The 69,664-nt window shown below is 47.7% G+C and overlaps 2 protein-coding genes and 1 pseudogene across 2 annotated transcripts; 2 read left to right on the top strand and 1 right to left on the bottom strand.

Annotated features, from left to right (window-relative positions):
• Window positions 1–21,450: 21,450 nt before the first annotated feature.
• Window positions 21,451–26,843, top strand: LOC146207127 (uncharacterized). Its single transcript, XM_084602371.1, has 2 exons — window positions 21,451–21,603; window positions 22,274–26,843. Exon 2 carries the CDS (start codon window positions 22,297–22,299, stop codon window positions 26,572–26,574), a length of 4,278 nt encoding a protein of 1,425 aa, XP_084458497.1. The 5' UTR covers window positions 21,451–21,603; window positions 22,274–22,296; the 3' UTR covers window positions 26,575–26,843.
• A 2,987-nt stretch (window positions 26,844–29,830) lies between these two features.
• LOC146207125 (prefoldin subunit 3-like) lies at window positions 29,831–63,886 on the top strand. Its single transcript, XM_084602287.1, has 6 exons — window positions 29,831–30,007; window positions 30,086–30,210; window positions 30,330–30,396; window positions 31,099–31,197; window positions 58,901–59,039; window positions 63,699–63,886. The coding sequence occupies exons 1-6, from the start codon at window positions 29,942–29,944 to the stop codon at window positions 63,761–63,763; spliced, it is 561 nt and encodes a 186-aa protein (XP_084458413.1). The 5' UTR covers window positions 29,831–29,941; the 3' UTR covers window positions 63,764–63,886.
• LOC146207126 (uncharacterized) lies at window positions 44,775–45,720 on the bottom strand (annotated as a pseudogene).
• Window positions 63,887–69,664: the final 5,778 nt, after the last annotated feature.

Genomic DNA, 69,664 nt, shown 5'->3' with positions numbered 1-69,664 from the left:
GTGAGATCGTCTTGGCCCGCACCAAGCAAACAGCCCGGTGAACGTCGGCAGGTCGGTAGTCCGGTGTGCAGCCTCCGGTGCAGCAGCGCCTATGGGTGTTCCTGGCGAAGCCTGGTACTGCGCCTCTGCGAGGCACAGGAAGGACTGCTGGTGACAGCAGGACGCCACGGCGATTGGGGCAACTGCCGCAGCAGGAGGGGACCGCGACAGACTGCTGCCAAGGCAGCATGCAGCGCGACGGGTGGCGCTGAGGAGACCGTCGGTAGACAGCACGCCGAGGCCCGCGAGCAGGGAGCCCACGGGAAGCTGTCCCGGAGTATCCGGGTAGCAGCAGGAGGGGGCGCCAGGATTCACGGAAACACGTGGTCCATGGCGGCGAGGTGGAGCCGTCTCGGTGCACACCACTGGTGCTGCCAGGACGGCGGGTGGCTTGCGCATGGCAAGCGTGCTGGCTTGGCAAGGAGCACGAGCGCAGCGAGGACTGCGGCATCACAAAGATGTCAGCAGGGAGTCACCGCGACGACGAGGTCGGGCGGCAACTGGGGAGGCCGCCGGGAACTGCTGCAGCAGCGCGGCGGGTAGGTCGCCAGGATCCACAGCAACACGTGGTCCGTGGCGATGGGGGAGGCAGGGTTCTCGCGTCAGCAGGGTGCAGCGAGAGTTGGCCAGGGTGTGTCCCAGGTACGAGGAGCTGCAGGAAGCCGCGGGCGGTTCTGCAGGCTGCTGTCCATGAAATAGAGGGGGGGGGGGGGGGCGCCGCCGCAGCAAACGACGGCGGCCCCGAGGAAATCCTTTTTCGAGGAGTAGGGCACCGCGGCTGCCGAAGCGGCCCACCGAGCTAGGCCTCTAGAAGAGGTAGCGGGTGGCCGCTGACGCGGCCGACTGCTGGGAAGACCTCCTAGTAGAAGGAACTCGCCGGAGCTGGGGAGCGCGCTACGGACGGTGGCGGGCGCAGGCGAAGGTGCTCGGCGGCAGCGAAGCTGGCACGACGATATCGCGGGAGGCGAGCAGGGACACATCCACACACCTTGGAGGTGAAATTTGAATCGAACGGGATGCACCCACCGTGATCAGCCGGCGTTTCGGTAACCGGAGAGCACCCTCGCCGCCACGCAGGAAGAGGGGGGGGGGCTATAGGGGGAACCCCTCCTTCTTTTTCTGCATGGCGGCGACGGTGTTCTACGCGGTCATGTTGCCTTGACTCGCTAGCGGCATCGGCGGCATCAGTCAGTCGCTGCTAGCGCTGCCTCTGGCGACCCCCCCCCCCCACTTCCTTTACTCGTGTTCTCCGGTTGCTGCGCGTGCTCCTGCCCCCATCGTTCGCCACTGAGTGTACCCCCGCCCCTTCCTGCGAGGCTCCGGTTGCCGAAGCGCCGGCTCGAACTGGGCGGATGAAAGGGGGGCGCAGCCGGTTACGAGGCCGGCGCGGCCGACGCCGGCGACGACGCGAAACCCAGGAACGGGCGCCAAAGAGCTGCGCTTTAAAAGGAGTTATGAACGGCTAGACACAAGGAGGAAAGCATGCACATACAGCCCGCGCGGAATTTCTATACATCAGCCTTGTTCAATAAGCAGTTAAGAAATTTAAACACAACATACTGAACACATAACCATACCGCAATAGTATGATCGCGATGAAAACTGCCCAGTGGCCGTTTTATAAAGGTATTACAATGAGGCTGCTACTGTACGTGGCTAGAAGCAGTAGATGTCCTCAAAAATGCAGGTGACAAAACAGGCGCTTTGTCGACCACAACGAGAATATTTTAACCATGACAAGGAACGCAGCGTGTAAAAATGGTGCTTACGAACCGGCCTTGTATATATACAGGGAGGTAAACATAATTCAGAAAACGATCCCAAATGTGCAACACATTGTTTTTGCCGTGCAATATAAATGTTTGCGTTATGGTACTGGCGAGCCACTAATAAATGCTGCGTTTTAAACCGTGGGTGTTGTGCATAACTTTAAATTAAGCATTGAAGCAATGCACATGTTCTCCAGAAAAACGCGACCCAGAAACAAACACTGGCCGAACGACAAAAGTGCATCCACAGTCGAAACAGTAAAAAAAAAAAAAAAAAAATCTGTCGCGCTACAGAAATTTTTGTTGTTACTACAGATATTTCTGTTGCGACAACAGAATTTTTGTTGTTACTGCAGAACTTTGTGTCGTTACGACAAAACATTGTGTTGTAATGACAGAACGTTCTGTTGTTACGTCAAAACTTTCTACTGTCGGTTGCAACAACAAAAAAACTTAGTAAAAAGACACTGAACAGTGTTAGAGGTAGTTACATGTAGAGGCTAATTTTTACGAGCCGTTTTTTTTTTTTGTTTTGTTTTTTCTGCACGACTGCCTCTTCACCCTCATCCGCCTTCTAAAACAGAGTGCGCCTCGAGTTTCTAGCTGCTGCAGTGCATACATACCGCTAATTGCACCAATCGCGCGCACGTTAAGTAGCATCATGGGAAACTGCCGGCGCAGTCGTGACCGCGGCCCGCAAGTTTCGTTCCATGCAACGATTAGCTTCTGATGAATGCGAATGAGTTTCGTAAGAACAATCGCAAAGCTACTTCCGTTGTATCGCAATTCTTCAAACAACCGGACGAGTAAATCATAAAATAAATCAAATCATCTGTTCATTCGCAAAGGATCGTCAGCTCGTGCGGCTGATGAGTTGTCCGATGTTTAGTAAAGAAGCCGCTGCGCGTACCTTGAGCAAAAAAAAAAAGAAAGAAAAAAGAGAGACACGCAAGTACAACCACGCGCCGATGCTGTTTGCCCGTCCCATCGCAAGATTGTTTTCCGTGAACGGATCGCAATCAACGCTAAACGCGACGGTTCACACACAAATGCGACCTGAATATTCAGAAAGTAATGGAACTATCCAGTCAGAAGTAAAAGTCTTAGTTCCCTTTTCTTCCTTCAGTAAACGCTGTTCTATGAAATGGTGACTGTTATGCGAGGAAATGGAAGGAACCGCGTCAAGGTTCAGCCATGCCGCTTTGACAAAGCCCTATAAAAATCACATTAGAAATCAGCTGCACGTAGCCACAGTCATGAAAATGCTTCGACTAGAATATTTCCTTTGGTCGGCTTGAATTTTCCCATTACGCCGGGAGCTTTTGACATTGCAAGAAACGACATAAGACGACCTCGTCGCGTCCACAGCTGCTCTTGCATCCGAACAAATGCAGAGCAGTGTTGTATCGAGCGCACAGCACTAAGTTGACACGTTTTGTGCGTCCACACTGCACGCAAAACACGAGAAAAAGCACACGCCGAAAGCTCCCTCGAGGGGCTCTGCTCCTCAAAATGACGTCACAACGGACGGAGAAGCGAGGCTTCGCGGCGCGCAGGAGATTTGAATTGCGCGTTTTAGGTGTTTTATGCAAAATCGAAAAAATAACTTCACTGACCAATGATGAACAAATAATCTACTTAAAAAATGTAGAGTATTAGCTGAGTGCGCTGCCTCAATCTTTCGCAGCATCTCATACAGGGTTAGTTCCAAGGACATAATATATTTGTCAAATCATATCGACCAATAAGTCTTACCAATGTAGATTATAAAATTTTGGTGAAAATACTTGCCAAAAGAGTACAGTGGTTACGGCGCTCGACTACTGTTCCCAAGGACGCGGGATCGAATCCCGGCCTCGGCGGCAGCTTTTCGATGGGGGCGAAAAGCAAGGCGCCCGTGTGCTGTGCGATGTCAGTGCACGTTAAAGAACCCCAGGTGGTCGAAATTTCCGGAGTCCTCCACTACGGCGTCTGTCATAGCCTGAGTCGCTTTGGGACGTTAAACCCCACAAACCAACCAACCAACCAAAAGAGTACAAACAGCGATAAAGGACATGGTCGGAGACCATCAAATATGCGGAATAAAAATCTGATCTATATCCACAAACATTCAAGTCGCTCAATGCAGGACATGGGATAGCTATGCTCCAGATTCACTTTGAGACGGCTTTCGATAAGGTGTGTGATAAGAGAGGCTTACTGATCAGGTTGAGAGGATTGAAATGCGGCACTCAATGCGCCAGGGTTCTTTTTTTGTCCTTCTGCCGATACTTCAACAGGCAGAAGTGAAACTGGTTGCTTCTCTACCGATTACAACAGCATCACACAAATTGTAAAAACGGCAAAAAAAAAAGTGCTAGAAGTGGAAGATCAATTAATTGGGCAAAATGTCTGGGTTTTTGGTATGGAGATTGGCCTGTGAACCCTTGCGCTTTCGCCAATATTAAATTCATCACAACCCCCGTCCATTACCTTGGAGCTCCGCTCGAATTCTATCTAGACAGTGCCGTATTGAAAAAATCGGACAGAACTCCGAGAGAGAGTGGAAAAATGAAAAGAATGAAACGGGTCGATGTTTTCTAGAGCGACTATGCTTATAATCTATTTTTAATCAGCAAAACTTGGTAAGTACTTCTAGTTGTACACTGCTCTAGAGTGCTGCCCCGCATTTTTGCCGTTTTTCTGGAGGGACCCTCTTGGGAGAGGACACGCATGACATTTTTCGTCGAGTTAGCTCTGCAGGGCTTGCTCATCTTTTCTTGCGTCAAATTATCGATCGTTTTGTGTTCCTCGGAGGCACAAAGGATCTTTTTTCTTCTTTTTTTTTCGCGTCGTGTGTCGTTTAGGACGAGCTCTGCTGAACCTCGTGTCGGCTAACTTGTACCAGGAGGCATTTATGCATGGTTTTAAAAGAAGTTGTGCTAGCTTGTCAATTTTTATGGTCCGTTTTTCGTTAGAGTATCTGAGTGGCGCAAGCAGGAAAAAGATGCATAATGATGTGTAAGATGTTGCGCTTCCCGAACCATTATATAGATCAGGTTTTCCGCCAAACAGGGAAAAAATGTGCTTAAAGGGGTAAAGGGTAAAGCGCCAGCTCCTTTCCGACTTGGAGATGGCCGTACGTGGAATGCCTCCAAGCTTTCCAGGGCTGAGAGCAGGGCGGAGCTGGTATCCGCTTCCTCCCTGTAGACAGGCATACCTTTCGACCTTATCGTTTTGCATGCAAATGGAAAAACGGAATTACCAGAGTTCTTTAGGAATTAAGTCATTCGAAATTATGAAAATGAGCAAAAAGTGCAGAAATGTATGCCAGAATGGCTAGCGCGCGCTGAACTGCTGACAAATATAAGAAATTTTTAAACCAACGACGTCATCCGAAGACAGGCTGATGACTTTAGCACCTTCTGTGTGACTTTGCATTGTTTTCTTATAACCCTGTTTGTGTGAATATACCGGTAAAAGAGAAGAAGAGGTGGCTGCTCATCGCTTGAGTGAAAACCTTACCTTTCGCGTAAATACGATCCTTACATCAAGAGAATTGACTTCTCAGAGTCCGAGGAGGTTCCGACCGCTCATGTATCACCTGGTAGAGTGGCGTTCATCACGTAATTCCTGCAGCTGAACTGCGCTCTGGGACTAGGCCTAGTGCCGTCCGTGGCACGCTGGCGGAGGTACCTTCGTCGGCGCCGCCTGTCTCGACGGCATTACCGACCGCACAATTGACATCCGAGCCTGGGTCCCAACTCCTGGTTCCTGCTCCTGGTCCATCGGCTGCAGCACATATCCTGCCGTCTGAAAATGCACATCAGCCCGTGAGTGATCTGTCCCGAGGGCGGAGGTCGGGAATGGCTAACCAACTTCCACTTGGTGATGGAGTTTCCACCAATGTGAGTGAGCAGCCGAGCACGCCAATGGACGTGTCTTCAGCGCTACCTTCTGGACGGGCGGCACAGCGCGGTGCTCAGAAGCGTCCTTCAGAAGACATTGCACCGGGATCATCTACCGCAAACAACAGTTCACAAGGCAAGCGCTCCTGTACAACAACTGATCACCCGGTATTTTCAACACCCGGATCACCATGCTATAAAGTGACCATTAAGGCTCTGACAACCAAGTGCCTTACTGAGATACCGAACAGAGTTATTCAGGCGAATCTGGACGCATGTCTTGGAACCAAGGGTTTCCGTGGTTTCACGGCCAGGAAGAAGTCGAATACAATTGCTGTGTGGCTCCCGAGTTTGGCTGCTGTTGAGTCTCTTCAAACACTTAAATGTATTTCAGTAACAAGCGAAGTCTCGGTTCCAGTCCAGGTTTACCTTGTTGATGGTTCCGATCTACAACGCTGCATTGTCTACAACGTAGACGTTGACGAGGACCAGGCTACACTTCAGCGTGAGCTCTACTGCCCTACTCATCGTGTGATTCAAGCTCGTCGCATGGGAAAGGGGCGCTCTTGCATCGTCACCTTGCAAGGCCCCGTGACTCCCCCAACTCGCCTATACTATTATGGCTGCATTCTGCGCCCTCGACCTTATAAACCAAGTGTCGTCTACTGTTATACCTGTTTCCGACCTGGACATATGCATAGGTCCTGTCCTTTTACAACACCAGATGACGCTATGCCAGAAGAAACAGTATCTTACCGATGCAGACTTTGCAAAGCTAATGACCATGACATCACCTCTCCAACTTGCCCAACAAAGCAGAAAGCAACTCAAAAGGTCCGTCGTGGAATGCAAAGGCAATGGTCTCAACAGGGTACTTCACCACCGATTCAGACATTCAACAGATTCGAGGCTCTCCAATTAGATGACGATGAATGGCCACAGCTATCTGAGACAGAGCCTCCGGAAATCTGTACACCACATGCTTACAGCGCTAGTGTGAGTGCACAACGTCGTCACAAACAGAGTACAAAAGGGAAGGACATGCCGGAACCTCCGCAGGACGATGTGACAGCAGTTGACGACCAAATTGAAAGGCTTTTAGCGGAGGTCTATAAGCTCCGCAAACATCGTGAACTGCTTGCTCGTCGTAGGCGAGCAACAGAATCTCAGACCGCGAATATCAAGGCTGCCTCGCCAACGATTATGTCCCACACTCCCATGCCGTTCACTGATTCCCAAAAGTCTTCTGCTGCCCTGCCTGATAACTCTTCGAAATCGTTACTGAGGTTTATGGTCACTCAATTATCTAACCTGACATCTGTGCTTTTGCGACATCTGGACTCATAATTAAGATGGCGACTACAAGATATCGCGGTGTGCTTCAGTGTAACTGTAGAGGGCTCTCCACAAAGGTTGGAGAGCTCAAATCTCGTCTTCGCATGAACAAACTTCATGTATGGGCCATGCTACTGCAGGAGACGAACGCGTTGCCACCCATTCCTGGTTTCAGTGGATACGTTTCTCCTTCCATGCACGACCGACGTGTGCACACGGATACTCCTCCGGGAAAGGTGGCTGTGTATGTTGACACACGGTTTCCTCAGGTACGCCTTGCTCTGGAAAATTGGTGTACTTCATATCAAGAGGTTGTTGCAGTGGCAGTCAAATTTGGTAAGGCAACTGTTGTAGTTGTGTCAGTCTATGTAAGACCTGGTGGTGGCTCTCCCTCCCGCATAAACCTGGGATGGTTACTGAATGTTAGGCAACAATACCCGGGATGTCCAGTTTTAGTTGAGGGTGACTTCAATGCGCCTCACCCGGACTGGGGATACCCCACCTTGAGTCCTCGCGGCAGGCGAGTGCGAGACGCCTTTACGGATGCGCTGTTTATTCTCCTGAACCATCCAGATACACCAACAAGGACTGTGCTTCATACTAGGAGTGGAACATACGCTCCAGATCTTACGTGGTGGTCAGGAACCGGCACCCCCTCGTGGCACTTAGAGCCGGACTGCTGGGGCAGTGACCATCATCCTATTGTCATCGGTCTCTATCCATCACAGGCCCGACGATTACGCCGCAAGTGTACAGTTGTCCATTGGGACAATTTCCGCGCCATTCTTCAAAACCACTCTGTGGAGTCGGCACCATCGCTTCTAGACCGCATAAAAAGAGCACTAAATGAGGCTACAACCATTACCTGGGTGGAGGTTGGTCGACCAACACCGGATGTGCCTCTGCTCAACTTGTGGGCTGCTCGTCGACAAGCGGAATTGACTGCAACCAGAGACCCAACTTCTGCGCATGCACGTACAAGACTAAATTACATTACTGCTAAGGCTCGAAGGTATGAGCGTGATCTCTCACGACGACAATGGTACCTGTGGTGCGAGCAGTTCTCCACACAGTCATCGAATGCCCATCTTTGGCGAACTTTCCATGCCATGGAGCACGGTTGTCGTCGTCCTGATGCAGCGGCCACAGCATGCTTTGCAGCAAACTTGTCTCCGAATGATTTCGCAAGACAAGCAGCACGCAAGTTTTTCCCCAAGTACGACGTGTTGCCTGCACCAGTTACAAGACCTCACTTGTGGGGCATGCCAGCCCATGTCGATAAGCTGCCATCTGCTGCCGACACCGAGGGAATCGCGAGCCCATTCTCCATGCCCGAATTGCTTGCAGCTATAGATGAAGCCAACCGAAAGACAGCGCCCGGTCCGGACTCCATTACGTACGAGGTTTACAAGAACCTCAGTGGTGATGCACTTCCTCAACTCCTTGACACCATTAACAAGGTATGGCTAGACGGCGATGTACCAGACAGCTGGAAATCGGCTATTGTGATCCCTATTCCAAAGCCGGGGAAAGCCCCAACAGACCTAAGCAACTTTCGACCTATTTCCTTAACGATAACAATTTGCAAGATTGCTGAGAAAATGCTCGCCACACGAATCTCGTGGTGGCTTGAACATCACGGTTTCTACCACCCGGCCCAGATTGGCTTTCGACCATCTATAGGCACAGAAGACGGATTGGCTGTCTTGGCGTCATCCGTATTATCATCAACACGCAGCCACAATGTACGCACCGTCCTCGCCATGGATGTAGAAAAGGCTTACGATAATATCAGTCATGCTGCCATTCTGGATTCAATTGACATGCTTCATTTACCACTTAGAGTACGCAAATTTGTAAAATCTTTCCTTGAAAGTAGACAATTTGCAATACGCCTCAATAACGAGGCCATAGGATCATTTGTCCCTCTTCGCGGCGTGCCCCAGGGATCGGTGTTGTCACCAACATTATTTAATATTGCGTTTATCTCACTTGCATGGCGGTTACATGAAATTTCTGATGTTAAATTCTTAATATACGCTGATGACATCACGGTGTGGAGCACACACAACGACCTACTGACTCAATCATCGGCCCTGCAATCAGCTTTAGATATTACGTGCACATATGCATCTTCCATTGGCCTTGAACTTTCCGCCAGTAAAACTACGTTCATATCAGTCGCCAACCGCTGGGGCCGCCGTAAACTATCGGCAACTCCTATTCGTCTACATCTATCCGGAACCCCACTTCAGGAAAGTCCAACAGTAAAAATATTGGGCTTAACAATTCATGAGTCAGGAACTGGAACTACATGGCTGTCTGGCGCTAAAAAACAGGCGTTACAGACACTGGGTTTAATTAGACGCATTGCTCCAAAAATGGGCGGCGCTAGCTCAGATGTTGCGAGACATTTGGTGAGGGCAGTTGTGCAACCGCGCCTTGTTTATCAAGCCCAATTTCAGCATTTGACAAGGGCACAATGGGATCGACTTGAGGCTATAAATCGAGAGGCAATGAGGGTCATCACCTGCCTCCCTCGCATAACACCAGTCGTGGCGCTCCAAGAAAACGCACAACTAAACACAATAGATGAACTGGTGCAACAACGACGTGATGCACGCAAGCTTAAGGCCACACTCTCTCACGCAACGTGCGCTCTGAAGGTTTATGCTTCGAAACATTCAATACTACCACCGCCACTGCCAGTTCTTCCTCCTTGGCGTTTTGTACAGCTGAGCAATAACAAGCCAACTGATTTACGCCGACCAAGAACACAGGAAACGGCGTCGTCACTTCACGACCGAATTATGGAACAAGACGCCCGCTTGCCACATGGTTCCATTATAATTTACGTCGACGCAAGCATCAAAGCCTGTGAAGTGATAACAGCAGTTTACTGTCCTAGCAAATCTTCATTGAACAAGACGTCAACATTTCAATTACCGGAACCTCCATCTTCTTTTTGTGCGGAACTGCTTGCAGTGCAAGAGGCGCTTCGCTCTGTGACCGCCATTCCCATGCTTCCCACGGCCCATATTATCATACGTACAGATGCTCTCCAGTTGACAAAGCTACTTAGACGAGTTAGTAGTAGCCCGGAAATCTGCCAGAACATACACAGTCTAGCGGCTCGCATACCAAATCCAATTCGTATTGAATGGACCCCACGTGACCTTTTAAGTGCTCAAAGCCAAGTAGATTCTGCTACCCGCCTTTCAAATTCAACATCGACATCGCCAAACCTCATAAAATTGGACAATGCCACCCTGCTTTTAACAAGAAAGGAGCACCTCCGGCGCCGTACACGTGCTCTTATACCTCCGTGTACGGTAAGCCTCCCCCGCGGTCTAACCCGTGCAGAGGAGGTGGCGCTTCGGAGGATTCGAGTTGGGGTGGCCCTAACACCAGCAGTGATCCGAAAGTGGCCACAATTTCGGTATTTATATCCATACCCTGGGTGCCCCATCTGCAAGTCAAGAAATATAGAAGCCGACATCCATCACCTACTGTGGGATTGTCCAGCGTTGAAGCCAACGCGGATTCGGCACCTGGTGGCAGCTGGCCTCTCCCCCCATAATCCGCAGTCATATGCTGTTTGGACACTGGGACCGCATCATCGTTCACTCCTCGATTTCATTGCATCAGCCAACCTTTTTTCATTTATTTGATCACACCCTTCATCCATCATAACATTCCTTTTATGCCCTGAGGCAATAAACTTCGCAAAAAAAAAAGTTTGTTCGGCGACAGAGTGATTATACTTTGTATATAATGTATATAGTGAAGTGTGGATTTAATAGTTGATTTGAACGTCTAGCGCTGACAGTAATTCGGGCACAGCAGGATCGGAATACCAGCCGCAGGGCACAGCTTGAGCGCGAGAGATGGGCGCCGGAGACCAGCGATGGTGATGGCGATGCCGCAGCGTTGTTTCTTCTTCGTCTTCTTTACATTTTCCCCGCTTGAAGAAGTTGCCATCCTGGTGACTCACGGAGAAGAGACGACCAGAGGGTTGTAATACTGCTTGAGGCGGCTAACATGAACAACCTCACGGCCGCGGCGGCGGTAGTCGGAAGAAGGGGTGACTGGCTCGATGATGTAGTTGACAGGGGATGTGCGTTCCAAGACGCGATAAGGTCCGTGGTATTTCGTTTCTAGTTTGCTGGTGGCAGGAAAGCATAGCCAAATGAAGCTGTCGGCCAGGAACGTCGGAGCAGGGGTATCACTATCATGCTGATCTTTGCGATAGCCTTGAGTGTTGGAGGTAAACGTGCGAGCTAGCTGACGGCATTCCTCGGCCCTCTGTACAATATCGGACAAAGCACTGTACTCAGAGGCATCTGGATGGTATGGCAAAATTGTGTCCAGAGTACAAGATGGTTCACGGCCGTATAAGAGAAAGAAGGGCGAAAAACCAGTTGTTGCTTGGGTGGCACTGTTGTACGCGAATGTTGCGAATGGCAGTACCTGTGGTCCCAGTTGGAGCTCCCAGATTCAGATGTAACATACATTGCGAGCATGTCCCCAAGCGTACGGTTGAAACGTTCCGTGAGGCCGTTGGTTTGCGGGTGGTGCGCGGTTGTAGCCCGATGTATCGATTAGCAAGACGACAAGAGCTCTTGGACTACTTCGGAAAGAAAAACACGACCTCTATCACTCAGTAGCTCGTGAGGGGCGCCGTGTCGAAGAATGAAGTGGTGCAGAAGAAAATGGGCTACCTCTCGAGCTGTCGCCGCGGGAAGTGCAGCAGTCTCCGCATAACGGGTCAGGTGGTCGACGGCGGCGATGACCCATCGATTACCGGCGGCACTGCATGGTAGCGGACCATAAAGGTCGATTCCCACGCGATCAAACGGGCGAGCTGGACACGGTAAAGGCTGGAGAGGGCCAGCGGGGTGGCGAGAAATCTTGCGTTGTTGACAGGCGGTACAAGAGCGAATGTAACGACGTACGAAATTGTACATTCCCCGCCAGTAATACATCTGACGAATTCGACCATAGGTTTTCAGGACGCCGGCATGAGCGCTTTGCGGGTCAGTGTGATGGTGGGCACGAACCTCGGAGCGGAGGTGGCGCGGAATGACAAGAAGCCATTTTCTGCCGTCTGAGTTGTAGTTCCTTCGGTAGAGGAGGCCATCCCGAATGGTAAAATGGGAGGCCTGTCGGCGGAGTACCCGAGGATGCATAGCCGCGGAAGTAGTGCTAAGGACATCTAGCAGGTTAGAAACCCAAGGATCTTGTCGTTGCTCGAAAGGCATATCCTCAATGGTGAGTGCTAACAAGGAGACTTGAGGAGGGGCGATGAGTTAGGCGAACGCACTGGTGATCGAGAAAGAGCATCTGCGTCAGAGTGCTTGCGGCCAGAGCGGTACACTACACGGATGTCGTATTCCTGAAGCCTGAGAGCCCAGCGCCCGAGACGGCCAGACGGATCCTTGAGAGACGCGAGCCAGCAGAGAGCGTGGTGATCTATAACTACCTCGAAGGAGTGGCCATATAAGTAAGGGCGGAACTTCGTTATAGCTCACACGATTGCTAAGCACTCCTTTTCGGTAACAGAGTAGTTGGACTGGGCTTGGGTAAGAGCACGGCTTGCGTAGGCGACAACGTATTCGGAGAACCAAGGCTTGCGCTGGGCGAGGACTGCGCCGAGGCCGACACCACTGGCATCGGTGTGAAGTTCTGTAGGTGCAGTAGGGTCGTAATGGCGAAGGATTGGCGGTGACGCCAGAACATTGCGCAGCGTCGCGAATGCATCATCGCAGGCTGGCGACCAAGAGGAGAGGTTAGGGGCGCCTTTCAAGAGCTGTGTAAGGGGGACTATGATGGTTGCGAAATTGCGAACAAAACGACGAAAGTACGAGCAGAGGCCCACGAAGCTTCGCAGTTGTTTCAAAGTGGTCGGTTTCGGAAAGTCAGCAACGGCGCGGAGCTTCTCAGGATCAGGCAGAACTCCATCTTTGCACATAACATGTCCGAGTATTGTGAGCTGGCGGGCACCGAAGCGGCACTTTTTGAGGTTCAGTTGAAGACCGGCGCGGGTTAGGCAGTTGAAGACCTGGCGAAGTCGAGTCAGGTGGGCCGGGAAGTCGGTTGAAAAGACGACGATATCATCGAGGTAGCATAAACAGATGTTCCATTTCAGGCCGCGCAGTACAGTGTCCATCATTCTTTCAAATGTGGCTGGGGCGTTACAGAGTCTGAACGGCATAACATTAAATTCGTATAGTCCGTCTGGAGTAATAAAGGCGGTCTTAGCGCGATGCTCCTCTGCCATGGGCACCTGCCAATACCCAGAGCGCAAATCGAGTGAGGAAAAGAATTTTGCACCGTGCAAGCAGTCTAGGGCATCGTCGATTCGTGGGAGGGGATACACATCACGACGAGTAATTTTGTTGAAGCGGCGATAATCAACACAAAATCGTATGGAGCCATTCTTCTTCTTAACTAGGACCACAGGAGACGACCATGGACTACAGGATTCTCTAATGACTCCGTGTTGCAGCATGTCATCGACTTGTTGAGCAATAACACGGCGCTCAGTCGGGGACACCCGATACGGCCACTGATGGAGAGGTGGGTGAGCGCCAGTGTCAATGAGGTGAGAAACGGTCGTCGTGCGGCCCAAGGAAGATTGCGGGATGTCGAAGGAGGAGCAGAATTGGTGTAGAAGGTCAAGAAGTTGCTCGCGGTGGCGTGGCTCTAGAGTGCTGTCCACAGAATGGTCAAAAAGGTCCCGCTGTAGCGGATCTGAAGCCACACGAGGGGAGTCAAAGCGTCAAGTTGGCAAACAGGGAATGACACATCATCAAAGGCGAACAGAAGGTCCACGGGCTCGATGCGGCCGAGGCACTCCCCTTCGATCAACATAACGGGAGACGCAAGAGGATTGGCTACCAGGAGTGTGCAAGCGCTGTTGTTCATGTCAAGGACGGCAAACGGCAGCGGTAAGTGGCGGCGGCGGCAGACAACGTTAGAGGGCACAAAGAGGACTGTCGCGGCGGTAGTAAAAGGGGCAGTGAGGGGAACCAGAACAGCGCTAACGGGTGGGATGGTTGAGTCATGAGCTACGAGGAGTTTGGCCGCAAAACGAGGACACGACTCGTGGAGCATGGGCATCAGACAGTGCATCACTTGGTTCAATGAGCTCTACTTGAGGATTGGCGCAGTCAACGATAGCATGATGCTGGGACAGGAAATCCCAGCCGAGAATGACGTCATGAAAACATGTGGGGAGAACGACGAATTCGATGATGTACAAGGCTGCAGCAATGACGACGCGAGCAGTGCAGACAGCTGTCGGCTGTGTATACTGTGAGCGGATGCGGTACGAAGCGATAGTCCCTCGAGAGGCGTAGTCACCTTTCGGAGGGAGCGGCAGAGTTTTTGGCTGATAACTGATACAGCGACACCGGTGTCGACGAGCGCAAGAGCATAAACACCTTCAACGATGACAGCAGTAACATTCGCGGGATTAAGACGAGGACTTTGAAATTCTGTCGAATACGCAGTTCGTGCCTCGCGAACTGCGGCGGTTAGTTTTCCGGCTGAGTAGCGGGTCGTCGGCGCATTGGCGAAATGGAGCGGCGACGTGGTGATGGCGAACGACGAGGCAGGAAGTCCGGAGGATCGGGGGGTGCTGCTGGAGGACCCGATGGGACGGGAAACTGGGGGGCCAAATAAGGTGGCGCAGGCCGTGCAGCAAAGGCCATATTTATTCGGCGCCGGCAGTAGCGTGTAGTGTGTCCAGGGATGCCGCAGTGGTAGCAAATAGGCCTGTTGTCTGAAGTGCGCCATGGAGATGGTGTCTGACGCAAGGAGGGAGCAAAAACTGTTGGTGCCGAATGCATAGGGGGCGAAGCATAAGCATATGCTGGCTCAGGAGTTGGACTTGAAGTAACTTCGGCATACGTGCGATGCAATAGAGGTTTTGCAAAAATTAGCGCCATCTAGTGAGAGAAACAGAAACTGTGCGCGGCGGCCATGTTTTGTTCAGTCCGCCCACCACGCCTCCCATCGAGTACGCTGTCAACGTGCGCCTTCGTAGAACCCGTGCATGCACCGAAATGTGCATTGGAATGCTCACAAGCGATTGTTTCATTTTTTAACATCACAGCAGTTGCTGTTAGCTCCAAGCTCTATTCGGAATGATGCCAGCATGTTGTTGCGTGCCCTTCTGCAGCCAGCGCACCATCGTAGACGCGCACGGAATCAAGGTATACGCGTGTATGCGACCGTTCGTTGGCAGTCCTAATCGGCTTTACAAGGGTCACTTGCATCATGTAAAGTATTACTGCACGTCCCTCTGACTGGGAGCTAGCTCACCGAATGTGCTATCACCTAAAACAGCAAGGTTGTTTTGCGCGCTATGGAGCCTTGTGAACTTGAAGGATAAGCTTATGCTGCGATGGAGGACACGGGAGAAGGAGCAATGCGAACGCTATTGTGCAAATACGTTCTTTGAAACATTTTGTACGTAGGTTGCATTGTGTATTGGATTTAGGACACGGGCATGATTACCGAAACTACTTTTCACAGTCGTATGAAATGGTAGTGCTTGGTGCAGAGTGCAATACGGTTGTCTAGTGCGCCCGAGGTGCGTGCTTCACGCTGCGAAAGCAAGCGGCCGCCAAACCCGCAGCGTCTAGAAAAGGGGGAAAAATGACATCCCACTAGTGTGTTGTAACATGCTCGCGTGCAGCCCGTTTCGACCGGTCCACGTCCAGAGCGCGCAGTTCAGGTTTTATACCTGCCAGTTCGGCCGATAAAATAACGAGGCGTGCGCTTCACTTTTGTGTGTTTTTTCGAGTCACCCGATGGTTCGCTAATTCACAGCTACCTGAAATTCACTGGAGTTTTTAAATAGGTCGATTTCTTGTTTATTCCCTTTGTCAGAAAGTAAGCATTTGAAGCCGTAATCTCCTATGAAAGCGCTGACATTGGAAGCTTCGAGGAATTCGGAGGAGGAGGAACTCGGCTGAAACGAAAAGAAATTTGACAAGTCAACTCACATTACTGCGAAGTGTTTGTGCTTTGTGCAACTGGCTATGTTCATAAAATCAGATTTATATTATATCATATCGTTATAGAAAAATTAGGGGGTCACTTGAGCTCCGCCGTTAAAGGTATAACGCGATAGTGTCGCTCTCTCACACACTCACACACGATGCTTTCTTTCTTCACGTGTTATATTTTAGCTCTTCTATTTATTTATTTATTTTATTTACCAAATACTGCAGGCCCTGACTGGGCCCTAGCAGGAGGGGCGAAATGACTACAATGCAGTGAGATATGAATTCATCAAAAGTAACATACTACACACAAGTGTAGTATGTTATATGTTGTTATGTATATTTCTATGTTATGTATGTTATGTTATATTTCTATCATTTCTTTATTTTTATTTTATTTGACGTTTTATATTTTTATACACCAATACGCATGCGTCAGAAACAATCGGCTTTCCATTTGAGCAATTTGACTTTTGAACACATTCTTCAATTATTTGAATTAATCAATTACACTTTCTAAATTTTCTTCATTAGCATCACCAAGCACTGGTTTTTCATTCTGACACCTTTAAACCCTTACTTTTCAATTTTTCCTTTGTTTCGTTTTTTTATTTCATCAATCGATTAATTAATTACAAAGATTTTAACTCGTCATCGCCTATCGCACACCAATCAATATTCAATCACTGGAAGCACAAATTACCATGGCACTTTTTTTTATGCAGTCCTTGATTATTTCCGAGACCAATGCCAACTACTGCGTCGATGGCATGGGAAGGAACGTGCTAAGCGCCAGTCCAACTTACGTCAAATTACGCAAGATCCTTTTATCATAACATAAAATACATCCTCGCCCATTTCACCAACCAAGTATCTTCCAGTGGGATGAGCGACGGTGATTGCGCAAACCAAGCAAACAAACTCACGATGATCTCTCATAGGCGTTTAAGTAAACAACAAAGGCGCACAGATAACAAAATCCACATTACAGAACTCTGGAAACTGTACCTGGATAGGGATGACGCTGCGGAATGCTGAGGGGCCCATGCACGACTCGTAGAGCAATTTGTAACTGCGCTCGGCAGCGCGGCTCGAGGGTCCCGCCACGTCTCGGCTGTCAAAATACGCTTCTAGGCGTAGCTAACAGAAAACGCCAGGGACCGAATAGAGGTCCAAGCACAGCACACTAGGTTAAAACGTGAAAAGCGCGAACAGAACGGCGAACGCTGACGCACGGACACGAAGCAACGAAGCGAACGGATGGAGCGAACAAAATATGGCGGCCAGCGCGAGATCAGCGTGCCGCTCATGGTTGCCGGACGTACTTTTGTAAACCCTCTATACCTGAGGAGGAGCCGGCGCAAATGCTGGAGCGTAGCTCAGTGGCGCAACGCCGGGCGATGAAATTGTGGGCGTGGGGAACGGCATCGAGGGTGCGACTGGAGCTGATTGAGGAGCAGGATTAGGGACGACTTCGATACATGTTGCTGGATTGCACGGCGAAGCTCCGGAACAAGGCTAGTTGGTGTCGACTCCTTAATATATGGCTGCAGAGACAGTTGTCGCGCGACCTCCTGACGTACAAAAGCCTTGATGTCTTCAGAGAGACTAGATGACTTCCTCTCCGCGGCTAGTCCAGCGAGTGATGCATGAGGCTGGCGAATCAAAACACGCTCCTTGCGGAGCTCGTCGTAGCTTTGACAGAGGTCGTAGATTTCCTTGACCGTAGTGGGGCCTTTGGCGATGAGCATGTTGAAAGCGCCGTCAATTCCTGTGAGGACATGACGTATCTTAACGGCCTCGGTCATGGTCGGGTCAACGCGGCGACACAAATCAACAATCTCCTCAATGTAACTGGTGAACGTTTCACCGGGCAGCTGTAGTCGCGATCTAAGACGCTATTCCGCGCGGAGTTTTCGGACGGCGGTGTGGCCAAAGACATCAGAAAATTTGGTCTTGAAATTCGCCCAGGTGGTAAAGTCCGACTCATGGTTTGGAAACCACACATTAGCGACGTCGCTCTAGTAAAATATGAAATTATTGTGCTTACGATTGTCGTCCCAGTTATTGTGACGGCTGACCCGTTCGTAAGTGGACAGCCGATCGTCGACGTCGTCATCGCTGCTTCCACTGAAGGTAGTGGGGTCCCGTTGACGAAGGGCACCTGTGCAGGTGACTGGCGGAGGTAGGTGCAATGAAATAGGCTCCGTCATTGGGGTAGTCAACGTTCTGCTGCGAAGTTCCAGGGCGAGATGAGTACAGGGAACCTCAGTTTGACCTCCACCAAGTGAAGTGTGGATTTAATAATTGATTTGAACGTCTAGCGCTGGCAGTAATTCGGGCACAGCAGGATCGGAATACCAGCCGCAGGGCACAGCTTCAGCGCGAGAGAGATGGGCGCCCGCGGAGACCAGCGATGGTGATGGCGATGCCGCAGCGTTGTTTTTTCTTCGTCTTCTTTACAATAGCTCTTCTCTGCATTTAAAATAAATAAAGAAATACATGTAATAAGCGTCATGCCGTAAGCTTGAGCACTGGGAACAGGAAGGATAACGGTTCGATGGCAGTGCGATGGACACCGTGTGAGTGATCGCCAAGAAACAAAATGAAAACATTTTACTGTGCTTGTTTGGTTTCAGTGATTGTTGGCTTCCTTTGTATGAAGCGTTTCATATCATTCCCATATTACTGGTTTAGTTCTGAACGCAAAAGGCCTAGAAACGCATATGTGTTTAGTCTTCAAGGTAATAAGCTGATTTTTGCCTGTTAGCGGAGGAAGAGAAAAGCCGTATTTTTTATAATAAATTGACCCAGGCTTGCGAGCTAACAATAAAACACGCGATCATACACAATTCGTAACAAGGAAAAGTTAAAAAAAAAAAAAGTGGGCAGTCTTTTGCGCAGAAGTCGTCACATTCTTTGTCGACTTTTTCTCTCGATAAACTTGGCATTTTGCCTGCCAGTGCACTTTAATGATCGTAAAATGGTTTGCAGGAAACGAAAGGAGTTGTACGCCGCATCTGTCACATTTTCCGGTGGGCCCCTGAATGCGCCATAAGGGACGAAGGTGAGAGTGAAAGAAGAGAAAGATACAAGTTCTTTAATGGGTTGCTGACGAATAAATTCGAGCCCCTGGGAATCTTAAATCATAAACCAATTTACACATACGTCTTTTTAACGCGCACTAACGCCGCACAGCACACGGGCGTTTCGAACTCCACCTGAACGCAGCCGCCGCGGGTTCGAATCCGGGTATTTTCGATACGATGAAATTTTTTGGCTCCTGAGAATCCAGGCGATATTTCTCATCGCTTCGCTCGGGATGCACTAAACATGCTGGCTGCGGCACGGAGCCAGTTCCAGCGCAGCTTCTGTCCTCTGAGCTGATGGCGAGCAGGCCGACAAAATGACAGATAATGACAAAATAAATAACTTCGAGCTTAAAAGCTGCTGGGACACCAACGCATTTTACTATATTAGTAATAGCAATACGACCTACTTCCTCCATTTCTTTTCGATGCCGCTGCAGGAACACGTCGTGCCTCACTCTAGTGACCAGAGAACGCAGTTGAGAGTAGAATAAACTTGAGTTATTGATGCCGTTCGTGAGAAAGGCGATTCTTATGTCGAGCAAATTATTCAGCAGCCCCTTCTTTACTCAGGCTGATTTCGGATCCTGACTCGCGAAAGCTTGCAGCTGAGACGTTTCACGATATCGATCGGCTTTTGATTGCATTAAAGGTGAAGTTCTGCAAAATATCGGCGTCGTAAGCTTTGTGGGCGGAGATCACGCCTGGCAGTGGTTGAACGCCACATGGTGTTTCAGATGGCAGACAGTATAGTATGCCCTAAATTTTTGCTCAAGATAGTCGCGGTACAATTCGTTTTTTTTTTCTTTTTTTTTTTAGTTGTGTGCGAGAAATTCCATCGCGAAAATTATGCCCCTTACATTACAGTGACCTGGCCTGTCTCTTACTTTTTCGCTCCTGGCCAGGAGTGTTACCTGGCCGTTTCGTTACCTGGCGTTTTCGTTACCTGGCCGAGAGGCCAGGTAACGCGTGCAGGCCACGCAGCGCAGCACCGGAATCTCGGTTGAGCCCTTCATGCCGACCATATGAATCGCCGGTTGCTTATGTGGGTCATGCCTTAACTTCTTCAAGAAAGGCGGTGTAAACTTTCTTATTAGATTCATAACAGGCTGCTTGCCCGCGGCGGATATTCATTGCCCTGCTGACACGGGCTTGCATTTTTCTTCTCTGAAACACAATGGCGAGCACCGGCGTTTTGTCTACGCTCAGTGCGCCCTGTGGTACATAGAGTACGTGGGGCACACTATGCTCCCCTGCCGCTGTGCACTTCGAACAAGGCTGCCGTCTCCCTCCGTTCAGTTGGCAAGTTGAGCGAAGGCAGGTTGTGGAGAGTGGGAGGTGCCACTACCACCGCATTTCCGTAAACCCAGCAAAACGAGAGAGGGGGAGAGGTTGCTGAAGTAGCTCTCCGGCAACCTAAATCTTCCCCCCTCCCTAACCTCTCGCGCAGTTTTTTTTTTTTTTTTTTTTTTCCCTCTCATCCCTTTCTGCTGCCCACTAATGTCCCTTCCTATTCACTCCCACCGGACGCTGGACACAAAAGACGGAGGGTTGGCATGCGGCGCGCTCCGACAGTGCAGACAAAAGATGTGCTTTGCCAAACAAGCTTCCTTCCGAGAGTCGCACGTAGTAAGCCGCCAGGAGACCGGGCCATAGTTGTGAGCATACCTGCCACAGTGCAGTCGTGTGTGTATATGGCTACAGAAAGGACGCTGCCACGTGTTTCTGTCGCGGCCCCGTCATCTCGATCAACACGTGGCGTCTGCAGGCACGCACGTTGGTCCCCGGTATCGCGGTGAGTACTCGAATGCAATCAAGTACTCTGAGTTCATCCCTCGCAGTGAGACAGCGCGGAAAAGAGAAGAGAGGGAGAAGTCAAACTTCCGATATGCATGTTGATTTTTCTAGCATTGTTTCTAATATACATGGCATTGATAAAGTGAAAAAAAAAAAAAACTCATTGCTGATAACCTCCCACATTCTATCTCTAGAAGTTCATTGTCGAGTGTTGAAGGAAGCACTAACTGCCACGGGACTCAATTATAGTCACTCAAGGTAGGCTACATAATTTCTGGATAAATGATTATCGTCAAGCGCGTCCGCAAAGCACGAGCGTCAGAAATTAGATTACGAAAACGAAATGACGCAGAAACTGAAAGTATCCAAAAATAGGCCGCGGAAGAGATTTTAAATTTTCCGCGTTTCGTACCGCGCTAATGCAGCGCCCCCACGACGGCGGGCGCCTAACTTGAGAAAGCGAAACGCGAAACCACGGCAGCGTCCATTGCGGCTGTGATTAGAGTTACTATATGGGTTTGGTAACTCTAGCCATGATTGGATAACAACGCCGCCAGTGCACATTGGCGCGAATAACTGCTACGCTGGGCGACATCACGGTCATACTGGTCATACCGCCGGCTTTACTGGCAGCTAAGCGGCTGAGGATCCATTTAGCATCTGTCAGCGTCACGTAAGCAGAATCAGTCCAAATTTCTGTTCCTTGTGCTCGGTTTCAGCGGCACCGCGTACAAACTACGCGAACACTTGAGCGCCATGGGCTCTTGAACGCCATTGTCAGATATTGTTAAAACCTTATTTTGTGTTATGCACCTAGCTGTATGTAGCGATGATACTTGCATAATAAGGCTTTAACGGCCAGCCAGATCTCGTGGCAGCGTGTCGACAGCTAGCATATTGGGCAGACTGTGATTGTAAAGTGGCGAATGAACAAGCAATACTTACCTAAACTGCTCTACCTTCAGGATATTTCATGCTTGTAATCATCGAGGGATTGCAAAAAAAAAAAAAAAAAAAAAAAGATAATGCGGTTTTTGACTAATTTCATTTTCTGCGCTAGCCTCCGTGAAAGAGCTCGTCAAGCGGTAGATTAAACGATATCTGTATTTTGCATTTCTTTATGTGCGCACGTTTTTCACTAGCTAAGTGTTTTCTTTTAGTAGAGTCATTGTACGCATTCGCGAATATAACTGCAGTGGCTTTGAACATTAAGATGCGAAGAAAGCTCGCACCGGAATAATGCAAGCGGCGTGTCGAATACAAACGTACTGGTGTTGCTTCTAATTGCTTACATGTCTACACACTGCCCATCCGTGCCCTTTATTTTTTTTTTTTTTCTCCAGGTGCATTGACTGTATACTTTGAAATGACCGATGCGTCACGAGCCACAAGCATGAGCTTCGTGCATTTGGGGACCCCAGACAAGAGGCTAGCAGGACCGCAGTACTGCAGCACGCCAGTTCGGTCATGCTGCGCCCAAGACGACGGAGAGGCCAGTGAAAGTGACGTTTCGACATTCCTGTCTACGCTGGATGAATTTGTGGAGCGCTGTGAGAGCTTCCTTGTTCCACACCAGTCAGCCCCATCTGACCATGATGCTACAGTCATACATGCACCAGTCACAGTCCCTCTGGACTCTGCTGCTGATGCAGAAACGGACTTAGAACATACATGTTCCATTCAGTGTGATTGCTCATTTGGGAAAGAAGGTGTTGACCATGGTGAAGTTGTGGCTGAAACTGAGAATGACTTTAGTGATGAGAATGAGTGCGCAGACACATGCTGCTCTGAACCATGTGGCTCCTACTCACAAAGTGCAGTTTATTGTTCTGGTCAGGTCTCGCATGGTGAGCAAGGTTGTGCTAACTACTATCAGAATTTGGTATGCAAACAGGACTGTGACACATGTGACTGCAGATACCAAGAACCAGGTCCTAGATCTAGAGACCTAGAGGAGAGAAATTTTCAGCATGCCTCAAATGAAATGGTGAAAAAATGCACTCATGTTCCTCTTTCATTTATTGGAGGGTATTCCTTCAACTCTGGGGCACAGACGGAAGGTGAGCAGTACAAGCAACATGACGAGAGCTTTGATAAAAGCTGTGGATGTCACAATGAACCAAAAATGACTGGAGTGGATGAATTTGACTACCAAAAGCAAAGGAACTATGGAAACTATGGCAAAGGTGATGAAGCCTTTTATCCTGAGGAGTGTCCCAAGGCCCATTACAGGAAAGAATGGGAGAAACATAGCAACTACTTTAGCATTGGTCATCATCAAGAGAATGTTGATCTTGTGACTCATAAAAGTGAAGAAAATGCAGGAAGTGTATCTGGTGGTAGAAATGAATTGGAGCAGTATGATGACCATTTCAGCAAAACCTATGAACTGAAAAATAGTCTTGCCGTTGACAAAAAATGGGAAAAAGCTAACCATATGTCCTGTGCCAGCAGTGCTTTCAGCTCAAATCATCACGAACTCAAAGGGAGAGCAGTTCAACAATATACAGTGAGCTTTAAAGATAGTTGTGAGATGGAAGATGCATTTGAGCTCGGGGAACATCAAGAACTTGAAGAGGCACATCTTAAGCAGTACCAGGAAAGCTTTAGTTCTAGTCGCCAGAGGGACGGTGGCCATCGATCCGGAAACTGTCTAGAAGGAATTTACAGCAAGAGATTGGGCCGACACCCTGACCATTCTAAAAGCCTTTTTCCATTTCAGGAGCTTTCTACATCTGCTGACAACACAAAACACTCAAGGCGTGTGTCTTGCACCAACTCTAACCCAACCCTTACACATCCTTGCAACCTCAGCAATCAGGAACTCAAAAAGAAAGGTGGGCCGCATGTGACTAGCTTCCAGTGCATTCATGCTACTGACAATGGATCTACATTTAATAGACAGGAAGAGGAAGCAGATAGTAAATGCTCTCTGCAAAGCTTCACTTCTGGTTGCCAGAGGAAGGATAGCTTCACCCCTGAAGCTTATTTGGAGACAGCTTACAAAAAGGATTTGTACCTGGATCCTAATATCTGTGATGGCACTTTTGCCCCCCTAAATGCATGGACATCTACTGAGAATAAAGAAAGCACTGCTGCCAGCTTAAACTATCGGGTAATGGGAGCAGGAAAGCAGCTTTGCGCGTCAAGCCTTAGCAGCAGTTGTATTATGGAAGATGCATCTACATTTAAGCAATGTAAGGAGAAGCTTGTAGAGCCAGAACAGGAGACAAGAAATGATTTCTGTGTGTCAGGATTTAAAGGTAGTTGTATTACTGATGATGCATCTGCATTGAAGCAGCATGAAGAGGAATCTGTAGATCCAGAACAGGAGGCAAGAAATGAGCTTTGTGTGTCAAGCTTTGACTGCAGCTGTGTTATCGAAGATGCATTTGTGTTTAAGCAAAGACAAGAGGAGCCAGTAGAGCCAGCACATAAACCTGATTCACAAAGCTTTGGCTATACCTCCCATGATGGCCACATTTCTGAAAAATGCTTGAAGGAACTTCATGAGAAAGAACTGAACCAACATCTCAATCATGAAAAGTTTGAGTGCAATTTTCTCCCCGGCAGTGGTCATAAATCAAACTTTGGTGTTTGCATTCCATTTTCTGTTAGCAGTGGATGCAACTCTGATCAGCTGATGCGTTTATCTGAGCACCAAGCACAAATTCCCAGTTGTAGTTATGCCACCAGCGAGAGAAGTCCCTTATGTGCTGTGTGTTATGATGATATGAGCAGCTGCATCACCATCGACTCAGTTAAAAAGGGCGTGTTGGAATGTTGTCGTAACCTTTCACCTTCAGAAAAGAAAATTGTTGAGAATGAAGGTTCAGCAGCAGATGGCAATGTTTGCAGCCCTGATCTTGTAGCACCAGATCAAGGTAAAACTTGTAAAGAGGGCAACTTGCAGCCATGGCTGCAAGAGGCTAATCTGAATAGCCCTGCTTACTTTACGGGCATTGTGCAGGTAATCCCCGATGACCCCACAGTCGTAAGTCCTACATGTCACAAGGCTGTGCACACAAAATCAATTTCCCACAAGACTGATGATGAACTTGGGTCTGCTTTACCAGATGTTCTCAATGACACCGCTGATCCTTTGCATGATGGAGAGCCTGGGCTTTTGAAAGATGTCCTTGGATGCGATTCTGTGATTAATAGAGAGAGAAGAGCCATTGCTGTTTCAGAAGGCATACTTGAGCCTGAGGTAGCTAGTGTTGAAAAAGGAGGCTTCAAGAAGGCTGCTGAAGATAATACAGTAAATGCAGGAGCATGTATTGTAGAGTCCGACCCTACAACGTCTTCAGGCATATGTGAGACATCAGTCCTCTCTGATAGCACTGACTCGCACGATACTACACTGGTTGCAGTGAGTGTCAGGAATGCAGCATCAAGTACGCCAAGGCATGATCAATCATCTCCATCACACTCGATCATGTCTGAGGATGTCTTGGACATTAGAGTTGAGATCGATGAGGATGATACATTTGTTGCTGAAGTAGAATCTCCCATTACTTCAGCGGAGAAAAGCAAGCGACACCAAAAGGCACATGTGCAGACACCAAAAGTTGAGCCAGTAAAGTCTCCTGTTGCTTCAAAAGCAAAAACTAAGCCCATCAAAGAGGTGGAAGCAGAAGCCGAGTCTTCGCCAAAAGATGTGCACACGGGGGATACGTCTCCAAGCAGTGTGCCCCCCTTCTTGGAGCATTGTAAAGTGGAAGCATGCAGTTCTGAAAACGAAGACATGCGCAAGAAAATTAACAACATTAGGCGGCAACGAGGAGAGCAGCCAGAACTGCCACACCTGGATGTACAAGCAAGCTACAGTAGAACGGCTGATGATCAAGAACGCCAGGAACCAAATAGTGAAGAGACCAAGCGCCGTGCTCCATTTATGAGTGGGAACCCAGAGGAAAACATGGACAATGAGAACCCAGACTGGGAAGCTGTTCGTCGACTCACTACGGAGGAAGAGCGATACCAGGCAGTAAAGAAGGTGTGGCACAATAGCAGGGTCCCAGATCCTCACCACGAATTGTCATCGTACCACTACAGACGTAATTTGTTGGGCTTGAAACAATCCAACACGCCTGCTCGGAAACGCTGCAAGCGTAAAACGTCGCACGACCCCTCTTCCGAATACTCCGAGCCAGCCAAGCGCCAGCGCTTCGACACAGACATCATTGACCTGAAGCTCAGGGAACTCGAAAGAAAGAAGGAGAAAGATGTCACGAGGGCCCAAAATACATTCAGATACGATATGGATATGCTCCACAGGGGCTTAAGAAACGAAGCGCAGTCCCTGCGTTACAGAGGCCGGTCAGAGTGCTCGCGTTACAGTGGCGACCCCCTACATAGGAGAGCACAAACGGCGCCCTGGGACTTCCACTACTACCAGGTGCAAGAGAGGAAGATACACGAACAGTTCATGGCCAACGCGCAGAGCATAAACAACACGTATTCGGCTAGAGCAAACAAGCTGCTCAGCGCTAGAGACGAAGTGCGACGCTTCGACGCCTTCTACGCTGGTCTGCAGGGCAGCGACCCGCGATTGCTGTCTGAGCAACAAATCAAGGAAAACTTGAAGCTAGAGGAGCTTCTGGGACATTTCAACGTGGTTTATGACGCAGCAAAAAATTAGCTGCTGGTGCGCATGTTTGGTTTTGTGTTGCGTGGTGCTATGTGCAATATATAATTTTGCTTTTGCTTTGCTGACATTGCAGTGATTGACATATGCAAATGCGCAACACATAGATGTGATAGTGCCGTTTGTCGGACATTTTGTTTGTTTGTAAAGCTTGTAAACGTTTTTTGAATCGCCACCATGTGTTTGAGTGGCTTAGTATCCATATGCGGTAGCAAGTGACTTGGCGCAAAAGTCTTCACTGAATAAAGCTGAGCGATGCATTACACCTCTTGTTTGATGAGCCATTTAAAGTATTTGTTGCAAATGATTTCGCATGCCACTCGCACTATGATTTTGCTTTCGCACTCGATGCTGGGATGCTGGTACGGCCAATTTTCATTCTTTCATCAATGGACCGACTGCAGTATCTTACTGATAAGGACATAAGTTGCATTGTATGCTGGGTCAAACGCATACTAGAACTGCCCCTCCCCCACCTCCCGCGTGATGCCAGTGGCATGCATGGTGTAAACAATTTTCAGCTAAATCTTTGAATGCCTCATCCTGGCGAACGTTTTGCGCAATGGAGCAAGGTCGCCGTTCTACTGACACAGCAGTAACAGCATGCTTTGCAACTAATTTGTCACCGGGTGATCTTGCAAGAAGCGGCACAAAAATTTTTCCCAAAGTATGATGCATTTCCTCCTTCAGCTGCTAGCCTTAATTTGGCAGGTATCCCTGCAGATACATATGAAGTTCCTGCCAGCGCAAATGGAATTGCGAGTCCCTTTTCTATGGCTGAGCTGCTGGCTACAATTGATGATGCAAAACAAAAAACAGCGCTCGGCCTGGACAAAATTCAGTATGAGGTCTACAAGAACCTGAGTAGTGTTGCACTCCCTCAAATACTAGACACCATGAACAAAGTATGGCTGCATGGTATCTGGAAATCTGCTGTCGTGATCCCTATCCCCAAACCAGGAAAGCCTCCAACAGACCTCGCCAACTTATGACCAGTCTCCTTAACACCAACGCTGTGCAAGCTTGCAGAGAAAATGCTAGCCACATGACTTCCTTGGTGGCTTGAACAGCACGGTTTTTATCACCCCGCTCAAATTGGATTTCATTCATACATAGGTACAGAGGATGGGTTGGCGGTCTTGGCATCAGCAGTTCTGTCATCTACCCGCAGCCGCAATGTGCATACCATATTAGAAATGGACGTTGAAAAAGCATATGACAACATCAGTCATGCTGCAATCCTAAACGCCACTGACATGCTTCGTCTCCCTCTGAAAGTACACAGTTTGTCGAATCATCTTTGGACGGAAGAAAATTTGCAATACTCCTCAGTGGTGACGCGGTTGGTTCATTCGGTTCGCTATGTGGCGTGCCCCAGGAATCAGTATTGTCACCAACTTTGTTTAATATTGCTCTCATCCCACTGGCATAGCGCTTACACGACATCCTTGAAATCAACTTCTTGCAATACGCTGATATCACGGTATGGAGCACTCACCAAGGTCTGCTCACTCGGAAGGCTGTCTTCAATCAGCATTAGATATTATCTCTGATTATACTTCCTCCATTTGCCTTCATCTTTCCATGTGTAAAACTACATATACGTCAGTCGCCAACCGCTGGGGATGCCGTAAACTTTAAGTCCAATTCGTCTATCGGGCACCCCACTATAAGAAAGTCCAAGCGTAAAAATTCTGGACTTAGCGATTCACCAGTCAGGATCAGTGACTGCTTGGCTATCTCAGGCAAATAAGCAAGTTGTTCAGACTATGGGTTTGATTCGGAGAATTGCTCCAAAAACTGGTGGCACTGGCTTGTCCGTTGCACGCCAGTTAGTGAGGACTGTTCTGCAGCCACATATTGTTTATTAAGTCCAGTTCCAGCATCCTACAAGAGCACAATGGGATCGCCTTGAAGCCGTGAACCAAGAAGCTATGAGGATCATTACATACTTTCCACGAATCACACCGGTCGTAGCGTTACATAAGAATGCGCAGCTCAACACCATCGATGAGCTGGTGTAGCAGTGCCGTGATGCTCGCAGACTTAAGGCCGCTCTATCGAATTCCACATAAGCACTGAGGGGCTTATGCAACTTCACACATTATTCTTCAGTCACCTGCGCCACCCTACCTGGAATTTTGTACAGTTAGGCGACAACAAGCTAACTGATATCTGCAACCCAACGTCTGCTAACTCGGCATTGTCGCTCTGCCAGAGATTTGAAGAGCGAGACCCTCACCTGTCTCAAGGGGCCATTGTAGTGTACAAGCCGTGGATGCAAGCACGTGGATGCAAGCATGCAAGGCTGTGAAGCAAAAACAGTAATCTATTGTCTGTGCAGACCTAGCCTAAATCAGATAATGTTTCAACTTTAGCAAGCACCTTCATTTTTCTGCACCGGGTTCGCGGCAGTTCAAGAGGCAGCCCACGTTGCCATCTGCACTGACGCACTTCAAGCAGTACGGTTGCTCCGACGTGCTAGCCGTTGCCCAAAAATATGTCGACATATACCAGCTTGTGGCACACATCCCGCAGTCAATACATATTGAATGGGTCCCACGGGACCTTCTGCCTTCCCAAAGTCGCGCAGATTTAGCGACCTGCCTCGTGACCCAATGCTCATTATTGCCATGGCTCCTTGATGCGGACGACGCTACCCTCATTAGAAAGGAATACCTCCGGTGCCGCACACGTGCTCTGCGATAACCCTCCCCCGCGGTCTCACCCATGCAGAGGAGGTTGCGCTTAGCAGGATTAGGGTCGGGGTTGCCCCAAGGAGGTTATAATAAACAGCAGTTTGTTTATAACCTCCTTAGGTTGCCCTCACGCCAGCTGTCACTCGGACGTGGTCTCACGACACTATTGCTTAGTGTCCGAAAGACGAAAATGTTGAAGCCGACATTCACCACTTGCTGTGAGACTGCGCAACACTGAAACCGACACGAATCTGACACCTGACGGTAGCTGGTTTTTCAGCAAGCAGGGACTACATCATCGCTCACTCCCTTCATTCATTTACCCTCCTGTGCCCCCTAAGGCCGGTACAAAAAAAAAAAAAAAAGAAAAAAAAAGAGAGAAAAACAATGCAATGGACAGTATTTCATTAGGGTTGAGCGGGCTCGAGCGTTGAAAATTATTTTTTTTGTTTTTTTATTATTCAACGTATTATTTGTGCTGAGCTCAAGACGATCGTGCGTCACGCTGAAGAAGTCAGGTGGAGCTGGCGTCATCTGTTTTTTTTTTTTTTTTCGTTTTGTTTGCGTTTTCCTTTAAATTGTGTGATCGCCACGCCTTACGTCAAGGTGGGTTTCATTACACTCATCAGCACTTAAAACCCTGTCGAGACTCAAGGTTCAAAATGACTGACGCTGAAAAGGCAACGAAAAAGTTGGCCCATGCTGGGATTCCCAAAGCAGAATGCTTGGTAAGTCGCTCACACGTGATATGCGCCGGCTTCCCACTGAGGAGCAAGCGCACTGAATCTCGCGAATGTTTATCCCAGGATGATGTGGACGAATTTATGTCGAGAGAAGAGAATCCGACCATTGAAGTGGCACTCAGATGCCTCGACGAGCAGCACAGTAAATATAAGTTCATGGAGCTCAACCTGCTTCAGAAGAAACAAAGGTTTGATATGTTGCTGTATCTGCATTGCGGACTGATGGCATTGATCATCACGCGAAGCTGTATGCGGTCGGGAGGGACTCCTTTCAAATGGGGCAATGCGTTTCCGTGCAATGTTTCAGGTTAAAGAGCCAGATTCCCGAAATCAAAACTTCGTTGGAGATCGTCAAACTACTGAAGTCAAAGAGGGTACGTGGTTCTTTTTGTTTGATAACTTTTTTTTTTTTTTTTTTTTTTTTTTTGGCAAGGCAGTTGCTTGAGTGAGCGGCAGTCAGTAACGCATGTGTACTTGGCATAGTTATTTTGACGTTAAGCGCAGCAGCATTGGAGAAGTTCATTTTTGCCGGAGTCTCGTAAAAGTACATGTTAGGCATTACCGTAGCTGCTCTACGTAGCCACCATCATATTAATTTTAATGCTGCGAGGATTGTTGTTTGTGTTTAAAGCCGTGCAATGGTTTTAATGCAAAGCATTTAGTTGTATTCAGAAACACTCCGGCTTATTTAGAGCTATTTTATTCTTGGATACGATGACGGTCACACTATCAGTACTGTGCCTGTAGTCAGTTTCTAAAAAACTTAAGTATTGCCCTTATTATATCAAGGTTTCATGTTCAGAGTTTTCATTTCTTGGGTGCTTGGCACATGCGGTGAAACATTTCAGGAGTCTTGTGTGTAAACCACTATACATATCAGGCACTGATGACAGCTACTGTTGCTGCAAATTGTTTACATTCTTTTCTGTCCTTCAGTGAATGAATGTGCAATTGCTGCAATTTAAGAGGTTGAAATACCAGAATATGCAATGCATGTTCCCAAATTGTTTTTTCTCTGTCAGCATTACATTGTATAACAGCAAAATTTCTTGCACTTCTTTTTTTTTTTCTTTCAGGACTCTTCTGAAGACATGGAAACGAGGTTCGTGCTTTCGGACCAGGTGTACTCCAAGGCTGTCATACCTCCAACTGAACGAGTCTGCCTTTGGCTTGGTGTAAGACTTTCTTTAGCTCGTGCAGTTTCTGAAATGGTGGCTTGTTGTTCACATTTGCATTCGGGCCACCATTCCTTTGTACAAACTTTGGGGCTCTCTATCGCCTATCACTTTCATTGGGGCTCTGCTGCAGTGGTTCAGTGGTTAATTAGGATAAAATCCTGGCCCCACGGTAGCCATTGTTCAGTGGAGGCAAAAAGTAAGGTGCCTGGGTACTATGTGATGTCATGGCACGTTAAAGAGCCCCAAGTGCCCGGAATTGTCCAAAGCTCTTCGCTACGACGTCCTTCATGGCCTGAGTTGCTTTTGGATGCTAACACCCTATAAACCAAACCAAACTTTCATCAGCTGCTACACTTGGATACACTTCTAGAGCGGAACAGGAAATAGGTCTCGGCCTCATAACAGTAGTGTCAGCAGTGAAGAAGCTCCACCCACAAGTTTGCACATTGCATTCACACCCAACGACATTGTGTGACATGCGAGTGGAACAAAACTGGAGTGTTCTTGCTGGTGCGATTCACACACAAATTATACTTGCAAAGGGCCAGTGGGGTAAATCCATACATATTTCAGGGAGGTAGACACAGCTTGCTTTAGCATTCATTTTGAATATTTGCATTTTTATTTGTTTATAAATAAGATGTGGTATGTTAAAGAAAGCTAACAGCATTGACTGCTTGCAATGCTTTTAACGAGCTTTGCTTTATTACCAGATGATGTCGTAGTCTTAGTTTGGTGTAGTTTAAGCAGAAGTTATAAAATAGCACAGTTGCAGAGTTGCCATAATCAGCTATATTGCAACATAAAGTGCAGCTTTTCAAAAGTTTTGTATATCCAGTCATCTCCAAAAGTAAAACAAAAACAACTAAAACATGGAAAAAAAAGCTACTTAACCAGATTATTCTCATGTTTAAACGGGTGCTGACAGCAGCACTGAAGTCTGCAAGCATCCACAAAGTTGCACGCATTGCATGAGGCTTTGCTAACTTCACAATTTATAACTTTTCAGGGGTTCCAAAAACCAAAGCATAGCTGGGGCAAGTGCTGATAATTTTTCAGTTCATTCAAGTTAATGTTCTCGATAATTGCTTGATAGATATGCGCCCCACTATACTGCACAAGCATTACTTCCCCATCTTACTCCAAAGCCAAGTCTTCAGCCTTTTGTTCTGCCTCGCATGAGGAAATTGGCGTCACCAGTATGATTCCAATGATAATCTCCACCTCCTTAAAATGTTGGCAAGTTGGTTCGTGCATATTTCTGAGTATTTTGCTTTGTCCTCCATATGCTTAAGACTGGGATTTTTTGTATACTTTGAGTCCACCAGAGCCAATACTTTGCTGGGAGGACTTACCAGTAGAGGCAAATTAGTCTATGCCTGCTTTAGATGGCTCCTTTAAAAGCATGTTTCCCAGCGCTTGGTGTCGCTATGCTTTCCAAGGTGAATAATTGAAGACACTGTGTTTTCAAATAGCTTTTGCAAGAGCCAGCTGTGGTAAGAGGAAAAAAATAAAAATGAACAAAAGTTTAGGAAACCTGTCGCAGAATATAGGTTATGACGGCAAACGAAAGAGTCTTGAAATCTGCGTATGGAAAATTCAAAACAAAACAAAGACAATGAATCTCCCATTAGACTTGTTGCGCCGTCGAGCGAGGTTGACACAGAACAACACAGCACAGTCGGTCTCATGCAGCTTAAAAAAAAAAAAAAAAAAAACATAATTGACAGGAAGAAGAAAAATGCTTTTGCATTACTGCATCTACTCAAGTGCAGTCCTGGAATTTTTCAAGAGCAAAGTTTCATTGTGAAAAGCAAATGGACGGGCCTGCTCGGGCCCGGATCGAAGAGGGGGCAAGTAAGACCGAGCCCAGCGTAAATGCCGGCCTGTAGTTATGTTTTGTAGCTTCTCTCATATCCGAAGACTGCACTATGCCACACATGACAGTTCAGTGGTTGTATTTGTACAGCATTTATCCAACATCGCTTTCTTGCTATATCTGTGATTTGTTTTTACTCATAGGAGGCATGATCAGGATAAGTTGAAGGGACATAGTAATTTTGTAATTGGACCAGAAGTTTTCGGAAACTGAAAGTGATGACAAAGGACATTGCTCAATGTGTTTTACTTATTTCCTGTGTTAAAATAAAGATGACCAGCTGAAATGTAGTTTCATGCATGCCACCAAGGTGAGAGTCGCTCCTGTTGGCGCCTGCCTCGCGCACTGTTTATATGTTTGCCCGGTTTGAACAAGACAAGTTTCCCTATGAAAACTTCAATGGCTTGCATGGCACCAACCTTCAAACACACAGGAATAACCTTCAACGTCTTTGTTTCAGTCCCAGATTGAAAAGCAGAAGCTTGAAGCTGAAATTAAATCTGATCACATGTAGTCATTGCATGTCCTTTGGTCATTAGAAGGTTTGAATGATGACAGCAGTTTTTTTTTTTTTTTAACATCTTATTCTGCTGGCTATGTTGCGTGTGCTGCTTGTATCATTTGATGCAGACCGAGTAGTCCTCGGACGAATCTCATAGGGGGAGTCACTCGCATGCTCTGTTCCCCCACCCCAAGTGAAAAGGGGGACTTCTCGATTTATGCCACTGCAAGCGGCAGTGATGATTCCTCTGTAGTATGTGCCTTGTCTAGGCACTGGTGAATGGCATAAATGGCACTCGATGATGCTAGACAAAATGTACAACCGCATGGGCAGGGAAAACTACACAATTGATGGCTAAGGGTACAAAGCAATTTACCTTTTGGAAAAGGCAAAAGATGCTTGCCTGTGATGTAATGAAATTGGGTCACCACCATTGGTTGTTGGCCTTTTTTTTTTTTTTAGAGTGCAGCTCTTTGGCACCCGTTCCTGCATTTCGTGTCGTCGCCATCGGCATTTAGCCAGCTCCGCGGCTGGGGCAGCACGTCCTCCTTCCCCCCCTCTCTCTCTTCCTCCGTGGAAGCGACCGCGCGTGTTCTCTGATTGCTGTGCGCGATCCTGCCACCACTGTTTGCCGCACATCAGCAGCATCAGTCAGTCTCTCCTATCTCTTCGCCACACAACGTTCCTATGGGCCCACGCTCTGCCTCCCGCAACCTGCCGATAACTGAATTGCTCTCCTCATTTCTCTGACCACAAAGCTATCTTCATGAGAGTCGAGAACTGTTAGTGGAGTGTTTCTTGGAGGAATATGCGTGAAAATTAAAAAAGGTTCTCTGTAATTGTGCACACGTGTCTAACTCAAAATCTTTGGTTCAATCTATCTAACAGTGAAACAGCTGATGAGCTGTGCTCGAATTTCACGTTGGGAAGTAAAGTAATCATCGGAATTTTTTTTTTTTTCATGTATTTGCCACTTCTCTTTTAAAGAGACAGAACACTCACCAAAATATGTATGGTATTGTGGTGGAAATGAAAAGAAAAGAAATAGGGGTTTGTAATTTTAATTTGACGCTGAAAATCTCATGAAAGTGACTGAGGGGCCTCTTACAGCAAAACACTGAAATTATCACTTTAGTAACCCACATGACCACATCTTGGGAAAATGTCACTGGTTTTCGTAATTAGTGATTAGTGACCTAGACAGGAAAAGTAGAAAGGTAGGATTGAAAATCAATATGCCGGAGACTAACGTAATGTTCAAGAGCCTCGGAAAGGAACAGCAGTTTACGCTAGGTAGTGAAGCACTGGAAGTAGTAGGCAAATATATCTACTTAGGACAGGTAGTAACCGCAGATCCGGACCATGATAAGGAAATAACAAGAAGAATAAGATTGGGATGGAGCGCATTTGGGAAGCACTCGCAGATTATGACTAGCAGCTTACCGGTATCGCTCATGAGGAAAGTGTGCAACAGTTGCATCTTACCTACACTCACCTATGGGGCTGAAACGTGGAGGCTAACCAAGAGGGTTCTACTTAAGTTGAGGACAACGCAGAGGGCTATGGAACGGAAAGTGGTAGGGCTAACATTAAGAAATAGGAAGCGTGCAGATTGGCTCAGAGAAATAACTCAAGTTACTGACATTCTAGTGGAAATCAAGAAGAAGAAATGGGCAGGACATGTAGTGCGAAGAGAGGATAACCGATGGTCGCTTAGGGTAACAAACTGGATTCCAAGGGAAATAAAGCGTAGCAGGGGGCGGCAGAAAGTTAGGTGGGCAGATGAGGTTAAGAAGTTCGCAGGGGTCAAGTGGATGCAGCTAGCACAGAACCGTGTTAATTGGAGAAATATGGGAGAGGCCTTCGTCCTGCAGTGGGTATAGTCAGGCTGATGATGATGATGACTGACCTGCTCATATGAGGACAGCCAATCTTCCACGTCGTGTTCACCGGTTCCACTGAAGATAGGAGGGTCCCGTTGACGCAAAGCTCCAGCGCAGAAGACGGAGGACAAGGAGCCGGCTGGACTAGGGGTAGTTGCGTCGATCGTGGCTATTGTCGGTAATGTGCGGCTGCGGAGCTCCAGGGCGGACGGAAATTCTCACCTCCACCAAATGAAAGGGGTGTTACTGAGGGTTCAAAAGGGAATATAGCCCTCTGTAAGCTGCACGGCGAACAGCACAAGAACACAGTCCATCTAGGCACAAAACCAGCACGCGCGAGCAGCGTAGCGGCACTTTGTCGTTCTTTTCTTCGTCTTCGTGATAGCTGCTCTTCGTTCACTACAAGGTGTACATTCCTGTGCCATAGCAGCCTTGAGTGTGGAGACTAAAATGAACGCCGTTCTGCTTTTAAAAAAAATGTCTAATTACTCTCTGGCAGGAGAGATCTATAATAATTTTTGGTACATCATTTTTGTTGATGCGCAATCGCCAGCACAGTCGATACTCATGGTTGCCATCATTGGACTACTTAAAAACGGGCCCATGCACTGATAAAAAAATTCTCGGTAAAATGTTTCTATAATGCTTGTCATGTAGCTTCCTTTTATCTTGTCTTGTGTCTTCCTGTTCAGGCTATTTTTATTAATAATGGCTGGTTCTGACCAAACCGCTACGGAATCAAAAACTCAAGACGGGAAGCTTTCTGTCGGACCGAGAAAAATTAGACGGGTATATTGCAGTGGTCTGTCCCTTTACAGGGATATAAATACCAAATTTGGAGGCATTTTTCTTCTTGTTAATGATCCGTAAGACATCCCTGTATATGGATCACCACACTGTTTTCGCCCATGACCGCAAAATAATTTTTCGTTGAGTTTTCTTTTCACACCAGTTTCAGTAGACAAGAGATGGTAGTGACGTCACAATGGAATCTAGGTCATGTGTGGAATGTAAAAAGAGCGATATGATCGCTGACTCTTCCCTTGTTGTAATTCCTGAGGCTAGCTTTAGCGTTGTAGTGAATTCAAATGACACAAGAACAACTATACGCCCCGCGCATTGCGGAGGTTGCGCCGCCTGTCGGCGGTGTCACAAAACCCAGGCAGGGTTCTCCGATGGCCTTTCTCCTTGGGTTTCTATGCAGTCGAAGGTTTTGGTGCACGAAAATCGCTCGGTTCATACGCTTCAAATGGGGCCTGGTTCATGTTTAGAAACAACTGTTGTCTAGTGAGGTGCTCTAACAGCTATAAAAACTCCCTGGTAACGCATTTCAAGTTTCCTGGCCGGCCTTACGAACAGAAGTGAAGACACAGTGGATTGCTTCTGTGCGGCGAAAGAAGTTCTCACATCTCGTTACTTTTGTAATTAATTACTACATTGCTTTCATGGTGCTGCTATGAAATGTTAATTGTCCCATTACCTGTACCCCGTCAAGCAGCATCAGTTCATTGTAACTGCTTTTTTTTTAAAGTTCTATGCGAAAGACAGTTGCATGCTTCTTGCCAGAGCAAAGGCCGCATCATGTGCGCAGCAATTTTTTTTTTCAACGTGAATGGCTTTGAATCGTTTCTGAGCTCTTTGTGCATGTGCCCGTGTGTTTAACTGCTGTCGAGCAGGGAAGCATTGCTATTCGTTCGAGATTTGGCACAGCTGCCGCAATTTCCCACCTAGCTGTGGAATGTGATCCGCTGCGTGTAATTTCGGAATGCCGTGCTGCAGCGTTTTTTAATTGCGCAGATATTTCAGTCTCTAGCCGGCATAAGGTTGGCACATTCGTGCACATTTGACCGTGTCGTGATCGTTTGATTGTGATGCGGAAAAATTCTCATTATTGTGACATTTGATGTTCACTTGCTTTATAGTCCCATTTGTAATTGGAAAGGTATATTCGGTTGGATTCATTCCTAACACATCTTGTCGATTTCTGCTGACGCATATTTGCTTTCTTGTGAATTTAGTAGATAATAGCCCCTGGGAGCCCACCAAAAACAGCAGAATCTGCAGCCAGCAGTTTGTGAATGATGAATAATCAAATGACCAGAGGAGCCTATCGTACCCACATACAGTATTTCAGGTTGTTTACAGAGGCTTGACACCAGAGACATCTGAGAGGCATCAAGGGTAATTCTAATAATTTTTAGTGGCTGCATGAATCGCAACATGGATCACACCACGTTGCATGCATGACATTCAATGGTTTAGGAACTCTTCTTGCAAATCTATGTTTACACAGGTGACGAGTGAGCCGTGAAGCATTAGTAATGTGTGCATGCTAATCATTCTAGACTTTGCACTGCTTGGTCTTAAGTTCTCAGTTATAAAAATATATTTCGGTTCGTGCACTTGCCAGATGGGCTTGCTGCAGCTTTCTTATTTGTGTAAATAATGCTGTTTCTAACAGACATGAAGTTGAACATTGCCACATGTGTAACACATACCTTTGCGATGGTTGCATGCTAACTCTATCTCCCGACTGGGGTTTTACTTAGTTCACCTTAGGTAACCTTCACTTTTGTAGCTAAATGGGAAGCTTTTGGCTGGAAACTTATTTGGCAGTTGTGATATTTCATTCGCCGGCACTCACTTCGTAACTAATAGATCTTGAAGCTTGCTGGACGTATGCTTGCATTTTTTTAAGTTTAGTAAAGATGGGAGTTCGTGGGAACCAACAGACATCAGTCTGCAGCCATTATTTTGTTAATGACGAGGAGTAAAATGACCCTGAAAAACCTAGCACACCTACCCACAATATTTCAACAGCTTGCAGATGGTGTATGGGAGGAACATCTAAGAAGTCACAAGTGTAATTTTTTTTTTTTCCAGCTTTTCATTTCAACCTGGGTAATGCAAGTTAGGTAATTGCATGGCACAAAATTTTAAAACGGTTGCTTTTCACCTGTTACAGATGAGACAAAGATGGTGTGATGCCAGCCATAAAAAAAAATTAAAAATACACGTTTAAAATGCAAACTTTAACATGAAAGTTGAAGAAGTCAAACAATCACTGAATGCTTTACAGCTGTCATCTTGTTTCATACCAAGTGCGACTTGCGATTTGCGATATGTACAAGCTACACGCGTAGGCATCGCAAAACATCCGGGTAGATATCTAACGTTGAGCGATAGGACATGAAAACGTAAGAAGGTACCTCTGAGCAGCCAGCGTTGCCTCACTCGCTTCTTAAACTTAGATTCAAAAGCAGTAATAGATAATGCCACAATCGTCATGTGCGATTTTCATCTGCTATGGTGGCGGTCCAGTAATGTGGAGCTCTCCACTACTGTATCTAACGGAGCTCGAGAGGGGACAGCATGTGGAGAGGCAGTTGCACCAAAAACTAGCGCTAGTTAAAATAGTCGTGGTTTGAGCTGCAAATGGTGTGCTCTCGGTGTGCTCACGCTATTTCAATGATGTGTTACAGTCTTGTCAAATTTGGTAAAGATGGTGCACTTCACCATTAAACTTCTTTGTTAAGAACAAATTTGCCAAACCTACATGAGGCAAAAGCACACTTGAAGCATTATAGGGCGATACCACGAAGGTGCAAATCGCTATAAATTTTCTCAAGAGTGTTGGAAAGCCATACATGGCACATCTTTAACGTATTGAACTCCGGAATCAATTCCAGTATACGGTTGTTTGCCGATGATTGTGTTTTATATAGACAAATTAGAAATCAAGACAACGTTGCCCAGTTATAAAGTGACTTATCATGTGTTCTTGAATGGTGTTCTAAATGGAAAATGAAGTTAAATACTAAAAAAATGTGTTCATGTAACGTTTGCACGTAAAAAACATAAGTTAGCCTCAGAGTATAGCATCAGCGGTATTGTAGTGACACAAAAAGGGGCGCATAAATACTTAGGTGGGACACTTACAGCCGACTCTTCATGGAATACACATGTGGATACTGTAGTTGCAAAAGCCGCCAGGACCTTGCTTTATACAGCGAAATCTGAAACACGTGCCGCCTTGTTTGAAATCAATAGCCTACCTAACGTACGGTCGACCATTGCTTGAATACGCTTGTGCCGTATGGGACCCTTGGCAAACAACACTGAGCAATGAAATTGAAAACATCCAAAATAGAGCAGCAAGGTTTGTCCTGTGTTGGTACTCGATAAGTGATAGCTGCACCGTCATGAAAAATGAATTCGGATGGGAAACTCTCTCCTCTCGAAGAAGGAAATTACGACTTAAGCTGTTGTACCAAATATACCACAACAAAACAGGCATCTGCTCACACAGATCATTGTTTTAAAATTTTGGAATACCGTGCCAGAACTAACATGTATGCCAGTTCCTTTTTTGTTCGATCCATCAGTGAATGGAATCGGCTTTCAGGTTATCAAGTGTGCTCCATAAATGAAGATGTGTTTTTTTCCACTCTGTAACCCCCCTGCTGTAGCGCCCTCGGGCTAAGTGGGGTAATCACGAATGAAGAAAATAACCTCAGTGTCACTAAAGCGAAATCATGAGGAGCCACTGACAGAAGCTTACGAAGTAAATAATCTGAAGAGGAGAAAAGGCTACCCATGAGTGCTGTTAATCCTCCATGCAGGCAGCACTGATTAATGCTAAGGAATTTATCGACACAACACAGGACCGAAAAGGATGTGCACAAGATAGCATAAATGCACTGCTCGTTGATGTGAATTCCAAACTAGTGGTAGTGCTTGAGTGCATCAAAGTACTTTGGTAGTTTGAATCTATCAAGTGGCGAAAAGCATTTAACCAGACTTGATTTTCAGACGTGAAGCGTAGAAAAAAAGCATTCCATTTGCTAGTGTTCCAAATTGTTGCTCAGGTCAGCTGTGATATTTTAAGCATCTGTATATGTTTTGGCTGTTTGTCTTGCCTTGTCAGAGATGCACGCACAGTCAAGCTGAGCATTGAACATTGAAAAAAAAAAGGGGGGGGGGGGGGGATCAGACTGGATGTTTTGTATGTCAGGAATAGAAAATTTTTATTATAAGCTTTAAATCCTAAAAACATGCTCCAAAACTCTTGTTTTACTGCTCCAAAGCTGCTCCAAAACTCTTGTTTTACTGCTCCCTGAGCTGCTCTAAAATGCTCAAGCCTGCTTCCACCCCTGCATGTGCAAACTTTAACTATGCTTGCTGCAGCAATGGGACAGCCGGGGACTGTGCCCCGCCTGTGCTTCCCGCAGTCGCCGGTAGGTGGCTTTCAGTGGCGCCCCTACAGGTGGTGCATGGGGCATATATTGTGTAGGATGGGGGTTTATTGAGTAGATCAGTAGGACTTGATCAGCAGGACTGGGCAGATCAGCGGCGAGCACAGCGACAGCGAACACCATCAGGTCCAACACGCGCAGCAATCACGATGTGACTGCCTAGAATGTTCCTTGTGTACTTCTTCCTCTTCACAATTACCCGCGGGACGAAGAGGAGACATCCTGGCGACTTACGGCGTGAGCAAGACGGCAGGGTCGTAATAGGGTTGGAGGCGCTGGACGTGAACAATCTCGCGTCCGCGCCGGCGTAGATCATGACACGGCGTAAGAGGTTCCACCACATAATTAACCGGAGAGGTGAGCTCCAGAACTCTGTATGGGCCATGGTATTTAGCAAGAAAATTTAAAGACAGTCCAGGAACATTAGAAGGTATCCACAGCCACACAAGAGCGCCAGACGAGAAGTCCGGTGTCGAGTGTTGGTTGTCATGGTTGGATTTATGGCGGTACTGTGTGTTAGCCGTGAATGCACGGGCAATTTGTCAACAGTCTTCCGCATGCTAAACTGCTTGAGACGCAGGAGTATACTCTGATATGTCTGGCTGATACAGAAGTATGGTGTCGATTGTAGCCGAGGGGTGACGGCCGTAGAGGAGAAAAAAGGGAGAGAAGCCAGTAGTAGACTGCGTTGCGGTATTGTAAGCATAAGTGACATAAGGAAGGACGAGGTCCCAATTTGAGTGGTTGGAGGAGACATACATAGAGAGCATGTCGCCAAGGGTACGATTGAAACGCTCAGTGAGGCCATTAGTCTGGGGATGATAGGCGGAGGTGGTTCTATGAATAATGTTGCACTTGATGAGCAAGGCTTTCACAACGTCACTCAAGAAAACGCGTCTTCTGTCGCTGAGCAGCTCTCGAGGTGCGCCGTGACGAAGAACAAATCGATGCAAAATGAAGGAAGCTACTTCTGACGCTGTAGGAGATGGAAGTGCAGCGATTTCTGCATACCTCGTCAGATGATCAATGGCTACGATAGCCCAGCGGTTGCCGGCTGCAGTGTAAGGAAGTGGCCCGTACAAATCAATGCCGACGCGGTCGAAAGGGCGTGGTGGGTTGGGTAACGGCAGCAACTCTCCAGCGGAACATTGAGGAGATGGCTTGCGACGTTGACAGGTGAGGCATGAGTGAACATACTTGAGTATGAAGGTGTACATGCCCCGCCAGTAGTAACGCAGCCGGAGACGAGTGTATGTCTTGAAGACACCTGCGTGACCGGATTGTGGGTCAGCATGGAAATAGTCACAGATTTGCGAACGTAGCTGCTGGGGAATAACTAGCAACCACTTGCAGCCATCTGCGCAGTAGTGAAGTGGGAAGCATGGCGGCAGAGAGCACGCGATGGAGAAGCAGCTGTAGGATTTGAGATAAAATCGAGGATAGAATTTATCCAAGGATCTTGCCGCTGCGCTGACGGCATGTCATTGATGTGAAGCGATGGCGGGGAATCGTCGGAAGAGGGAAGGCTCGCGACCTCAGCTGTAAGGGGGCAGCGGGAAAGTGCATCGGCGTTGTGATGCTTGCGGCCGGAGCAGTAAACAACGCGGACATCATATTCCTGAAGGCAAAGAGTCCATCTTGCCAGTCTGCCAGACAGGTCTTTCAGTGAGGAAAGCCAGCAAAGCGCATCGTGGTCCGTCACTACGTCAAAAGGGCGGCCATAGAGGTAAGGGCGGAATTTAGTAGGAGCCCAAATAATCGCTAAGCACTCTTTTTCAGTGACAGAGTAATTGGATTCAGCCTTCGTGAATGTTCGGCTAGCATAGGCGACCACATAATCAGTATAGCCTGATTTGCGCTGAGAGAGCACAGCTCCGAGACCGATACCACTGGCGTCTGTGTGGACCTCAGTAGGCGCTGTGGGGTCGAAGTGACGTAGCACAGGCGGTGCCGTGAGGATGCGGCGTAAAGTACTGAAGGCATCATCGCACATTGGCGACCACGATGGAAGGTCGGAACTGCCGGAGAGAAGGTCTGTCAATGGAGCAGCAATTGAAGTAAAATTTCTAATAAAGCGGCGAAAGTAAGAGCACAGCCCGAGGAAGCTACGTAGGTCTTTGATGGAAGTCGGTTTGGGAAAGGCTGCTACGGCACGAAGTTTGGCAGGATCTGGAAATACACCTTCTTTGGAGACAACGTGGCCGAGAATGGTGAGCTGGCGGGCGGCAAAACGACATTTTTTCAAATTCAGCTGCAGTCCGGCATCAGATAGGCAGGTCAAAACGTGCTTCAGACGGTAGAGGTGTGTGTCAAAGTCAGGAGAAAAGACGACAATGTTGTCGAGGTAGCAGAGGCACGTCTTCCGTTTTAGGCCACGCAAGATGATGTCCTTCATCCGTTCAAATGTTGCCGGAGCATTACAGAGGCCAAACGGCATAACTGTAAATTCGTACAAGCCGTCAGGAGTTACAAAGGCAGTTTTGGGGCGATCAGCCGCTTCCAGGGGAACTTGCCAGTACCCGGAACATAAATCTAGGGAAGAAAAGAGCTCGGCGCCTTGCAAACAATCGAGAGCGTCGTCGATGCGTGGGAGAGGGTAGACGTCCTTTCGCGTAATCTTATTCAGGCGGCGATAATCGACACTGAAGCGGATAGAACCATCTTTCTTTTTTACGAGGACAACAGGTGACGCCCAAGGGCTGCTTGAGAGCTGAATCACGCCATTCTGAATCATTAGGTCGACTTGCTCTTCAATAGCCTGGAATTCTGTTGCAGACACACAATAGGGGCGCTGTCGCAGTGGTGCATGGGTGCCGGTGTCGATGCGATGAGTAACTGTAGAAGTTTGACCCAAAGAACTTTGATGAGAGTCGAAGGAGGAGCGAAATTGATGTAGTAGGTTCAAAAGCTGAGTGCGCTGCGCTGGAAGAAGATCGGCGTCGATGGAACGGAGGAACAAGTCTGTAGAGGGGGAAGCGGGCGCAGGTGAAGGGGTGCTGAGCGCAGTCACGGCAGAGCGTCGTCAGGTTCCTCAGAGATCAGAAGAGATGCGATTGGCTGGATACTGCCGAGGCATTCACCATGGCACAGAGCAGTAGGGGAGTTAAATGGGTTAGAGACCCATAACATGGAAAGGCCAGCGGAAATAGCGAGCACAGCATAGGGCAATGGAAGGCACTTGCAGCGCAGGAAAGTATGGGCTGGTGTGAAGAGAACGGTCTCATCGCTAACAGAGGCACAAGCAACACGAACAAGCACAGAAGAGCAGGGAGGAAGGTCAATATCTTCGACGACGAGGGCTTTAGCACAGAAATTTCGTGGATCAGCGTCTGGTAAGGCATCGGGCAAAGTCGAGAACCCCACTTCAGCTCGAGCACAATCGATAATAGCAGTGTGACACAACAGGAAATCCTAGCCTAAAATAACAGCGTGTGAGCAACTTGGCAGCACGACGAACTCAATTGTATAAAGGCAATTCTGGATAACTACTCGAGCGGTGCACGCTGCTAAAGGCTTGATATGCTGAGCACTGGCCATTTGCAACGAAAGTAATGCAATTGGCGTCTTCACTTTCTTTAAAGAGCTGCATAGTTTTGCGTCCATAACCGAAATCGCCGCACCAGTGTCAGTTAGAGCCACGACAGCAACGCCCTCGACGAAAACTTCAATAAGGTTGGCCGGCGACAGATGAGGACTTGGGAAGTTCGACGGGGTCGCAGTTCTCACCTCAGGAACTGCGGCCTCTAGTTTTCCTCAAGTGAAGCGTTCTGTCCACGTCGCATCGGAGAGATAGAGCGGCGTCGCGGCGACGGTGAACAGCGGTCGGACATGGCTGAGCGGTTTGGGGAGAAATGACGGCTGGCTGGAGGCTCAGTAGGCGCGGAATACTGAGGCGTCGAAGACCAGTACCCAGAACCATGAGTAGGTGGTGCCGACACTGGAAGACGATTTCGACAATAACGAGAAATATGTCCAGCCAGCCTGCAAGTGTAACAAATTGGCCGGTTATTTGTCGTGCGCCAGGGATTGCGCGGTCTTGGAGCCGGTCGAATAAACTACGCAGGTTCTCGAGCAGGACCAGGAGGCGGCTGAACGTAGGCAGGTTGCGGCGGAGCATATGTAGGTGGTGGTCGGGCAGCAACAGCCGCATATGTCAACGGGGCTGCGACAGGCATGGATTGAGGGACTGGAGGAAGAGATTCGGCTACTTGTTCTTGAATAATCTGCCGCAAACTGGGGGCTAGGTGTGAGGGAGGCTCTTCATGGCAGGACATAAGCGAGAGCTGTCGAGCAACTTCTTCCCGAATGAAGCTCTTGATTTGTGGCAGCAGCGCAGAATGTTCAGCTGCATCTGTCAGGCCAGCAAGCGACTCAGAGTGCATGGTGTTCGCGCGAGTTATGACCCTTTGTTTGCGCATTTCATCATAACTTTGACACAGTGTGACCACTTTTGCGACGGTGCAGATATCTCAAGCAGTCAGCATCTGGAAGGCGTCGTCATCAATGCCTTGCAGAATGTGCTTAATCTTGTCGGCCTCTGACATCTATGCGTTCACGCGCTTGCACAAGTCGACGACGTCCTCAATATAACTTGTGAAATTCTCGCCAACCTGCTGAAACCGCGCACGCAAGCGCTGTGCAGCACGGAGTTTCCTCACAGCCGGACGGCCGAAAACTTCAGAGAAGCTAGCTTTGAACACGGACCATGATGGAATGTCCGCTTCATGGTTCTGAAACCATAAATTTGCTACGCCGGTAAGATAGAAAATCACATTGCTTAACTTCGTTTCCGCGTCCCATTTGTTATAAGCGCTCACTCGCTCATAGGATGTGAGCCAGTCCTCGACGTCATGGTCGTCAGTGCCGCTGAAGATAGCGGGGTCTCGCTGGCGGAGGGAGCCGGGACAGATAATGGCTGAGCCAACTTGTACGGCTTGGTGGTTAATGTCCTCAGGCATCGCAGGAGGTGGTAGTGTGCGGCTGCGGAGTTCCAGGGCGAGAGGATAGATTTTAACCGGCAGCTCCACCAAATGTAGGATGGGGGTTTATTGAGTAGATCATTAGGACTCGATCAGCAGGACTGGGCAGATCAACGGCGAGCACAGCGACAGCGAACACCGTCAGGTCCAACACTCGCAGCGGTCACGATGTCACTGCCTAGAATGTACCTCGTGTACTTCTTCCTCTTCACAATTGCAGTTTTTTTATCCCAAATGTGACAGCCTTGACTTTTAATGTCAAACCCATCACTCGACTGTTAAAACCGAAACAGGTGGCAAAATAAATTTGATCTTAAATTATTCTGTAGTCGTAGGCGAATATCGCGCGATGATCTGTGCACAATACTGTCTTATGCATCATTACAAAGGATAAAACATGGACCCAAAAATTGAGCGTCTATACTCTTTTCAAGTTACACCTGACCATGGAATGAACCGAGGCTGGCTTAGGGCTGCACATCAAGGACTTTCTGTAGTTAGCTCATTGTTTGCTATCATGCAGTGCCTAATCTTTGACCTTAAGTTCATGCATCGTCTCTGCCATCCTTTTCTGATATAGGGCAAATACACATGATGAATCGCATTCACCCAATATAGGATAGATCCCTACAGATTAAAAATAAGATGAGAAAGGGTCTGCAAGGCAGTTTCACAGCTCCTAGATTATGTTTTAAAGACTCCTGCACCTTGCCTTCTGAAAATTTTGTTTTGAAGTGGCTTTTGTGAGGCATACCTCAACAAACCTGCCTTTATAGAAAGCTGCCTTCTTGCACAAAGTCCGACTGATGTTATTACAGGGATGGAAGCACTGCTCCAAATGGCTCCCACAATGTTTTGCTATCAGATTTATCTGAACACGAAAACGATGGCAGCACACCGGTGGCAGGGGTGTAAAATATCTTGTGCTGGACTTAATACGAATAAAATTTTTGTAACTTACGGAACCATGAAGCATAATAAATATTTGGTCGCAAGTAAACTTAATATGGGCCACAAGCGACTGAAGGGAATTGCGAAAAAAATGCTCAATACATGTGACATAGCCTTTTGAATCATTAGTGGAGAAAGCAGGAAGTGAAGAATATAGCGTAAACTACCGCAAGCCATCTGGGAACTTGTCTGGGTGCAAAAAATAAATTATTTGTTCTAATGATTTTGCTGTGAAAACAAGCCGGTACTTCATTGAGCCCCTTTGGCAATGACAAACATGTCAGGCCTATGTCAGACAAAAGAATACATGCATGTACTTGAAGCATTATGGGGTGGTGTGCCAAAGGTGCCAAGCACTAGAAAAGTGAAATAAATGAGCTGAAGGACGAAAAGGCATTACGGATCAGTGCTTACGAATTTATCAGCAGAGGCGTAGGATCAAAAAGGATATGCACAAGATACAGTGCAAATATATGCTGCTCATTGATGTAATCTCCAGTCTGGTGGCGCTGCTTGAGTGCATAAATGTGGTGTATTCCATGTTTAAATCTCTCAAGCCAAAATAGGCAGAACCTTTAGGTTAAACATGATGTTCAGTTATGAAGTGCACAAGCAAGTATTCCGTTCGCTGCTAGTTTATTCCTAATTGTTCCTTAGGTCAGCATGTATTAAATTAGAACCCCTTTATAGTAAAGCCACTGGGACCAGCAAAAACCTTTAATATATCAGGGTCTTTAATGTATTACTTGGTGATGACATGGTTCTGAAGATGCTGTCTGGTAATTAACTGAGTACGTCTTGTTATGCAATGAAAAAGAAGAAACTCTGAAATGCCTTCCATCTCTTTCTTCTCTCTTCGTGCCATTTTTTCAGTTATTAGATTTTTTTGTTTACATCTTCTGCAGGTGCCTCCTAAGCATGAGGGCAATGTGGCTACGAATATAACAGAGTTTGATTTCATGTGGAAACCAAAGCCTTGCATGAACACGGCGCTCTTCCGCTGTTTTTGTCTTTTAAGGCAATAGATGAGAAATGCACGCGGCAGTCAAGGGCTGCAAACCTGCTCACGCCGCGCCTCCAGTTCTTGCCACTGCTCCCTTGTGCTTCATGCTGCACAGTGCTGCGAACGCTGGCTGTCTCTTCCCTTCCTCATTTCTCATTGAACTTTTATTCTTTTTTTACTTTTTGAACGGATCGTGTTGCCTTCTGTCTATGATTGTAGGCAGCTTTACTTTCTTTTTTTCTGCGAGCTGCGTACTTTCCCTCACGGCTCTAAGGCCTACGTAAAGTTGACTTCTGCTGAGTGCTGCTGAGCCCAGCAGTAAAGCTATTTAAAGGCATACTCGGTGCATTTCTCTTTTTTTCTTTTTTAAGTTTCCTTGTGATCCTACGTAGCATGCATGCAGCAATGTCATTTAGTGGGAAGTCGACACCACGGCCAGACTCACTTTACTATAACCGATTTTTCCAAAACTGTTTTTACTATGTACATGGAAGATGAACTGGGACTTCAGATTCACTTTACAGTCCAGCCCACTTATAACAGCCGCAGATATAACGAATGCTCGCTTAGTATGAACGAGGGTGGTGCTACCGTCAAAATATATATTGGGGCAATGGCACAGTGTCTCACATAGAACGAACTGTTGTGGCCTCAACACTCGGTTAGAGCGAACGCGAAGCTGTCGAGCCCCCGTAGTTGACCGAGCCGGCGGTGTTTGGCGCGGTTTCGCGCACTTTGTGTTCCCCTGACACGACACAAACACAGAGCGCACAAAGCGTCCCCCGGCGCTCCTTTGCGGGTAAAATAAAGTAAAAAAAGAAAAAGCGCGCGCGTGCGCTTTGTCGTTTCCATTGTTGATCGCGATTGATGTTGCCATGCCAGTACTCATCAGCTTGCTTGCCGCCGTGGAGATGTTGAAAGCGGCGGATGGAACTCACCGCGGAGTGCATAGCAAATTGCTTCCGCAAGGCGGGTTTTATGGGCCCAGGCACCGAGGACGCCATAGATCACCCACCGGAAGGCCGGTCGCACGAGGACTTGTGGCAACGCGTCGTTGACATGCAGCTGGCCGAACCTGACATTGTCTGGGACGATTTCGTTTCTGCTGATGACGACGCCGACATTGCAGAGCCATGCACTGACGAAGCTATTGTGCATGAAGTGCGAGCCCTTCCTAACTGCCCAGAGACCGACGAGGACGATGACGAGGATGCTGCTCTACCGCCGGTTGCTGTGAACGCTTCAACCGCGATCGGTTGCATCGCGTCGCTTAAGGAGCTTGTGTGCAGCAGAGGCTTTGGCGATGAACATATTACCGCGCTGGAAAAATTAGAAACGGCAGTGATGCGATCAGCTTTGAAGAAGCAGACATGCATCACGGACTTCTTTCAAAAATTAACTTTCGTCTCGCTTGCTCTTTTTGCCCGTATTATAGGTGGTCCGCTTACTACGAACTTTGGATACAACGAACAAATGCCGCGTGACGATCAACTTCGTTATAAGTTGGCTGGGTGTGGGAGTGGGAGTTTACTATAGCAGGGTTCCACTGTACTTTAAACATCTTTACATGTTTTGACCATTTGTCTTGCTTTGTTAGGGATGTTTGCAGAGTTGAAAAATCATGTAATGTTGCATAAAAAAGAACTTTGTCCTTTCGAGGGAAAGGACAAAGTTCGGATAAAATTTCATGCTGAATGCCCTGCATGCTGCATAAATTTGTTTTTGAAAAAAGGAAAAGGTGCACTATCTTTCACTTCTTTCCATGGGCACCCCACACAAGGGAAGGGAAGAGTGAAAGAGAGAGGTGGAGAGCTACGAAATAATTTTGACCACCTGGTAGTTTTTAACATGCACTGACGACGTACTGCACATGGGCGTGTTGTGCCTTTTTCCTTTACCAAAATATGGCCACCGCGGCCATGTATTAGAACCCAAGTACTTTCAATAGGTGAGCATCTTAACCACCTTGGCAGGTGCGTGCCACGTTTTCAGGCATCACCTGACTGACGGAAATAACAGCATGGTCTACATAACCCTATGCTAAAAAACTTAAAAGGGGAGAGAGCCATTGTAGTAGCGGCGGCAGCCGAGCTGGCCGTATTCGAAAAAACAGCCCAGACCAGGTGCAGGATAAGGAATGACGTTTATTCGTTCTTTGACGCGCTTATATAGCCAGCGCGGTTACTTATCCGCTGCTGCTATCAGTTAGCAAGTGGCGCGTCATGCACACGCGCTATCACATTCTTCCTTCCCCCCAAGATCATTGTCTTTAATCCTTGGTTTCAATGACGGAAATCATGAGAAGTGTACCGGTCAGGTTGTTTTCGGGTGCGCTGACTTCTGCGCAGAGGTGTTCGAGAGTCTGAATGAGTTTCGGCTTGCGTCCGAGGACCCCCATTGTCAGCAGCTGGAGGTAGCGCTTCCTGCTCTTCCAGTGGTGGTGGGTTCCGATTTGTAGCATCTTCGAGAAGGGGAGGTGCAGGCGTGCCCACCTCAGGATGCACCTGCTGGCGTGCGGTGAAGCCATCTTCATCCGTGCTGGGTATCCCCAGGGCAGGCATGTCCACCTCGTGATGCGCCTGTTGGGGTTCCGCGAAGGCCTCCTGATGGCGTGCGGAGTCCTTGGTCCTGGGTAATCTAGGACGCATCGCCTCGGTCTCCAACCCTGCATGTCGGAAACAACTTCGCGAACGCAAATGATCAATATGAACATGCCGGACGACGTTCTGCGTTTCTACAAGGTAGGTCACAGGGCTGATTTGCCGTTCTATACGCCCTTCCGTCCATGACACCTTCTCTTTCCTGACTGTTTTCACGTATACGAAGTCGCCCTCCCTAAATGAACGGAAAATCGATCTTCGTTGATCAAGCTGCCTTTTTACTACTTCTTGCTTTTTCTCCATGTCATCACGAAACGACGGCTTTAGTAATGAAAGCTTTGTGCGCGGCGTTCGCTTCAGGAACAGTTCTGCGGGAGACTTGCCTCTGACCTGTTAGGTGTTGTCCGATACGCCAGCAAGAAGTGACCCAGTCTCTCCCGCAGCGATCTGCTGTTAACTCCCTTGCTGTCATGGAGGAGCTGCTTGCGAAGGCTCTTCTTGACCGTTTGAACTGCCCTTTCGACTGCCCCGTTGGGCTCCGGATGGTATGGCGGGCTGTACGTGCGTCGGATGCCACATGTATCGAGGAAGTCCTGGAATTCCTGCGATGAAAACTCTGGGCCATTATCAGAAACCAGTTGTTCAGGGAATCCGTAAGCAGCAAACAGACTTCGCAAGCACTCGATGGTCTTTGCGGCGGTAGTGGAGGACATAGGGAACACTTCGAGCCACTTTGAAAACCAGTCGACACACAGGAGAAATGTCGTTTTTTCAAACTAAAAAAAATCTACATGTACTCGCTGCCAGCAGCGGGCGGGAAACGGCCATGGCTCGAGTGGAGCACGGGCAACAGTATTTTGCATTGCTTGGCAAATGCTGCAGCGTTTTAGTTTTTTCGATGGCCGAGTCTAACCCTGGCCACCATAGCAGGCTGCGTGCGAGCATCTTCATGCGTGACGCCCCAGGGTGTTCCTCGTGCAACAGTCGTAACACAGAGTCCTGCAACTTTGTGGGCACAATAACTCTGTTCCCCCACGTGATGCAACCTGCTTCGAGAGATAACTCCGAGCGTTTGCTATAGTACGGCACAAGTTCGGCATCTTGCACTTGTGCTGGCCATCCTTCCAGTGTATATCGGTATACCTTGCTGAGCGTACGGTCATACTTGCTCGCTTTGGCAATATCTTTGGCCGTCAGTGGCATAGTTTGGAAAACGGCTAGTGTATATATCTGATCTACATTGGTTCCCCCTGCAACAGGCAGTCTGGAGAGCGCATCTGCGACTTGCATTTGAGATCCTTTCCGATATCTCAAGTCGTAACGATAAGAAGCCAAGATCAAAGCCCATCTCTGCATTCGAGCCGCCGCCAAAGATGGAACAGGCTTCTGCGAGCCCAAGATGCCTAGCAATGGTTGATGATCCGTGAACAACGTGAATGTTCGCCCATATAGATAGCGATGAAACTTTTTGAGGCCAAAGATTATCGTTAGCGCTTCTCGCTCGATGTGGGCATAGCCCCTTTCCGCTTGTGATAACGTCCTGGATGCAAAAGCAACAGGTTTTTTCATGTCATTTGGAAGTATGTGAAAAATAACTGCACCGAGCCCATACTGTGATGCGTCGCAGCTCATAGCCAAGGGTTGCTTTGGATCGTAGTAAGATAGTACCGGACTGTCCGTGAGCAAGTTTTTTGTTTTCTGAAATGCTTGAACACACATGTCTGTCCATTCCCAACGTTTTCCTTTCTTCAGAAGCTCGTACAGTGGGGCAGCAGCTGTTGCCAAGTTTGGCAGGAACTTTGAGTAAAAGGTTATCATTCCAAGGAATGATTTCAGCTCAGTACTATTTGTGGGCTCAGGTGCGTCAGTTATTGCCCTTACTTTGGACCGCAGTGGCTTTATTCCTTCCGCTGAAATTTTGTGACCCAGGTAGCGGACTTCACTGCAAAAGAACTTGCATTTTTCCATGCGCAGTGTCACATTGTGATCCTGTAATCGTCTCAACACTTGTTCTAGCTTTTGGCGACATTCAGTGATACTCGAACCGCCAATGATGACATCATCAATGTAACATCCTACTTGGGGAATATCTTTGAGAATACAGTCCATGAGCGACTGGAATATGGCAGGAGCACTTGCAATGCCGTAGGGCAGTCGCTGAAATTGATAAAGACCTTGGTGTGTGTTTACAGTTAAAACAGCCTTCGAGTCTTCGTCAAGTTCCACTTGCTGGTAAGCGGCAGCCAGGTCTAGCACGCAGAATACCCTTGAGCCTGCCAACGTTGCGAACAAATCCTCTGGCACGGGGAGAGGGTAATGTTCACTCAACAGTACGGGGTTTACTGTGACCTTGTAGTCACCACAGAGCCGTACTTTTACTCCTCCATCCTTTGGTACTACTACCAAAGGTGTCGCCCAATCGCTTCTAGTGACCCGTTTTAATATGCCAGTCCGTTCCAAGAAGTCAAGTTCCTCTGACACAGCTTGTCTCAAAGCAAAAGGCACTGGACGGGCCTTACAAAGCACTGGTTTACTGTTCGGCTTCAAGAGGACTTGTGCCCTGTAGCCCGTTATCAGCCCCATTTGCGGCGAAAACACGGGTTCGAATTTCTTCTTTATCTCAAGTACGGCATCATCTTGCTGCAAAGCTTTAACTTCTTGCCAGTTCAATTTAAGCTTACTCAGCCAATTGCGACCCAGTAGACACGGCAACTCTTTTCCACCATCATCTACTATCAGCACCGGCATAACCTCAGTTTGATTACCGTACTCGACTTGCACGTTTGCCGATCCCACGACCGGCACCAGTTCCCCTGTGTACGTCCTTAAAGGAACGGTAGCTTCCTCCACTGCCAAATGCGGAAACTCGCGCCGAAAAACAGATTTTGGCATGACTGTGACTGACGCCCCTGTGTCAATTTGCATTCTTACGGCCCGTCCTTCCATCTTAACAGTGACATGGTATGCAGAAGTACTCGTTGTCATAATGTAGATTTGTTGCTCGTCCTCAGACTCATTTGTGGGACTATCGATTGCGTTCAGTGCCTTCGTTTTGACCGCCTGCTGTCTGCACATTATTTTCAAGTGACCTTGCTCGTCGCAGATATGGCACTTGTACTTGTGATACCAGCACCTTTCGGCTGCATGCCTTTTCCCGCAACGGAAGCATTCCAGGGGTTCCGCCTTGTTTCTACCGTGTTTCTTTACCCGGCGCCCTTGGTCCAGCTGATCAACTTCTAGCCTCGGTTGCGTTTGCAATATACTTTGGTGCTGTTCTAACTTTATTTGTTGAGTCTGGGCGGAGGCTAGCTCACGATTTAGAGTGATTTTACATGCCTCTTCGAATGTCAGTTTTTCAGCTGCAAACAACTCACGCTGAGTGTCAACGCAGCGTAGCCCGGCGACTAGCCTGTCTCTAAGCACTTCGTCCAGTTCCACTTGACCCCTGCGAACTTCTTAATCTCATCCGCCCACCTAACTTTCTGCCGCCCCCTGCTACGCTTTTCTTCCCTTGGAATCCAGTTTGTTACCCTTAGCGACCATCGGTTATCCTCTCTTCGCACTACATGTCCTCCACATGTCCATTTCTTCTTAATTTCTACTAGAATGTCGGTAACTTGAGTTATTTCTCTGACCCACTCTGCACGCTTTCTATCTCTTAATGTTACCCCTACCATTTTTCGTTCCATAGCCCTCTGGGTTGTCCTCAACTTAAATAGAACCCTCTTGGCTAGCCTCCACATTTCGGCCCCATAGGCGAGTACAGGTAAGATGCAACTGTTGTATACTTTCCTCTTGAGCGATACCGGTAAACTGCTAGTCATAATCTGCGAGTGCTTGCCAAATGCGCTCCATCCCAGTCTTATTCACCTTGTTATTTCCCTTTCATGGTCCAAATTTGCGGTTACTACCTGTCCTAGGTAGACACATTCACCTATCAGTTCCAGTGCTTCACTACCTATTGTAAACTGTTGTATCTTCCAGAGGGTTTTCAACATCATCTTAGCTTCTGCATATTGATTTTTAGGCCTGCATTTCTGCTTTTCCTTTCTAGGTCATCAGTAATTCTTTGCAATTTGTTCCCTGAGTTATTTGGCAAGGCAATTTCATCAGGGAATCGCTGATTACTCTGGTATTCTCCATCAACCCTTATTCCTAACTGCTCTCATTCCAAGTTTATGAATACCTCCTCTAAGCAAGCTGTAAATAGCACTGTAGAGTTCGTATCTCTTTGCCTTAAACCTTTCTTTATGGGAATTTTATTACTTTCATTGTGCAGAACTATGTTTTCTGTGCAGCCACTATAGATATCTTCCGGTACTTTCACATGCGGCTCATTTACACTTTGATTTTGCAATGCCTGCATCACTGCCGAGGTTTCAAATGAGTCAAATCGATGTCGCCTATCGTAGGCAGACTTCTGAGAAATCTGAGAGGCGAGGAGCCGACTACGGGCTACTTGGCGCGCTTTGCGCAATGGCGTCACATGCGTAAGTAGTTATGGGGCGGCCAGCAGGCGGAACCAGCGCGTCCAAAGGTAAAGCGGGGTGCCTGCCAAAGAGCAGGAAGAAGGGTGAATAACACGTCGTGTCATGCTTAGAAGATTTGTAAGCAAAGGTCACATATGGCAGCGCTAGGTTCCAGTCGTGGTGATCAGGTGATACATACATAGATAACATGTCCTTAAGTGTGCGATTGAAGCGCTCGGTAAGACCGTTGTTTTGGGGATGGTATGCTGTCGCGAGCTTATGCTTCATAGAACATGAACGCAGGATGTCTTCAACAACTCGGGACAAAAAGTAGCGACCGCGGTCGGTGATTAATTGACGAGGAGCGCCGTGATGGAGAATGACGCTGTGTAGAAGAAAGTCAGCGACATCCGTAGCGCAGCTCGTGGGTAAAGCTCGGGTGATGGCATAGCGTGTTGCATAATCGGTTGCCACTGAGATCCAGTTGTGACCCGACCTTGACGTCGGGAAGGGGCCAAGAAGGTCAAGCCCAACACGATAAAATGGTTCCAAGGGCACGTCAGTAGGTTGGAGAAGGCCAGCTGGTGACCGCGATGGTTTTTTCCTCCGCTGACACGTGTCACAGGCTGCGATGTAGTGCCGGATGCTGCGGTATAGTCCCGGCTAAAAAAAAACGACGCCGTACCCGGTCGTAAGTATGAGACACACCGAGATGGCCAGCTGTGGGCAGGTCGTGGAGTTCTTGAATAACAGAGCAGCGGAGATTTTTGGGGATCACCAACAGGAGGGGAGGACCGTCATTATGGAAGTTACGGCGGTAGAGGATACCATCCTGTACAACAAAAAGCTGGAGAGAAGAATCTGTTCTTGAAGGCGCCCCGACTTGTAAACGACGTTGTAGGAGTATTCTTGAAGGCGCAAAGCCCACCGACCAAGACGGCCAAAGGGATCTCTCAGAGATGACAACCAACAAAGCGCGTGGTGGTCAGTGACAACTGAGAAAGAATGGCCGAATAAGTACAGCATAGTAGCGGAGACAGTGGTGGCTCCGACAGCCCGCGCCTCTCCCATGACGTCGCTTGTTTCGATGCATGCGCAGAGCGCACGGCTCCGGCGAAGGTCTACCAGTGCGCGCACAGCTGGGGCTATTTTGAGACCACGGCATACGCGAGACTCTGAGTTGACTAGCCTAGTGAAGCTTTTCGCTTCAAAAATGCACACTCCACATGAACACACATTGCAAGAATAACTAATCTCCGTTTCATACATCAAGTGCAACACTACCAAAGCTACAGCTCTTGTTTGCGCTCTCTGCATCCGCGATAAAAAATAGTGCCTGCTCTTGACGAGAGAAAATAATAGTTGCTTTGTCTGCAAGCTTAATACATTTTACATTTGCCATCAACTTCATAAAAAGCACCTTTTTTAGGGAGAAAAGGTCGGATTCGGCTAATTTGTATGTTTTTTTATGTCGTTTTTGTTCGTGCCGCGTTTTGCTGCCCCGCAACCTTGCCAGCTGTGCCACCAGATGGTGCTGGCTGTGCCCTCCGCGCTGCGCATCTCTTTTTGAGAAAATGGTTCTTTGGTGCGCATTTTTTCTATAAGATCCGCTCTGTGAAGATGTCTAAGCATGCGAAGCATGTTATTGCAAACGTGTATGCTCGGAATAGAGCCCGTTTCGGCAGGAACCACTCGCCTACAGAATGAGCGCGTAGTGATACGCCTCCTGTTTTTTTTTCTTGCGGACTACTTGCGTAGCTTTCGCTGCGTTGCACCTGATGTATGAAACGGAGTATAGCACTGAAAGAAAAAATACGAATTACATTGCATTTTACACAGATGGTTCAAAAACGAGTGACTATGTTGGAAGTGCAGTAGTACAAGACGAAACAGAAGCAATAACAAGACTACCTCATTATACATCAGTCTTCACTGCAGAGTGTTACACTGTTTGTACTACTGTGGAGAAAACAAAAAATGAAAACATTAAAAATAGCATTATTTACACTGATTCTTCAAGCGTCCTCATTGCAATAAACTCTTAAGAATGTAGTTGAACCGCTGATTGACAGCATAATACACAACATATACAGATAATTTCCCCAAAACATAATATAAAATTCTGCTGGATCCCCAGTCATGTTGGGATTAAAGGTAATGAGAGAGCAGGCACGTGCTGCACAAACCAAATCCAGAGAAATACAGCATGCGAACATACCCCACAGGGATTTTATAAATTTGGTGCGCAGCAAACTAAGAGCTAGGTGGCAAGCTGATTGAGAAAATCAAGAAAACAAGCTATGTTCTGTAAAGCCCACTTTAGGGGAATAGGAATCGTGCCGACATCAATAACGTTTTATTGAAGTTATTTTATGTTGTCTACGCATAGGACGCACACACACATCACTCATAATTTTCTCTTGACAAAAAAAGACAAACCAGTGTGTAAAATTTGCGGAGATGAGCTCACAATCAATCGCATTTTAACCTCGTGCCCGCGACTTGAAAATCTTAGGAAAGGATATTTTACTGTTTTTTATAATGAACACATTCCATTTCATCCTGCATTGCTTTTAGGTGAGCAAGTAATCATCGATTTTTATCTTGTTTTTTACATTTCTCAACAAAGCCAACATTTTAAATCAAATATGAGCACCATAACTCAGGCACTTCACATCAGTCATCTAACCTAGTGTCTGGCGCATCATAGCCAAAGTTGCTTTTGCGCCACAAAACCCCATATAACTAACTAAATTGAACAACCTTGCATTGAATTCATTCTAAAGCACTGACATTAGTTTTCATGTTCACTTCCCATTATGCAGGGGCTGCCTGAGTTGGCACCTCCTACCAAATCAGCCATGTCACATATTCTCGTGACGTCACACACGCACCGGCCAACTACCACCTGCCAAAAGCACACTTGTGAGTCTGTGCTGACAACACCAGATTTTCTGGACAATAAGGCCTTTAATTTAGTCGTATTAAAATGCAAAAGGAACCCGGGAACAACACACATATACACCTGCCCTGCCTCAGCAGGCCTTTCTGTCCACCGGGAACAACACACATATACACCTGCCCTGCCTCAGCAGGCCTTTCTGTCCACTCAGTCATGGTCGAAAAGACGCTGATACAGGATGACGCAAGAACACAACACAGGCACTGCATTGTTCTTCGTCCTGTGTCAGTCCTTCCACCATGGTCTGTGTCCACTAGGTTTCATGTGAGAGTACCGTATTTGTTGCTTGTGACACGCGGCTGAGCCCTTATGAACTGGGGAAGCATTGAGCTCATCGCAAAAGCCCAGTTTTGTATTGGAAGAAAAGGTGGCTGCGGCTGGAAGGCTGAAGGAACCAAGGGTCTTTCGATCACATGATGATCGACACTGAAATGTTGCGAAAGCCAGAATATGACATGTTTTTGTAACCTTGTGCATTGCTTTGACCTTTTCAAATGTTGTTAGTGTCCGTAACATGGTGTGGGAAAGCTCCTTGAAAGCCAAGTAACTGTCTGATAAAGTTACGATAGTCTCTAAGCAAAAAGCAGAGCTTGATGACGTAGTGAGCCTTTTTGTCTTCTCTCAGCGTGTGTCTAAATTGGCAAAGCCATGCGCTGAAAGGTTCAGCTGCACTGCTTAGTCCAATGACCTGGCTTCATCATATCGTTCTTCCCTTATGGCTAATTGCTAGTTGTTTTTTCTTTGCATGCATTTTACAGGTATATATACCAAGAACTTCAACTATTTCTTTCAAACAGTGTATTTTCGAGAGCCAGTCACCCTAACGGAAACAGTGCATGCTCTTTAGATCTGAACTAATGCTCGACTTGTCAGCAGTAGTCAACACGAGTTCCTCAAGACTGGGCATTCCGGTTAACATACACAATAAATGCAGTGGCAGGTTCCTTCTCTATCGCTGTGCCTTCAGGCGACAATAAAGCACATTTTCAGCTGAGAATATATTTAGATCAGAATTACAAATCTCATGGTGAAGCGATTTCAGCTTTTTTCCTGCAGAACGGATACGTTATTTGGAGATATAAGTGGCGAATGTTATCTATAATGTTTCGAGACTTGGATGATGATGTGGTAGTTGTGCCTGTCTATTACCTAGGAGCTTTACAACAGGGACTGCATATAGTAAAGGAGAAGAGGCTTAGGCTAAGACCCCATTGCAGGCCAACGTGATGCTGGAGTACACGCTGGAGGGTGCAGAAGAGCTGCTTTGTAAGAACCTGCAGACTGCAACAAGAAATTTTGCTGAACTGAACAGTGACCTGGACTTCCTGAGAGACCAGATTACCACCACTGAAGTCAGTATCCTTGTCCCGGAAGCTTCTAGGATTTTGTGCACTGTCTGCATTATTGCCTCAGTAACTTGTGTAAGGGAGGTAGATGGCACTACCTTAGTGTGTTGTGGCTGAACACTGGTCGCTTCAGAATGTGAGGTTCGCGACCATTTTGTTCGAAAAGTGACTGTCACAAATAATCGCATTGGTCAAAAGGCAACTGTTACAGGCCAGTTGCATGTTCTAGCTTTGCGACTGCAGATTGCAGGCTCCTAACTTGCCAGGGCCACAGCTGAAGTGAAGGGATGTTAATTTTACTTTTGGCTTCTTTTTGCTCGTGAACAGACTCCGAACAAAAATAATTCAGAAATGCTACCTACACGTTGCCCTTGCAAGTGGCAACATCGGTGGAGGTGAGCGGCTCCATGGTCTCAGCTGCCCTTCACGGCTTGCAAGTGTGGGAGATGGTTCTTGTTTAATACTGATTTTTGCTGCATCCAGTTTTGGCTGAGAGTGGCATGCAGAACAGAGGCCAATGAAAATTAAGCATAGTGAAATGGCCTGACAAACATTTGCAGGGAAATTCCCTTTCCATTTCTTGAGAGACACTTTGATTGCTAGTGTGAGAGCGGCAACATCCACTTATGTGTGGTGTAGGGAGAAAAAAATGTCTCTTCCATCATCCCTGCTACCACCGCTGCACGTGTGCTGTCAGCACCTTCTTTACTGTCATATGTTGGGACTTGAGCTGTGGTAACACTGCAGCTGCAGGGGCTGCCGCGTTCGTCACGGAGAGGCGGACAGTCATTGCGTGTTCCTTTCAAGGCAGTTCGTGTTTTTTGTCTAGATTCAGTCAAATAAAGCAGCACTAATTAATGCAGTGAGAGGGATGGGCTTTCTTCATCGAGGTCAACCACCACAGCACCTTCACCTTGAGTTCACAAATACATACACTTCAGTGGGCAAGGGAATTGAGAAAGTTCTTAATATCAAGGAATTTGCTACATTCAGGTTTAGGAAAGATGGATATTGATTTTTGTTTTAAATTATCACTATTTATGCGCGCAGATAGTGGCTCGTGAAATGAATTGGTCTACAAGGTTACCAGATTTCTTCAACCACTAATAAATTTTAGGCAATTGCCTATTTTCTTCAGTGCAGGTAGGCGCACCATTTTTACATATGAGCACGAATTAAGCATTGAAAGTATGCTTAATACTAGATTATAGTGCCTGTAAATGCCTATTTTTGACGTTCTTGCCCAAAAATTTTCTATTTGGTGAAAATGTAGCTAGGAGATAGCAGCGGATGTTTTCAAGGTAGACAGTGCGTTCTCATGGTTCTCGAACTAAGCCCGAGCAGACTCCTCGAGCGCAACGGAGATGTTATGAAGCTTATGCTTGTTGTTCCACCCGTTATAGCTGGCGACCTGTTCGAAGGGGTCCAGCCAGGATTTTGCATCTTCGTACACGTCACCGCGAAAAGATGGTGTTCATGGCATGTGGTAGAGGATGGGAGCTGGGAACCTGATATTTCTAATGGCACCAACGGTCAAGGCTGCGTTGCTTGTAGGCGAGGCAACAGGCATGAATTGGAAGTGTACCCAGCACGGCTGCACCAGATGTGTAACAGTTGTTCCACAGAATGCAGAAGTGCAGAGAACTACTGCAGCTGAAAGACTGCACCAAGGGCCTACACTTCTATGTCCTCTACCACTTGCGGTCTTTCTTGTTCTACACCTAACATGTGTGTCAGTACTGAAGCATATGACAAAATAGATGGGGCAACTTTTTTCAGCCAGCTTTGGCTGGCGTTGCTGAATATTGTATTGCATCTGCAGTGAAATCTGGCCACCCAATTGGGCCACAGCTACAAACCTCAATCAGTCGAGCTGCGTGTTGAATTTTCAAAGCATTCAGTCATTTAAAGCTCTTTTGACCGTGTAGTTGTGCCAAGGTGTTTCCCTTTACTGTTCATTCACATTGGAATGTCATGCAGTGCAAGCTTGTTCACAAAATGGATAATGCAGTTGTTGGCAGAGCAAGTTACAAAGTGTGACAGACTCTTCAAGCTGGCCATTTTTATTACCGGTATGGCAAGCAGCAAAGCTTTTGTCCAGCTTTGGTAGCTAGCCAGTTAGGTGTAAGAAGCTAGCAAACCCTATGGACTTGGCCGCTGCGTGGTTTGACTGGTTTAGTAAACCCTTGGCAGCAACAGTTGCAGGCTCTTCCTCCTCTTGTCAAATGCACTGCAATATCACGAGTAGGCTGTGGCGTTGCCACAAGCCAAGACTGCGTAGCCAGCATTGCAAACGTGTTGGGCTCCTTAACAATGTGCATTGAAAAACTAATGCACAATGCATTGCGCATTGTAGTCAAATGAATTACGCAGCTGACTGAGAGTTACGATTGCACCGCACGTGGCTGCAAACGCATGGAAGTTTGCAGTGCCACCACAGAAGCTGCTTTGGCCAGCATATGCGTGGATGCAGCTCAAGATACGTGCCCACTAAGGTGAAAACAAAACAGTGGTGATAATGCACAATGCTTGAAATAGACCTGATTTTTTTTTTTTTTTAACTGCCATGCTTTCTGCTGCCTTGAGATGGCTTATTTGGGTTTAAATTTTGGCCTATTTTGCAAGATTGTATCCTAGATTTATTTTTTTTTTTTTCACTATGATTGCTAAATAAGTTGATGGTTTAAAAACAGAATTGGAAGGACTGGTGAATAGCGTTTCCGTATGTAAGAGCCTCTTTAAACAAATGAAGATGCAACAAAGTTTCCTTGTGCGAGAGACCAAAGAAAGTGGCTGGCCTCGTTATTCATGCGAGAATACTGCTCAGATCCAAGAGTGCCCATTACTAGGGAGAGTATTGTTCCGCAATTCTCCACTGCATCAGTGAGAAGATTGGCTGCCTTGTCACTGACGTAGCACAGAGTGCCTGCTAATGATGGACAGAATATAATTGCTCCTTTTTGAACTTGTACAAAGGGCTCCAAGTTCAGAGGCAAGGTGAGAAAAGCGCGACTCACTTCTGTTAAAGGTGGTGACAATAGCCCTACCGATGCCTCGGTCTACATGAATGATCATCTGGAACCTGAAAACAAACATCTTTTTGGACAGGCACTAACACTGAAAAAGGACGGAAGTTCCATCACATTGCCAGTAAGGCTGATCTTACCATTTTCACCAAAAAGAAAGAAGACGGGCACTGATGTCATTTGATGGCCGTGCCACATAATTCCAACATACGTAGCCTGTCCAAACATTATAATGACTATGACCATGTAAACATTTTAACCATCGTCAATCACAGCTTTTCCCGTATATGCCTTTTCAAAACATGGTTCTCGTCTAATGAAGAACAATTATTCACTTTGCCAGGCTTGCAAGCTGAATATAGCCTTAGTCCTGAAGGTCATCACAGCAGTTTTTAACTTCTTAACTTATAAATGACACCTTGATATCGCTTTCTACACTGATAAGTGCTAGTCTGTATGGATGGAATTTGATTAATCTTTTCTTCCATCTAACAAGTGTACCATAGTTGTATTTGTCTTTTGCTCTGTCTTCATCCTATTAGGGTTTTTGCCTTGAACTCGACGGCATTCTTAACTGTCTAAATTAGGAAAACAGCAACGTCATTATTGTAGATGACATGAGTGTAGACATCGCCAATGCATCTCTGATGTCTACTGCTCTGAAAACACTAAGTGCTCTTTTAACCATGGTTTGGAATCTTTGACTCCCTTATGTGATGCACAGCTCTTGATCTGAGCACACTAACATTGTGTCATCTCGAACTGCAGGGTTAATCCACTTTTTTTACTACTTTAGAGTGCTCATAAAGAATCCTAATGTCTCGCAACTCGTATACTCATTTCACGCCAACCATTTTATTTACACCATATCTCATCTAGATCGCACAGCTGTAATGAATGAACACTGTGTTGACATCGCTTTTAATAATTTAATTTTTTACTTGTACGTTCCTATCTGCAGTTCAGGATTGGTATTCCATACCCAGAAAGGGGTGGACAACAAATGGACTGCTGCAGTCTATACGCAAAAAAAGATAACCTTCATAAAATATTTAAATGACAGCCATTTAGCCTTGCACTTAAAAATTGCATTTGTGCATATTCCCAAACACTGCGCTACGTAGAAAAGCCAGACAGGATTACTACCAAAAAGAGATATTTAAAAATGGAAATAAAGATCAGAAGATACTGGCAGCTCATGAAATCGTTTCTGCACGTAGACCAGCAGCAACCAACTGCAAACAGTTTTCATGATAGTAATAAGGCGCTAACTTATCCCTTGGATATAGCCAGCATGCTTAATATTGCTACGAAGATGACGAAGCGGGCAGTGGCGCGGGGCGGAGCGCTCCGCCCCACGCCGCTGCCCGCTTCGTCATCTTCGTAACAATATGTTATCATGTGGCCGCCCAATGCAAGGTTCAGCGGAGCCATGTGGAAGGCAGGTGAAAAGGTGGCCCACACAGTGCTGCAAGCCTTCCGACACGACTGAAGGGACCATGTGGGAAGTTTTCCTCGCAGAAAGTTTTTTATAATTCCACATATGGCATATAATGCGACTTAAGTCGTCCATATTTTGGGCTGGGCACAGTGTTTTGCTGCAGCTTGTCTGTCAGATGGCCCTTGACTGAACAACCATTCAGACATGGCCAGGCTCCACAACTGGAACGTGAAGAAGGTGCAAGCAGAAAAGCTGGCATCGTCGTGAGCTGCGCCGACAACTAGTGGCCAGAACTTCCTTGAGAACTGTGGCTTCACCTAAGTTATTTCGACATTGATAAGGCTTAGCTGCAGGCTCAAAAAGGCACAAATAAAAACTCTCTGTAATGCATGGCAGTTTGTGCTCATTCAGCCTCGGGCTTGCACCAGGCCAATACATTCTTTCCATTACAAGGACTGCTGTTGTCTGCAGAATTGTGGCCAGTCCTGTAAGTCATGGCAGCGCACCTACAATGCATCAAGTGTTGCTTGCGCTGCATTTTCCGAAATTGCAGCCAACATGCTTGTACTGCTAGGTGTGAAAGCCAGAACAATGTAGAACTGCACTTGCATGCAAATTCTTGCTGATGATGTGCAGCTCCCTGGTCTTCAGAGCCTGGCTCAAACAGGTGCTATTCGAAGCTGCCCTGCCCTGCAGTGACAGTAAAAATGCTTTCATGTTGATAGAAAGGCTTCCACCAAGTGTGTCTATAAATAGTACAGGAGTCATGGTTCCACCATGCTTTTGTGCATGGCTGTTGGTTTCCAGGCAGTCGCAGACAACTGCTGCTGTTCCAGTCTTTCTCATCCGTCGAAAAGCAAGGTGCCCGTGTGCTGTGCGATGTCAGTGCACGTTAAAGAACCCCAGGTGGTCGAAATTTCCGGAGTCCTCCACTACAGTGTCTTTCGTAGCCTGAGTCGCTTTGGGACATTAAACCCCACAAACCAAACCAAACCCATTTGCTTTTGGAAAACACAGTCTCTCTTCCTTATCTGTGGGGAGGCTTGCCAGGGTACCTAATCCTCCTGCATAAACATCTAATTATACTTGGCACCAGTGAATGCCTAGTGCGCTTTGCATCTAGGCCAATGATTTCACATGCTCTTTGAAAGTTTGAGGAAGCCCTCTGCAGCAGGCTTTTGTGCACAAGACATTACTGCATTTATTTTTTCTGCTCCAGTCCTACCAGATTGTTGCAGGCTACTCATAGCTGCCCCGTCTCAATCCAGTCTGGCTGATAAACCTGGTATACTTACAACATATTTTCAATGTTGTACATGCCCTGGAGATTTACCACTTCCTTCACTGCCTGCCTGCTGTCATTTTATGCTGCCAAGTAGGCTATCCTTAATACAGTTAATTTATATTGCTTTCTATATACCCATTGTTTCTGACCCTTTTATTTACACAAGCTGCTGCCGTTCAGTCATTCCAGACCACAATAGCCTGCAGCTAGCAAAATAACTCGTGCTATGGTCTTTCCAGTTGTGATGTATGGATGCGAGAGTTGGACTGTGAAAAAGGCTGACCGCCGAAGAATTGACACGTTTGAATTGTGGTGCTGGCGAAGACTTGAGAGTTCCTTGGACTGCCAGAAGATCAAATCAGTCCATATTGTCGACCATAAACACTGACTGCTCATTGGAGGGTCAAATTCTAAAGTTAAAGCTCAGCTACTTTGGTCATCTGATGAGAAGAGAGGAGTCGCTGGAGAAAGATTTGATGTTGGGAAAGGTTGAGGGTCGCTGGAGAAGGGGTAGGCAGCGAACGCGATGGTTAGATGGCATCCTCGAGGCACTGCAGATGAAGTTATGTGATGTTAGGAAGATAGTGAGAGACCGGAAAGCATGGCGTGACATGGTCCATAGGGTCACGAAGAGTCAGACATGACTGAACTGAACTGAGCAAAATATTCGCCTTCGTTTTGTTGAAAAGATACACCATATAGTTACAATGATACATATATGATGCACTATATAGGTGGTTTGAAATTTGCACCAGTTTTTAAAGTTGTGCCACTTTGGAATTGCTTTTTGCGCTCAAAAAATTTGGCACCTAAGCTAGCCATCTATATAGTTTGCACCTGCATCAGACTTCATTGGTCAATATGTTGTTTTTAACACACCAACAACAAATGACTTTGCAATTCGTGACAGCCAATCGCAAAGTTTCAAGTGTTGCATATCACTGGGATTGTGCCCATTCATAGCAGATTCAAATCTGCAGCAACTGCTAACCAAAGCCAATTCCAGCCACAGGGGCAGTAGCTAGGGCTGCTGTAAATGTTGAAAAGCACACTGCATCACGAAGGGGAGCTGAAAGTGTTTGTGGCGTCACACACTGCGCAGCCTCCGCCTTATCATCCGACGTCACGAACGGCACGGCCAAATCAACGCTTCCGTGCCGCAGCATCCTGCCGGCTCCGCCGAGGACGTCAGAACCCTTGCAGATGGCATCCCGCACGCTGCCCCGCACGACGTCTGGCGTGCGCTGTCAAGCTTCCGCCGTTTTGGTCCGACTCGCCCGAGGTATGGTTCGCGGGCCGAGGCCCAGTTCTCCCTTGCACACATCACGCAAGACCGTACCCGATTATGTCGTCGCCCATCTCGATGCCCGCTACGCCAATGATATCCTTGTCAACCTACCAAAAGAAGACTGAACTCACCCGCCGCCTGTCAATCTCGCAAGACCAGAAAGTGCGACAACTAGTCCGCAGAACTTGCCAAGCGCAAGCCTTCGCAGCTCCTCCGCACATGCATGCTCTCGCGGCCAACATGGAAGTCCAGGATTCCTTACTGCGAAGCTCAGCTTCTGCAAGCTCAGCTTACGCTACTTCTCGACCAACTTGCCGGGATCGCTGATTGCGTCATCGAGGTCTCTTTGCCGCACTTGGCGCGAGCCGCGTCCAGGCTGTCGCCGCTCCAATGAACACAAAGCTTGCGCGCTGTATCGACGATATCAGTCGACAGCTTAGCTTCCTTCAAAGCCGCCTGGATCAATACTTGCCGACGCGTCACCCGCAAAGACGTGACCGTAACACTACCCCGTCGCAGCAGCCATGGTGACGACGGCCGGTGGTACTACCTCGAAGCTCGACCGCCCTGCTCCGCTGTACATAAGGGAAACGGCAGCTCGTAGACACGGCTGCGAGCTTCCAACCTGGACGACACGTCGCATCTGCGCGCTGACCAAATTGCAAAGCAACGGTTCCTCGTCGACAGCGGTTCCGACATCTGCTGCTAACCACGAGACCACCTTCAAGGTACCCGTCCTCCTACGTCGTTCGAGCTGAGCGCGGCAAACCGGTCCACAATCAAGACTTACGGCTCGCTCTGCCTGCACGTGCAGTTTAAAAAAATTGCGCCGTGGCCTTCATTGGAATTTTGTCATCGCCGACGTCATCGAGCCAATCATGAGCTGCAGACTTTTTGGCGCACTACAACTTCCTTCCGTACTGCCGCCACGACCATCACATCGACGCGACAACGGGACATTCTTCGCCAGGATCCACCAACCAAGCATCAAAGTACTCGGTGTTGAAAATCATTCACCGTACGCCATCCTCGCCGAATTTCCCGGTTTGACGCGCTCTATCGGGTTGCCATGTACACCACTACATCAGGACCACCCCAGGCACCCCGGTTTTCTGCCGCGTCCGTCGCCTTGCCCCAGGCCGCATGCGCACAGCCAAACAGAGTTCGAAGCCATGCACCGCGAGGGAATCGGCCGATATGGGATCGCCACTTCACCTTGTCCCGAAGGCTGGCGGCCCTTTGGGCCGGGACTACCGCGCCTCAACGCCCGCACCATTCCGACCACATACAGGACTTCGCCCATCGCATTTATGGTTGCCACGTTTTCTCCGTGCTAGACTTGGTGAAGGCTTACACGCAGATACCTGTCAACCCGGACGACATCCCGAAAACTGCAATCATTACCCCTTCCGGCTTGTTTGAGTTTCTCTTCATGAGCAGGAACGCGCTGGACAAACCTTTCAACGCTTCATCGACGAAGTCGTCCGCGGCCTCGACTTCTGCTTCGTCTATCTTGACGACATATTGGTCTTTTCCCGTAACGCCGACGAACACCACACGTACCTTCGTCTACTTTTCTAACGCCTTGATGACCACATGCCTACTCGTCAATGTCCAAAGAGCGCGCTCGGCGCTTCAGTCGTCTAGGGTGCCTCGATGTAGCGTCGAGGCACCCTACAGTCGTCAAATTCCTCGCCATGAAGGGAACTCGACTTTTGCCTCCACGCATCTCGGACCTGCAAAATTAGAGAGTTAGCACACCGCGATCCGCTACCGTGATCCGCCACCGCGCGTTCCATTGCGCATGCCCAGATCACTTTCATGCCGATAGACGGTGCCACATACTTGATTTCATTTTCATTTCATTTATTTTTTCCCTTAAAGGCCCGAGGGCATTACATAAGGGGGGAGCAAACTCAATATACAATGCGAATGTCGGCACATTGACCTGGCGCATCGAAACCAATCAGCTTGTACGCCCCGCCCACGAGCGGTAGAGTGTCACGGTGGCGGATCACGGTATGCTAAATACCCAACCCTCCACCGCTAAAGACCTGTGCCGTTTCCTCGGCATGTTGAACTCTTTCAGGCGTTAGACAGGCGAGTAGAAAGAGCCAGCGTCAAGACGTGGTATATGTCGATGCAGTCAAACACGCGGACCGTAATGCATTCACGATTGTGACTGTAAATGATCAGGGTCAACAACTCACGGCTGGTTCGGTAATTACCATGGTAATTACCAACGACCCGGAGGAAGCGGAGGGGGCTGCGATCGCCCTCGCGATAAGCTCAACGTCAGCCCTTCATATAGCGACTCGAAAACCGCAATAAGAAATTACAGCAAAGGCAGGATATCCCTGTAGCACTCAAATTGCTGCTTGCCTTTCAAACAACTCGCCGTTCAATACAGAATCTGGACACCAGCACATTCCTCCCTTCCTGGTAATGAGGCTGCCCACAATTTCGCCCGAGGGCTCGTCAGCCGGGCGACAAGACAACCCCTCATGAGGTCGGCGAGGCACCGTATGGTTTCCTATCAAGTTTTGGCACAGGAAGTCACCTGGCGAAAATTACAGACACATTCCTTCTCAAATCCAGTCACATACGCCCATGCATACCCTGTATTATACCACGGCCGGTCTCGAAGAGATGCGCGCTCTCCCTCGAGACCGGCCTTGATTATACACACCGTACTGTAACTAATGCCACCAGAGGGCCAACTTACACCACATATTGAAAAAAAAAAATTATTTCCAGTAACATACAGGAAATCGGCCTCGGGCGAAAAGCTACAACGATAGCTTGAGCGGGAGGAGCCCCCTCCACGGGATCTGCAGCTCTCCACCTGCAAGCAGTACTGGGAGGCTGCTATGCTCAGCTCGGACCCGGTAATCCAACTGCGGGCCATCGAGCGTGCAACCCAGGTCGCCAGCGCTCAAGGGCTCCTGGCCATCTAGCGCGGAAGGATCCTGCCTGCCTGATTTCCTCAAATAATAAATGTTTGTCCCACTCTTCCTCCTGCCACACGCAGCCGACTACCAGGCTTCCCTACATTATGCAGGCCTTGTCTGGTCTGCGAGGAAACCAACCCGTCACGCATGTACGTGGACACCGGCTTTAACGCAACTTTTCGAAGAATGCAGAGCTGCTCTCCGCACTGCCACATTTCTTTCCCATCCCGTACCAGACGCTCCCAAGCTTGGGCCTGTGCACGGATGCCTCTAACCACCGTAGGCGCCGGCCATATATGCAACGCGTAGACAACACCTGGTATCCCTTGGCGTTCTTCTCCAAGAAACTCCAAACTCTGAAAGCGACCCCTTCTGCGGCTAGTCCCACGAACGAAATCACGACGTACCCCCGCCCCGTCGAGTTCGCCAGATACTACAGCGAACTTCTGGCGATATACGAAGCAGTTCAACACTTTCGCCACATTCTCGAAGCACATCACTGCACTATATATCTACACCGACCATAAACATCTGACCTACGCCTCCTTCGCCGCGACAAACTCCCGCCGGTCCAGCAGCCAGCTCTCGTTCATTGCCCATTTTACCACCGACATCCAACATGTCAGCGGAAAGGACAACGGGGT

Source organism: Amblyomma maculatum, chromosome 1, assembly GCF_055883805.1.
Source record: "Amblyomma maculatum isolate TAMU_Amacu chromosome 1, ASM5588380v1, whole genome shotgun sequence".
Classification (NCBI taxonomy): domain Eukaryota; kingdom Metazoa; phylum Arthropoda; class Arachnida; order Ixodida; family Ixodidae; genus Amblyomma; species Amblyomma maculatum.
This window is presented reverse-complemented; position numbering and strand designations above follow the sequence as displayed.

What these genes read in the sequence shown, in the direction of transcription:
- LOC146207125 (XM_084602287.1), top strand. Translation starts at nt 29,942, where the DNA reads ATGACTGACGCTGAAAAGGCAACGAAAAAGTTGGCCCATGCTGGGATT. An exon ending in CTGCTTCAGAAGAAACAAAG is followed by an intron (nt 30,211 to 30,329) that starts GTTTGATATGTT and finishes GCAATGTTTCAG; the next exon opens with GTTAAAGAGCCAGATTCCCG. An exon ending in GATTACCACCACTGAAGTCA is followed by an intron (nt 59,040 to 63,698) that starts GTATCCTTGTCC and finishes ACAACCATTCAG; the next exon opens with ACATGGCCAGGCTCCACAAC.
- LOC146207127 (XM_084602371.1), top strand. Translation starts at nt 22,297, where the DNA reads ATGACCGATGCGTCACGAGCCACAAGCATGAGCTTCGTGCATTTGGGG.